Consider the following 72089-nt stretch of genomic DNA (forward strand, 5'->3'; position numbering starts at 1 on the left):
CCCCTGTAATTCAATTAGCTATGTAAGAGATGAAGTTCAGAGAGATGGTGGACTCCTGTCAGTGAGCATGCAGGGCCCTTTCTTTGGGCAGGCGTGCCATTGCCCACCAGAGTTCAGAGGGACTGAGGGGCTGAGCTGCTCCCTTCCCTGTCTCCATGCTCACCTGAGGACATTTCCCACATCAACTGCCTCTCTGCCCAGCAGCCCAATGGGAGCTTGGTCTCTAGGGGCAGTGAGGATGGGTCTCTAAAGGGCTCCCCATCACTGCCTTTAAGGTATTTAAAGGCCATGCCATTTGGGCTATATATATTACTGATAAAGTTTCAATATCTATGGTATTCTTAAACATAATATAATATCCCTGCTTACATCTTTTTGACCCTGTCTAAAACCTTATTTTTATTCTGAGATCATGGTTCTTTTCCTCCTTTTTGAATTGGATTAAGACATCAGTTCTTGGGGGCAGCTGGATAGCTCAGTGTATTGAGAGTCAGGCCTAGAGACAGGAGGTCCTAGGTTCAAATCTGGCCTCAGACACTTCCCAGCTGTGTGACCCTGGTCAAGTCACTTGACCCCCATTGCCCATCTTTACCATTCTTCCACCTAAGAGCCAATACACAGAAGTTACGGGTTTAAAAAAAAAAAAAGAGATCAGTTCTCTAACACCTCATTTTAGTTCTGTGAATCTTTATGTTTCAAGTCTGTTTCTTGAAAAAAATATCATGTTGGATTCTGCTTTCTGATATTCTTCTTTCTAACCTCCTTTGTTTTACAGATCAGTTTATCCTGTGCAATGGCATGATGATGATAGTTATTTTTGTATTTGAGAAATGGGTAAGGGAAGTAAAGAGTTGAGTATGATTGTGGAGTTGCTAACCTGAGTAACAGAAGAATAATGATGCCCATGTTAGAAAGAAGAATGTGTTTTTCCAGGAAAATAATGATTTCACTTTTGGACACGTTGATACCATTGGAATTCATATGTGGATATATCTAGCAAGCAGTTGGTGACATGGGCCTGAAACTCAAAAAAGACATGAGGGGAACGGCTAGAAGGTTCAGTGGATAGAGAGCCAGGCCTGAAGACAGGACCTCCTGGGTTCAAATCTGGCCTCTGATAAGTACCTAGCTGTGTGCCCCTAGGTAAGTCTTTTAACCCCCATTGCCTAACCCTTATCACTCTTCTGCCTTGGAACCAATTTAATTTAAAGTATTAATTCTAAGATGGAAAGTAAGGGTTTTAAGAAAAAGAAGAAAGATACAAGGGCAAAAAATATAAATATAGGAGTCATCTTCAGAGAAATTATTTCTGTAGGACCTGATGAGATCCCAAAGAGGATATAGAAAAAAGAAAAGGACCCCCAGTAGAGACCCATTCTACATTCAACCAAAAAGGCAGGACATGGATGATGGTTCTGCAAGGAAGACCAAGAAATAAATATCTTTACAGGTAGAAGAAGCCAGGTAATAGAGTATCCAGAAGAAAAGGGCTAGTTGAGTGGTAGGGTAGAAACCAGATCATAAGGGGCTGAAAAGTGAGTGGGATATGAGCAAATGTGAATAATAACTGTAGACAGACTTTCCTAGGAGATTAGCAGTAAAAGAGAAGCTACTGTAGGTATGCCGGATTCTCTTCTTCTCTTCTTTCTTTTTCTATCTTTCCTGAATGTTTAAATATTCAGACCATACAGTATTCCACTTGATTTCAACTTTTGTCTTTCACAAGCTCATTTCACATTTTTCATTTTTAAATGTATGGTTTGGAACCTGAAATTCATTCCCACTCCTACCCCACCTTTGACACCCCTCAAAAAACAACCAGTGTTCTAAAAGGTTATAAAATTCTTAGGCTTCCTCACAAACTGGCTTTGCTGTAACATCCCTTTGGATCTCACCCAACTCATCTCGCTATGGATAGATTGGATCTCCAAAAAGCTAGTTGTTATTTCTCCAGAAGTTCTAAAGATTATTCTGGGAAAGGGAAAGAAAGGGAATGGAGCAAGTATTTATTGAGTACTAATGTACAAGGCACTGAGCCAAGTGTTTTATAAATTTTATCTCATTTGATTTTATGGTTGTATATCCTCCTAAATACCAGGACACAGCCCGCCCCCAACCAATGTTTCCTGTTAATAATCAACCAAAAGAATAGTAGTTGGATGGGCCACACAAGCTGCTCTGCTACTGGGCAACTACTGCCAGGCTAGACAAAGCAAGTTTAGGGTACAGTATCTCTGATGAATGTAATCCACTAGTCTCCTGGGTTCAATGTTTAATGGACAGCTGTATTCTTTTTCTATCTTTAGCCACTAGTTTGCCTTCCATCATCTCTAGGGGATAGCCTATGCCCTGAGGGAAGGCTACAAAGACCTACCATCCTCCTTTTGTCTGAAAGGACTTTTCCCCTTCAGAGGAAGTCTATCTTTCTTACTGTCACCTCATTGCCAGCCTGCTTAGGTAAGAAGACCATTTTTTACTCTTGCTACCAGTCTTCCAACTAGGATATTGAGAACCTCCAATGCAAAGAATAACTTTCTCTTTGACTTCAAACCTTCCATCTCCTGCTTACCTGTCCTTTGAGGAAAGAGAAAGAAGAAAGTTGATGAGGAACTGGCCTTTTTCCTGCTATGCAGATTTGACTCCCATCTCCATCTGAGCCTTTTCTCCTGCCTGATCTCCAGCCTTGGAGCTATGAGGAGTTGTGAAGCAGGACCTCCCATCTGACCATCTGACTGTATGCCTCCCATCTCATATTGTACTCACCTCTAGCCTGATCTCCGAGGATGGTGCCTCCATGCAATGGTGAACATTCTCATATCCCATTGACTCACCATTTAAATCCCCCATTCCCCACTCTCCTCTACCCAACTCCTCATTCCCATCCCCCTCAACTCTCCCATCCCAAAGCTCTAACGGTTCTAGTTAGTTCTAACTAACTCTACCCAGTCCTTCTACTGTGCTCTCTGTCTATTTCATAAGCAACAAATTTTCCTTCTTAAATCTTTTTCCTCTCACTTCTCTCATCTAATAGCTCTTATTGAAACATGGTTCCCCTCTGATGACACTGGCCACTCTCTAGAAGCTGTACCTTCACTTATTCTCCTCTGTTCACTGGTCAAAGTAAAGGAGTTAGGATACTCCTTGCCACTTCTAGTTTCTCCCCCTATATCCATTACTTAGTAATCTCTCTTTGAGGTTTATGTTATTCATATTTATCACTCAATCAGAATCCTGGTAGCTAGTGTTTACAGGTTCCCAGGGTACTTCTCTTCCCTTCTTAATGAGTTTAATACCTACCTCATAATTTTTCTTTCCTCTAACTCCTGCTCTCATACTAGGGGACTTCCATTTACATATTCACTTTCCCTCTAATATCCTAATCACTCAATTCAACCTACACATTCCCATGAATTATTCTTCTAGCCCACCTCAGCTGCATACAAAGATGGTTATACTCTTGATCTTGCCATCACTTTCTATCCTTTAATACCTTAATTCTCTTCCAAATAATTTCTCCTTCCCCTTCTCCTGCACGACTTTGCTGTCCTATTCTCCCCGTCTTAATCCTTTGGTGAACTAATTCAGTTCTATATTGTCCTCTCTTAAATCCCGACTCCCTTATGATTGCATTGATTATACCCTGCCAAGCCTTAGCTTTGGATCACTCTCAACCATTTGCTCCTATACATGTGCTGCTGAAAGAATACAGAAATTCAGACAACTTTTTTGATTGGTTTCATTCCAACTTTATGTTATACATCTTTAAATGATCCTAACTGATGCTATTCAATCCTACTATACTCCACTTCAATTCACAGTCTTACTTTCCATAGCAGCTCTTCCAAATCTTTTCCTCTCTCCCCAAACTTCCCATGGCATCCCCATCTTAACCTATAAATTGAGAACCTTGTCTCATATATTACAGAAAAAATTAAGGTCATGTGCCATGAGCTTCCTCTTCTTTCTTCTTTATCTCCTATCACTCAGATGACTCTATCTTCTCCTTTATCCCTGAGTCACATGATGAAGTGGTCATACTTTTTACCAAAGCTAATCCCTCTACTTGTTCAAGTGATCAAATTCCATCTCTTTTTCTCCAACAGGTTGCTGCCTCTGCTCCATTCTATCACTTATTTTCAATCTCTTCTTGTCTATAGGCCCTTTCCTTACTGCCCACAAAGATGCCCATGTCTTTCCCATCCTCAAAAAAACTCATTAGAGGGGGCAGCTGGATAGCTCAGTGGATTGAGAGCCAGGCCTAGAGATGGAAGGTCCTAGGTTCAAATCTGGCCTCAGACACTTCCTTCAGACACTTCCCAGCTGTGTGACCCTGGGCAAGTCACTTAACCCCCATTGCCTACCCCTTACTGCTCTTCTACCTTCTAAGATATTCTAAGGTAAGGGTTAAAAAAAACAAAAACTAGAGCCATACATCCTTATTATTATCCTATATCTCTTCTACCTTATGATTAAACTACTCAAAAAGATTGTCTACAATTAAGTATTAGAGGCTTTCTCTTTTACTCTCATTTTAATCCTTTATAATCCAGATTCTAATCATATCATTCCACTAAAACTTCTTTTTCCAAAATTACTAATGATCTCTAGTAGCCAAATCCAAAGGTATATAGTAAATTCTCATCCCCCTTGACCTCCTGCAACTTTTGACACTATAGATCACCCATCTCCTTAATACCCTTTTCTCTCTGGATTTTTAGAACACTCCTCTCTTCTGGTTCCCTTCCTTCCTATCTGACTCCTCCTCCTCTGTCTCTTCTGCTGGATCCTCCTCCAGACATAAGTGTCTAGCTGGATTCTATCCTAGTATCGTAGAAGCTCTTTTCTTTTCCCTCTATAATTACTTCACTTAGTGATTCCATCATATGCCATAGATTTAAATACTATATCTATGTTGGTGATTCTTAAATCCCTCTCCAGTGGTTCCCAAACTTTTTTGGCTTACAGCCCCCTTTCCAGAAAAAATATTACTTAGCCCCCTGGAAATTAATTTTATTTTAATTTTAATAGCAATTAATAGGAAAGATAAATGCACCTGTGGCCATCACCGCTCTCCTGGATTGCTGCAGCACCCACGAGGGGGCGGTGGCGCCCACTTTGGGAATCACTGCTCTAGTCTGTTCAAAACTCTCTGTTGATCTTCAATCTCAGAACCTCCAACTACCTTTGAGACATCTCGAACTGCATGCTCAGTAGACATCTTAAAATCCAATTTGTCCAAAATGGAATATCTTTCCCTCTAAACCCAACCTTCCTCCTACCCTTTCCAATTATTGGTCATCCTTCATTTTCAAAGGAAATCAATGACACCATGAGAATGATGTCTTGATTTTTTTCATAAGTTGATTTAAGTGAGACAAAGTTTTCAGCCTTACTCTCTCTTCCAGAGCCATCAAAGTCCAGTGACAGAAAACAAAGTCAAGATGACTAATAATGACCGGGGGGTAAAGTAAATGACTTTGGAGTCTTCAGTATCTGACCAAACACAGAGCCTATTCCAGCTGTCTTCATGGCCTTTTGAATGACATGTTCTCATCTGCTTCTTCTATAGGAGGATAACATTACATACTTAAAGTAGACATCCCTATGAATTTACTAACAAGTTTGAAGCCTGTGGTTACCCTTAACCTGGTTTAACCTGCTTACTGAGATGATTTTGCCAGGATATAGCCACTGCATGTACCTATAGTTTCTTGGAGACAAAGGTGAGAGTTGTGTGAGGTAGACACTATAGAAAATTAATATTGAATTTAAATAATTTTTATATAAAACCTTTCTTAAATATCCAGTTTCGAAGGTTAGTCAGCTTCCAAGCCAAAGTAATTTACTCCAGGCCTCAAGGCAACTTACCAGGGAGGTTTTTATTAGAGGCAGGGTAGGAGACCTCTTCTTAATTTTCTGTAAACAAGAACTATCTTAGGTAAGAAAAGTCACCAAGTTCTAGCTGCCATGTTGGACTATACTGACTCAGCCCTATGGCAAGAAGGAAAGGGTATATTGGTCTCTTGCTTTATATGAACTAAGATTCTACTTGTAAAGATGAAAATTAATATTCAATAACTAAGTATTATATTTTATAGTTTTATTAATAATAAACTAACATAAAAAACTAGAGTGAAAGGATGCTAAACTAACTTCAGCTGCGCTCATGAAGAAGAGAGCAAGAAGGAGGAGCTATGGAACCTATAAAACAATAATGTGACCACGCAAATGTGGAGGTGCAGGAGAAATTAAAGGAAATTTTGGGAAATGCTATGGGACTTCTGGGGGACAAAGTCCAAAGTCGAAATCTTCATTTATACATACTCTTCCTGTGATGAAGTAATGAAGGAGGTCCTGAGGTCTCTAAGTCCACCTCTTCAGTGACTACTAATCAGAGACATCTTGGGATGTCCAGACGAAGGACTAAATAAATGGTGAGGTCACAAGGGGTACATATTGACCTGCTCAAGAGGAGTTCTCTCTCGTTTGCCCAATTTGTGTCTTTGGCACCTGTTCAGACTGTGGAGGGAGTCAGCTGGCCAGTTTAGATTGTCTTGAATGGCTGATTAATAAATTAATTTAAAATTAAGAAATACTGCCTCTTGAGAATTTCAAATATTGTAACACCAAAGGTAGATAGTCCACTTCTCTCTTTTCCTATCACTAAATAGAAGACAACCATCCTCCCCAGTCTCTCAGGCTCACAACCTAAGAGTCATCTTCTGTTTCTTACTTTCTCCTCCATCCATATTCAATCTGTTGCCAAGGCCTGTTGACTTCACCTTTGTAATATCTCTTGAATGGGCCCCCATCTAATACTGCCATCACTCTAGTGCAGGCCCTAATCACCTTACACTTGTATTATTGCAATAACCTATTTATGGGTCTATCTCAAGTCTATTGCCACTTCAGTCCACTCTCCATTCAGCCATTAAAGTGATTTTTCTTAAGTACAGGTTTGATCATGTCTCACACACACACACACACACACACACACACACACACACACACACACACACACACATACACATAGACTCTCTGTTGCCTCCAGAATCAAATAAAAAATGCTGTATTTGGCATTTGAAACTCTTCATACCAAAGCCCTTCAGCCCCTTCCTAGCTTTCCAGTTTTTTTGTACCTTTATCTCCAATTTATGTTCTACAATATAGTTGATACTGACCTCCTAGGCCTTCCAAGAACAGGACATTCCTCAACTTTGGGCATTTCCTCTGACTGTCCTTCATGCTTAGAACTCTCTCTCTCCTCCACTCTGCTCATTTACCTTTTTGGTTTTCTTTAAGTTCCAACGAAAATCCCATGTTTTGTTAGAAACCTACCAAGGTATTACCTACCATGTGTGGGAGAACTCCACCTAGATCTTCCACATAAGGAGGATGCCCAGAGCAGTTCTTTCTCTATTTCCCATTGACTTACACTCTTCTGAAGTTCATTGTGTCCCCTAATAACTTCATCATCCTGCAAGATCATATCAACCCTGGAACTGCACCTCTGGTTTCTCTCTCTCTTGGCTTGGAGAGGTTGGAGGGTGGAGAGCTCCTCTCAGATATTCCCTTTAGGGATGGCATCTAGGTGAGATGTCTCTTCCTTTCCCACCTGGGTACCTTCCTATGGACTTTAGCATGCCCCACACCCAGGGTTACCTTCCTCAACACCCCTTCCATGCCTCACCTCAATCCCCTGCTTTGGTTGTCTTCCCTCAATAAATGTTGAGCTTTTCGAGGGAAAAGACTATCCTTTTTTCCCTTTCTTTGTATCCTGAGTGTTTAACACAGTGTCTAGCATGTAGTAGGTGCTCAGTAAATGTTTATTGATCATGCTCTTTCAGCCAGAGTGCTATAGAGTTTTATAGAAACTTCTTTTAAACTTCTAAGCTTTAGTTTTTTACTCCCAGCTAAGAGAGGTCTCTCCAATACATTTACCCCTTCTCTCCGAAAGATACTTCTTGATTATCTTAGGATAATTAGTTTCAACAACCATTTTCACCATGCATACTCCAATAGTTATGATAAGCTGTGGCATGGGACAAAGGTATTAAAACAATCTAAGCCCTGGAGATCTGTTCTTTGTCTTACTGGCTTAAGCTCTTTAGGCATTGAGTTCCCACCCTTTTTAGTATTTAGAACATCTATTTTGAATTTGGAGGCTTTTTTCCTCATTACATTTCAATGTCTTTTAGCCTAGGCCAAACTTCAGCTTTTCCTAGAGTCTCACTAAGGCACCCCTCTTGTATTAACATTCCTCAAGTGCTCTCCTGCCTGGAATATACACTTTCCTCACCTCTGCCTCTTACAAATGTTTTTCTTCAAAAGCTTAACTCAAATGCTTGCTTCTCTGATTGGCCTGGCCTACTCCTTCCAGTGCCTTTCTCCAAATTTCCTAGTATTTATATTGTAAATATTTTGCATATACTTAGTTGTGCAAACGCTCTCTCCCCTAGAAAGTAAGCTTCTTCCAGATAGTTTTATCTTTACTTTTTGTATTTATATTTTGTATTGCCATCACACTATACAAAATTAGAATCTAAGGACCATTTAGAAAAGCATAGGCTAAGATGTAGCATGTATGCAGAGCTGGCACTCAGCGAGGTGCTCTGTTCCCTCTCTTCCCAGCACCAGAGGACATTTTTTTGCATGCCTTACCCCTCTGTCCAGCTGCCCAAAGCATGCACTTCCTTCCTCAGCTCTCTCCAGTAATGAAGCTGGGGGGGGGGGGGGGTGCGCCTCACAAACAGCTTGAATTTAACTTGGAAAAGGTTCACCAACACTGATTTAGAATATTGTTTCTATGGGGAAATTTTAAACCAAGAGACTGAGGACACATTTTTTCCCTCCATTCCCCTCCCAAAGCCCCAGTTACAAGCAAGATTTTCCCTAATCCCTTCTCTAGTTTTGAGTGGAGGCCCATCTTCCCTCCATAGCTCTAAAAAAAAAGTGGTCTCTTTGGACTCCTTTCCCATGATGGTGGCAAGCAAGTCTTGGCCACTTAGCTGCCCCAAATATCTTTGCACCTCTGCTCTTATGTATTCATTTGTGTTGTCACAGGGAATCTAGAAGCCCCAAACTTGTAGCCTAGAAAGATTTAATGACCCCCAGTTTACTTAGCTTAAAGGTGAAAGCCCCAGGTTTGACCTTGTCACATGAGAGTTCTTCCCTGAGGGAAGAGTCCAACTTCACTAGTCTCAGACTAACAATAGATCTTATTTGAACTTGAGTGGGGATAACCATTCCCATCAGGGCCAAGTTGGACTCTCCCTCAGGGAAGAACTCTCAGGTGATAAAAGTCAAACCTGGGGCTTTCACCTTTAAGCTAAGTAAACTGGGAATCATTAAATCTTTCTAGGCTACAAGTTTGGGGGCTTCTAGATTCCATGTTGACCGTGTAAACTAGTCATCTGCAATTTAGGTTTTCATATTTTGGAGATTTCCTATACCCAGATGTTGAAGCAAATTATGATTGATTGCATGGTCAACTATTAATTCCCTCTTTTAAAAATTCATAGATCTTTATTGTATCGCCAATATCAACAGTTAAGGCTGCTGGAAGTGTACTCTTTTCCCACTGGATAGGGAGAATGAAAGATGGTAAAAGGTGGGAACATGGGGTAAATAGGAAAGATAAGCTACACAGATAGGAATGGTGCCCCGTGATGGAATTGATGGCAAGGGAAGAAACTGCTGCTCTAATAGATAATAGGATCACATATAATCATGAGTAGTAGAGCTTCTGTTTGGCTTTTTGATCCACTTTTAAGGAGCCCTGTGCCTGTACAGAACTTGCCATTTGCTTTAATATACCTATCTTTCCCATACCTGGGACCTGGCAAATTTAATAATTTTTCACTAGTTTACCCTCATCTATGAAGTCAAGTGGTGAAGTGTATCTCTTTTCTCCTCCTCTTGACTTATCACTGCCCTGTTGAACCAGTATCCTTTCCTTTTGGGAGTTTCCTGTTCAGTTTTTTGGTTGTTGTTGATTATTTGGATTTTTAAAAGCATGTTTGCTTTTTATAATGGGTTTTGCCTACAGATAAAAATGATCTGACCTTTATTGTGTTCTAAATCAGCATTTGCCATCGGAGAATGGGTCAGAAGGGGAAAGGAAGAGGTAAGGAACAAAAGTGAACCTGTAGACCAATTTCCCTAAACTTTAAAGATTTATTTAAATAAATAAACCCTGTGAGCCTATATGAAGTTCTCTGGAAACATAAAGTAGGGTTTTAACTTGAAAGGCAATATTTGTGCTCACTTGCAAAAGCAAAATAATTATCTTCTTATTCATTTGAATTTCCCTTAGCTAATTGATATTTGTCAAACTTCCATCTAATTTTGACAGTTAATCTCAACATTAGTGTTCAGCCTCTATACTACCCATTTGTCCACCACCCACATGTGGAATGATTTCATCTAAAAATTTTAAAATTCAGCAGAATGAATTGGAACAAAATATTTCCTACTTCTAGATGGCAGTTAAAGTACTGTTTTCTTTATATATATATAATTACCTTTTTAAATTTTTTTTAACATTTAATAATATTTATTTTTTAGAAAAGTTAACATGGTTACATGATTCATGCTCTTACTTTCCCCCATTTCATCCCCCCCGACCTCCCTCCCCCATAGCTGGTGCGCGTTTCCACTGGTTTTAACATATGTCATTGATCAAGACTTATTTCCAAATTGTTGATAGTTGCATTGGTGTGGTAGTTTCGAGTCTACATCCCCAATCATGTCTGCCTCAACCCATGTGTTCAAGCAGTTGTTTTTCTTCTGTGTTTCCACTCCTGCAGTTCTTCCTCTGAATGTGGGTAGTGTTCTTTTTCATAAATCCCTCAGACTTGTCCTGGATCATTGCATTGCTGCTAGTACAGAAGTTCATTACATTCTATTTTGCCACAGTGTATTGGTCTCTGTGTACAATGTTCTTCTGTCTCTGCTCCTTTCGCTCTGCATCATTCCTGGAGGTCTTTCCAGTTCACATGGAATTCCTCCAGTTTATTATTCCTTTGAGCTCAATAGTATTCCATAAAGTACTGTTTTCTAAAGGACTCATAGGCTAGTCTATGAATCATGTTCAACATATGATATATATATATATGAATAAATTGGCTAATGATCCAAATTCCTTGCTTTATTAATAAATACTTGTTGCATAATATTGGAAAAGCTTAAGTGAAGTTAAATGAAAAATGGAACAGCTACGTCCTCAGGGCTAGAATATTGGGAAAAGTAAAGTTGGCTGCATTTATTGATATTCAAGAATTTGCTTTAGCCAGAACTATTTTGGAAAAAAATAAAATTAAAGATCTCAGAAAGCTTAAAAACATTCATAATTTTTTGTGTCTTTTCAAACACAAAATAAATTATTCAGTTTTAGGTGGAATTTGTTCATGTTTGTTGTATTTCCCCTACAAGTCTCTTAAATTTTTTCATATAGTTCCTCCTTTAGTACAAAAATTTCCTATCATGAAAATATTTGTATAGGTAATCTCTGGGGTACAAACCCCTGACTTAGAAATGACCCTTTAGAAACAAATGGCTATGACATGATCCTTTCTTAGTGCCACTGCTCCTTTGGGTGACTGTTGTGGGGGAACTTTCCTCTTGCTACTTCCATGGATTCCTTTCTCACCTCCAGGGCAGAAGAGGTAGGAAAAGGAGTTGGATTCTTAGGGACCTGGAGAGATACCATACCAGGATTATTTAAAGGAACTAGAAGGACTTAGCCTTGAAAAGGGAAGATTTAGAAGAAACATAATTGTCTTCAGGCATTTGAAAGACTCTGATCATGGACACAGGATATCTTTTCTTAGAGTGGGAAGAGAGCTTAGAGCTCTGCAATCCAATCTACATACTTTATAGGTGTGGAAACTCAGGCTCAGAGCTTAAGTGATTTATCCAAGTTCACAAAGGTAACAAGAAGAGGCATTGTTCAGATTCCCATTCTCTGAGTCCATATTTACCATTTCTCATGGTAGAACTTAAAGAAATTTAAAAGTTGGGTAAATTGGAAAGGGATTAAAAATGAGAGAAAGAAGTCAGGGAAAACATGAGAACGTGAAGGCAAAGGTGAAGAGAGGGAAAGGGAAATGGAGAAAAAGAAAGGGAATAAAAAAGAGAGGAAAACTTTAAAATGTTTTTAATTTTTTTAATGTCCCATTCATTTCCCCTTTAAGGTTTATTTCATTTTCAGAAATTAGACTTTGCTTCTCAGAATTTTGAGATTTTTTGTTTTTTAATATTTAAAAAGGTGAAGAGGAAAGAAAGAGTGGAATACACTGCCAGAATTTGTAAGGCAATTTCCCCCTCTTCTTAGTATCTCTAGTTGCTGCTCCATTTTAATCCATCTTGTTGAGAAATATCAATTACAGCTAATTCCGCCCATCACAATCACTGTGAATAAATAAGGGAAAATAAAGAACAGAAAGCTAGGAAATCAAAAGAGTAAGAATGAGAGAGGATTTTGAAAGGTAATCATACTGGACCATTTCTGATTTTTTGCTTATAAGAACAGAGTATGTGAAGTGCCAGTTGTATTATAAGTAGCCTTTCCTTTCTCTCATCAGAGTCAAGATGTAACTCAAATACTTGAAAGATGTGAGATGAACCAACTAGAGACTCCCCTGGTGGACATAACTAGTATGCATCAGATGTAGGTTAGTTGGAGTAGATATATATTTTTTTGCTAATAGTGAGTAGCAGATAATACTTTGACGTCTTCTTTGTGAGATCAGAGGAGGATTCATATTTTAGGCTTAAATAAATCTGACTTTGATAGGATGGGAAGTTAAAAGTTCATTTTACTCATTGTTATCTTTGGCTAGGGGAGAGGTACAGTGTGAGTGTGAGAAAATGCAGAAAATGAAATGATTTAGAGAAAAGGAAAGAAGGGGAAGGAAAGGCTAACCAAAGGGAAGACTGAAAAACTAAATAAGCCTGAAGAAAAATGAACATATAGAAAAGAAATACAGGAGGGAGGGTTAGAAAATAAGTCAAAGAAAACAAACAAGGAAAGCAATTATTACTTTATGAAAAATCTAAAGTCAAGTTGATAGACGATATATTACATTAGTGTTGTCTTACAATGCTAGGAATGGGACTTTGGGTGTTCATTGGTGTTGGGGGGAAGCCAATGAAGATTATATAAGCTAGCTATACAACTCAGTCCCTTGTTATAGTTTTAGGTTTCTTTGACAGAAAGCTTTGAATTCTTTGGAAGAGAGGCACTATTTGAATATTAAGTTCATAGTATTACTACTATTGATGCTGGATTTGCAACTATTAGGTGGAAAAAATGGGTACATTGGGGACTTCTGGTATTTCTAAGCATTTTTTCATGCTTAATTTGGTTTCTTGATGAGATCGGATCAGGTTTGGATTAGATCAGATTTGCAGACACTAAGATTTTAAGTTGTTATATGAATTCAAATGTGCTTCCCCCCACAGTGGTATTATTCTTAGGTTTGATGTTGAAGCCCATACTACTGATCAATGTATTACAATCAAATTTTTCTGTTGATTCTAGTAACCCAATACCTCCTTGAAAAAGATATCAGACAGACCTAAATGATACGAAATTCTTTCTTGTTGTGAATTTTTATAAAAGAGCTGCAGTGAATGTATTTAAAATGCTTTAAAATATAAGCTTTAGGAAATTCTCTTATCTTCTTTTCTATAAAAAGTAATTATTTTTTGTTTTCCTAACTCCAATGTAAGAGGTGACATCTTACAAAAATCCCTCCCATAATTCTCATTTATTTGCATGACCGTGAACTAAAAGATTATCAGAACCACCCCACAGCTAAAAGAAAGAAAAAAAAAAAGGAATTGACTAAGGGTTCAGCCCTTAGTTCAAAAATTTTGTAGCAAAAGTGGGCCAAAATAAGGGGGGAGTCAAGTGTTCAACTATAACAAATAACTGCTGACATCAAGTGGTGCCACTTGGCTGTGATGCAGAGGCCAAAATAGGGGCAAGGGAAAAGGACTGGCAAATGGACCTCAAAAAATGGACCTCCTACCTTTCTAACTGGCAAGACTCATCTGTTGGATCATTTGCTATAGGTTCTGCCTACAAAATTGGTCTTGGTACTCTAGTTTGTACGTAATAAGTCTACCTAAGGAAAAACTGCTAATTTAGGGAGAGAAAAGAGAAGTGATTCTTAAAGAGGAGGGCATGCAAAGGAAACCATTAGTTAAATATGGAGGTTATTTTTACTCTATTCTAGTGAGTGGATGACCCTAGATACTAGGGATCACAATGAAAATAGGTATAAGAATTTATTTCATACCTGCAGTGTCTAAATCATTTCTGGAATCCCTGTAAGACAAACAGCTTAGATCAAAACTTTGCCAATTCAATCACAAATATTTACAAAAGAATTACTAGAAAGTATGTAATCTATCATTCTCTAAATGTTTTGTGATAATAACTGAAACATATTTACCTGGTTTATGATCTTACTTCTGAAATATGAATATAAATCAGATGAGTAAAAATATTTACATTTCTTTGAATATGCACATGTGTATGTATATATAAATATATATGCATATACTAATTATAGAATGTAATTATTTTTTATTTAATCAAATTAATAATAATATTTGTATATAAATTATATACATATAGTCTCTTTCCCTCTATCTCTTTAATATATATGGGTTGTCCCCTATTGAGTTACAGATGTCAGGACTAAGAGCAGTTTGTACAACTCAGTCCAGCTACCCCATAAGATGATGAGAGGAAGAAGGGAAAATAAAAAGAATATAATTGCCTTTTTATCTCTAAAAAAACCCATTAACAGCAAAGCGATATCTACAAAAAGATAGGGAAATTGCCTTGAGACACACCTCTTAGGCACTGGGGAAAAGAGAAAATACATCCTAAAGATGACCAGGTCAGGAAAAAAAAGACTAGATTGAACAAGTTGAGTAGGAAGCATTTCCACAACCAACTGAGGCTGCTTTTTATCATTAGGGTGGAGTTTAGGACATCAAAGTTTCAGATAGGGTTTTCTCAGGTGTACATAGGAATACTTTCTTTTTTTTTTTTTTTTAAACCCTTGTACTTCGGTGTATTGTCTCATAGGTGGAAGATTGGTAAGGGTGGGCATAGGAATACTTTCTACTTTGTTCAGCAAAATCTGATTTCTACTCCCGGCTGTCATAGAGTGAGTGAATCTTTCCTCCTCTAAAGCTGGTAGATTTTCCTTTATTCAATCAGCACCCCCTCAGGGTCTTTGGAGAGGTTCAGCAAGATCTGAACTTTTTCATAGACTTTTCCAGCCTCCCACCTTCCTCAGAGGCAACTAGGAAAAGTTAAGCAAATTGCATGGGGCTGCTTTGAAATCTGTAAAGGGAAAATAAACAGCTAATACACAAAGGAGAATAGCAGCCTGATGGTGAAGATTCACTCATTTTTCAGAACTAAATGGTCTAGAATTTTTATGATGGTTTTGTTATGATACGAATCTCAGTAATTTGTAAACCAGTAAATCCATATGATCATAACCAAACAAATATATCACATATATTTGATGATGTCCAAAATAATAAGCAATTTTAAGGAACCAAGACATATAAAATCTATGGATTTTCACCAAAAACTTCCTCAAAATCTTGAAGATACTATAGTAAGATTCATTAATATAGATTTACCTTAAAACACTTGCACAATTTAATAATTATTTTTAAAAATTCTACATAAAGCTATTAATGAAGGGAATAGTCTTTAACGAGAACTTTACTGGCCATAAGGAACACTATGAAATTATAGTGTGGCTTACACTTATGTTTCTGATACATAAAAGCATAATTATGAAAATCCATCCTTGGCTTTACTGAGGCGCTATAATTAAAGCCAAAGTTCTCCCCACACCTGGTAAAAGTCATCAAATCCTTAAAGTTATATATTGCAAGATTGGAAGAGACCTTAGAGGTCACCTGGTCAGTCTAATCTCTCCCTCCATGTAGGAATCCCCTCTTCAGCATCTTTGATAGGTTTGGTATAGTAAACTCATAGACTAAAGGAGAAATACTAAGTGCCCTTCCTAAATTAAAATTCGGATTTTAGGATTCTTGCTATGCTTAGTTTTCTTGTTATTTCTAACAATGATAATGGAATAATACTTGGCCCTTCCAGGGCATTTTTCAAATCAAAACTCAGAGAAGCTTTTTAGCTTCTTTAGGGCATATACTATTTATATGGAATTAAAGAAAAAGAAGTACAAATATTGGTGATCTCAAATTATTAGGTCTTTTTCTCAAGAATTAGATATAAGTAAGCTTTGAGGTATATGAATTAAATAGAATAAAAGGAATACATACCAGAGTGACTATAGGACAAATCAGTTGTGATTTAGGGATGTTAGAATGAACTAATTTTTTTCTTATGTTTTTAGAAATACTTATAGACTATTTGTCATCATTATTATTTATCATTTGTTAATAATGTTTGATTGCAAATTTATATGAAAAGAGGTCACCCATATTCAGAATGTCCCTAACCTCACTAAATCTCCAGGGACGCTGAAGATGGCTACAAGGTATTTTGGGTTTTTCCCAGGTCCTGGATGCACCAAAAGCCAAAAACCAGGCTTGTGTTTTAGACTCCCTTCATGTGATTTGTGTAGGCCAAAACCCTTGTCAAAATCCTATATAGGGTGTGGTTAGGTGGCTTAATGAATAGAAACCCAGGCCTAGAGAGAGGAGGTCCTGGGTTCAAATATGGCTCTTCCTAGCTGTGTGACCCTGGGCAAGTCATTTATAACTCCCATTGCTTAGCTTTTACTGCTTTTCTGCTTTGGAAACAATACACAGTATTGATTCTAAGATAGAAGGTAGGTTGGTTTTTTTAAAATCCTTTATAATATATATTCTTTCCAGAATCTGTGGAGGGGAGCTACCCTTTCTTTCCATCTCTCTCTTTAACAAACTACCTAATAAATTTATTTCTAAAACTATTTCAGGTTTTAGGGTTTGTTCATACAACAAACATTCAACCTTTTATTTTGCAACAGAAATATTAATTGCATTTTCTTGCATAGTTACTAAAAATACTTTCCCTTTTGGTGACATCCTATCTTTTCCCTCTTCCTGTGTGGTTTTTTTTCCAAGAGACTGCTTAAGATTGGGCCTGGAGTCAGGAAGACCTAACTTTGATATTGCCTCAGATATTTACTAGCTGTTTGTCTAGACTGATCAATTAACTCTCCCCTCTTCATCTCAGTTCTTTGCTTCTGAAATGAGGATAGTAATAGTACCCACTTTACAGGATTGTTGGAAAGAATCAAGTGAGATAATATGTTACATATGTTCAATTCTTTGCAACTTTTTAAGAACTTTATAAATGTTAGCTATTATTTCTCTCTCCTTGCTTCCTTTCCTTTCTCCTTTCTTCTCTTCTATACCAGGACCAGACATGTTTTTATTAGCTTATGGAACTCTCATTGAGGACTCTCCCTCTACCATTGCAGTTCAGCACTCATTTTGTTGTCCTGGGGCACAGAATTTACAGTCTATCAGAAGAGGGATTTGAGCTATGCTTTTCCTGACTTGGCAGTTCTCTTCCCTATATCACGCCATCTCTTCTTCTTGTACCTTTGACCAGTTGATCTTGACATAATGCTTTACAGTTTCTGTGGTACTTTATTAATATGATCCACTGGATATCATAATAACCTTGTGAATTAAGTACTGAAGTTATTACTTTCTTTTATTTTATTTTTTATTTTTTAATTAAAACCCTTACCTTCCACCTAGAAGTCAACACTGTGTATTGGCTCCAAGGCAGAAGAGTGGTAAGGGCTAGGCAATGGGGGTTAAGTGACTTGCCCAGGGTCACACAATTGGGAAGTGTCTGAGGTCAGATTTGAACGTAGGACCTCCCATCTCTAGGCCTGGCTCTCAATCCACTGAGCCACCCAGCTGCCCCCACCTCCTTTTATAAATGCGGAAATTGAGGCAGGTTGGCCAGGGTCATGCAGATAGTAATTGTCAGAGGCAGCATTTGAACCCAGATTTTGTCTATAACTTTATCCACAATGCCAAACTCCCTTTGCCAGTTGAAACTATGAGCATTATTTAGCATTCCTGACAGCTGAAGATGTTACTGAACCTTTTTTGTGAAGAGTACTAATCAGGATTACAGTGGAAATTTACCTATTTTAGATACTTCTATATCTTTTTCCTCTCAGCAGGTAGGTAGGTATAGAAGGTGGCTTAAATTGCCATTTGTAATTCATATTCAAAGGAATTAAGTTCCATAAAAAAAATCCCTTGGAAGCTGGGCTGCCCCTCAGTTTGAACACATAGCACCCCCTTCTTGGAGATAATCATAACAGTAAGAACCTTTTGTAGGAAATTTGCTTTGACTTTCACTCTGATTTCAAGATTTCTGTGCCAAACCGAATTCTCCTTTTCATCAAGGTCTGGATCATTTATCTCCTTTTTTTTTTAATAATAGTTTCACTTTGTTTCAAGTTGGCTTGATTATTCATTACTGATTTACTCAGACATTCTTCAGGCACTTACAATTTATGTTAATTCTGCTTAGCAACAGAAGGAACTAAAGAGGAAAGCCAGATTTGTATCATATGTTGGCTAACCAATGTTTTAAAATATTGAGGAGCATCTTGGATTTTCGCACCTCGGATTACTGAGACTCTCTACTGTAATGTTGAGAAAGAAGTGTCTAAGAAGTCAGATGACTTTGGTTCTTGTTCTAATTCTAGCTCTGGCATTCATTAGCTATGTGACCTTGGGTGAATCACTTAATTGATTGAAGCTTTACTCTAACTCTATTCTTCTGTGAAATGGGTATACCTGCTCTGCCAATTTCTCAGGGCTGTCATGAAACTCAAAAGAGATAGTATATGTGAAGCTACTTTGTAAATTGTACAGTGCCATAGAATTTTAAGATACTATTGTAAACTACATGTGGTTAATTGAGAATTGACTATCACTTTTCATTTATAGAGTTAGCTGACCCTAAAGAATCCTCAGATGACCAATGTTTGAACCAATGATGGAACATTAAAGTGTAGATAGATAGATATTTCCACATTTACTTAGAATCTTAGAATTTTACACACCTGAGCTCTTTTGCTTTAGAGACTGGCTTTATAACAACGAACTCCTTTTCATCAAGATCAGGACCATTTATCTCCTTTTTTATAATAGTTTCCCGTTGTTTCATGTTGGTTTGGTTATTCATTATTGATTTACACTGACATTCTTCAAAAGTAACTTCAGAGATTATAATATTACTGGATGGTTCATTCTCATGGATAGCATCACTTTCTGGATCTTTTAGCTGCTCAATTATCTCATTATTTATCTTCAGAAATAACAAACAGAGAATCAGACACAATAAGAACGTCATTTAATATATTTTGGGGGGCGGAAAGAGTTTGGACCCATGATTTTCTTTGTTGGAGGCGTGTCATTTAAAATCACTTGGGATACTTGGAACTACATTTCCCGTGATCCCCAGTGGGTTTCCTGTTTTGGATTACATATTCAAGGTGAGGGACTGTTTTAAAATAGGGGGAAGTGACTTGGAACTTACTTTTTTTTAGCTATCTGAGCGCACGGAGAGAAAGAAAGGTAAATGGCTGAGGTGAGGTTGGAATAGGTTTCTTACAGGCGCGTGGTCAGTTTATCTCTATCAGCATGGCTTTTATTAAAATACTATCCTCCCTTTTGATCTCGGCCCTCATCATTTTTAATCATAACAGAGGAATTCCTGGTTTGGAAATGACCTTTATTGCTGCAGATTGCCAACTTTCTTTCTATTTTATAATCTTACAGAATTGTCAGGGCACTAAGAAATTAAATGACTTGCCAATCATCACATAAGTTAGTATTCATCTGCTAGAATTTGCACTTAAGTCTTCCTGACTACAGAGATAATTCATATTTATTGAGTACCCACATAGTTTATGGGTTCTCTTTTGTAGAAGGGAAAGTGGGAGGGAATTCCCACATAGGATAGAAGTTTGGCAGAATGGACAAAAAGTTCGGGGAAGAGCAGTGGTAGAGCCCACACAGTTCCTTTATGGTCATTGACTGAAAGAAACTGTCCTATTTTTGCAGTCATCTATTGATCTCATGTCATTCTTTGACTTTAGTACCTGGATCAGTTTTTCTCTCTCTCTCTCTGTAGCCTCTTGCTCTCAGTCTTGGGAACTTCAGTATTTGTATTCAATTTTCATATCTCTCTAACTTCCTGGTCATATAATTCCTTAACATATTCAACCTTCAACAGTCTCCTACTTCGTGTCACTTCATGTCACCTACTGGGATGGCTATACCTTAGTCCTTATTATCTTTCCATATTTTCCACTTTCAAGATAACATTGAAATTTCACTCTTCAATCACAAATTCCCATCTTTTTATTTCTCTAACTTTTCCACTGACAGTAAATCTATATTTTCATTTACATTTGCCTATTCTTCACCCTCATTTTAACTTCTAGTTCTTTGACCTATCTTATTATTCGGTTTATCTTCCCCACATTGGTTTCCCTGCCTCCATACTCAGCTTGATTCTGGGATCTACCTCTTTAATATTTCACCAGCAATGTTTATAGAATCCCTTGGCCTCATAACTTTCCACTATTCTTGACCTGATAATTTTCATCCTTGGGCAATCCTGGCATGGGGTTTTTGTCATTCTGCTTCTGGACTACTCAGAGTCATGAGTGGCAACAACTCCCTCATTTCATCCACCACAAATCTGTGATACGTAACATTTTCAGGGTATTTGCTTGCCATTCAATAATTATTTGATTGATTGGGCAATCCACAAGTATTTGTGAATATCTTTTATGGGCCCAAGATTTTGCTAGGCATTGGGGATACAAATATAAAGGATGAAATAATTCCTACTTTCATCAAGAACCTTACATTCTAACAGGAGAAACAAGGACATTTATATGTGTCTCTCCTATGTATGTATACACACAGATATACACACAGATACATACATGTATGTAACACATTGAAACATGGGAATATACACATACATGCATACAAATATATCCTTATTTCTGCTATATATTGCCTAAAATACACATGTATTATATATATATATACATATATATATATATACACACACATATACAGTATGTGAACATGTATACATATACAATTAATGTCCTAAAAGTCTTAGTACAGTTTTAAGCTTTACCCATGGGAAGCTTCTGGTCAAGCAGTGAGGAGCAGTTGAATTCCCTCCTTTTTTTAAAAAACTCAAACAATGAGGAAGCCCATATCAATGGCTAACATTCAGTTCCTTGACTTTATTAAATCTCAAGAAAGATATCAATCTTTTAAAGAAAAATTAGCTTAACCTACATGGGATAACACTCCTATCTCTATACCTTTTTAAATATTGTCTTGTAAAAGGAGCCATTATTTACAAAAAACATTTGTAGCAAATTTTTGTAGTGCAAAAAACTGGAGGGGGAGCATATCTACTGGGCAAGGCTGAACAAATTATGACAGATGAATGTAACATAATATTACTGTGTCATAAAGGATAAAGAAATGGATGACTTCAGAGAAATATGGGAAGATTTATATGAACTAATGCAGGTGAAATGTGTAGAACCTTGAGAAAAACATCATTGTAAAGAAAGATGACTAAAAAACTTGGGAACTCTAATCAATGCAATGAGCAACTATTTTTCTAGATCAGTGATGGGCAAACTATGGCCTATCTGCCAGATGCGGCCCTCTGAAATGTTCTATCCAGGAGCCCAACATTATTCCTAATCTGAAGGATACAACGAGTAGGATACAATACAATGAAATTTCCAAACAGTTGCCTTAGAAACAGATTGACAGATGAGCATTTCCTTTCCTTTGGTCCCCTCTTTAAAAAGTTTGCCCATCACTGGTCTAGATAAAGCACACTAATAACTCATCTCTCCTCAGAAAGGCCATGGACTCAAGATGTGGAACAGATTTTCCCACCTAGGGGATGTAAGAATTTGCTTTGCTAGACTATGCATATTTGTTATAAGAGATTAATTTTTCTTTTTTCCAGTGAGGGCTGGGTGGGAGATAAGCACATTATATTGCACAAAGTAATCTCTCAGTATTTGTGTTGTAAATGAACTTATTATAAATAAGAAAAGTAAAGCAATGGAAATGATTAAATATTTTTGAGATAAAATGAGAAAGAAGATTCTACCTTCCCATATTCTAATTTCAATTAATGTAATTGCAAAAGCCTCAGAATGTCATTAAAAAGTATTAAGTAAAAGGGTAGTTGCAATTTATGGGGTTTTTAATGTGTAGAAAAAAATGGGAGTAGGCATCCTTAAAAAGGTGTGAATTCCTTGGATACAAGAAAGAAACAGTGTGATTAGCTAACCAGGTCTCTAGGGAGTTTGAATAGCCAGAAGAATTTTATCTATTTGTCTGTTTACTAATTTGTCAGCTCAAGAGTTAAAATCAGAAGTGGAAGAAGAATTGAGGCCTTCTTGAGAATTGTGCTTGTGTAAAGTACATCCTCCTTTATGGGGGATGTTTTTGTATCTATTTATTGTTGAGAAATGTTTTTACTGATAGTTGAGTGAGTCTGAGGGCTCCAGAGCCATAGAATCCAGTAAGCCCTAGAATCTTTATAGTAATGGTAGTAGTGATGGTGGTGGTAGTAGTGGTGGGGAGGTAGATAGTAATAATAGTAATAGTAGTGGTTGATATTGTTGTTATTGTAGTTACTATACTATGGGGGTCCAACCCTTTGATTATGAGTACACAAGTCTGGTGGAGTATACCAGAGCAGGTATTATACTGAGACCCACTAGAGACATTCTCCATCTGAGATTTTTCTTCTTGATTACTCTAATTTGTAGGGAACCACTAGAGAAAAATTATTTTCTTTTTTTGTTTTAGACTATAATTGTACATTCTATTTCTAACATGTTTCCTTTATAAATTAGAATGGCTCCTTTGAGATAGTGTTGCTTAAAAAAATTTTTTTTGAATGCTTAAGTACTATTACTATCTGTTTTATCATTGTACTTTTTGCAAGTATTGTAGTTGGTATTTACAATATGGTTCCCTAAAATACAGATGAGAAATTATAGAATATGCTGTGGGAGCTTATTTCATCCTTTTCTTTCTAAGGAAACCTAAACTGGAAATAGGGGCCATTAAACTGCACAAAAGGATCCCTGTGTGTTGCATATTAACTTATAAAACCACATATTAACATTATTTAAGTTTTATTATATTTTTTTGTTAAATATTTCCCAATTACATTTTTAAAAGCTCTTTGTCTTCTGCCTTAGAATCTGTAATAGTTCCAAGGCAGAAGAGTGACAAGGCTAGGCAGTTGGGGTTAAGTGACTTGTCCAGGGTCACATAGCTAGGAAGTATTTGAGGCTGTATTTGAACCCAGGATCTTCTGTCTCCAGTCCTGGCACTCTATTCACTGAGCCATCTACCTGCCTCTATTTCCCAATTACATTTTTTTACTTAAAACTTTAAAATTAATTAATTTATTTAGAATATTTTTCCATGGTTACATGATTCATGTTCTTTCTCTCCCCTCCTCTAACCCCCTCTCCCATAGCCAATGAGCAATTCCATTAGGTTTTACATGTCATTGATCAAGACCTATTTCCATATTATTAATATTTGCACTAGGGTGATCGTTTAGAGTCTACATCCCCAATCTTATCCCCATAGATCCATGTGATCAAGCAGTTGTTTTTCTTCTGTGTTTCTACTCCCACAGTTCTTCCTCTGAACGTGGTTAGCGTTCTTTCTCATAAGTCCCTCAGAATTGTCCTGGATCATTGCATTGTTGCTAGTAAAGAAGTCCATTACATTCTATTGTACCACAGTGTATCAGTTTCTGTGTACAAAGTTCTTCTGGCTCTGCTCCTTTCACTCTGCATCAATTCCTGGAGGTCATTCCAGTTCACATCCCAATTACATTTTAATCCAGTTCAATTCATACTCAAAGTGTTGTGGGCTCTGTGTTTGACACCTCTGACCTAGACTACTTGCTTTATTGTGATGTTTCAAGATAATATATCTGAGATATTTATGTGCTGCAGGTCCATAGAATAAGGTTTGCTTGCTGGTCTAGAAACTCCTAGTAATCAACCCAAGGGGCTCAGTTCATGTGAGGGATCCTCACACCACTTTCAGGGAGTTTCCGAGTTTGTTTGCTTTTGAAGTCAGTCTGCTTATCCAGAGAGGTGAGTTTGAACTTCTAGATGTATTTGCTATAAGCTTCAGGAATCCCTGGAAAAAATTTGGGTACCATCTAATGTAAAGATCCCAGAGGACATTTTTCGTTTAAAACTCCAACATTGTTTAGGAACTCCTTACTTAGGGAAGGGTATCATGAATGTGATAGAAATAATTTGTTTTCGGATTCCCTGTCTGTTTCAAGGAACTCTATGTAATTGCAGATACCCAGGAGAAATTTTCCAGAATAAAATATGATGTGTATATGGAGTCCAGAGCAGAGAAACCCCTCAGAAAAGATGAACTCTTTTCTGCTCTCCAATTAGGAGCTCTTAGCTCCCCTCAAGCATGGTACTTGGCACCCAACAGAACTTAAAGCAGAGGGGCTCTTAATTGGAGCTGGAGAAAGGACCTCTTGCGTGGAACTCTGCATCTCTGTGGTACCACTGAGTCAGCACCAAGCCAAAGTGGTTGAATGGTGAGAGGTTTGTTTTCAGGTGATCCTTAATTTCTGTGTTCTAGGAGCTCTATAGGGACCAGGCCTTCGAGATAGGAAATTTGATTTGTTTTGTTTTGTTTATCGTTTTGGGGTGAGAAAGGCCTATGAGACTTTGTCAGGTGACAAATTCTGTTAAGTTGAATCACCAGGCATTTAGAAATAATGTTAATTTCCTGTTAATGAACTGTGCCATATGGACTTTTTTTCAGAGTTTTATCTTAGTATGATAGAATAGGAAAGGAACTGGAAAAGGACAATGCTTGAATCTCCCCAAAGGCTACCTAGAATTTCAGATGGTGGACTTTTTTTTGAAGGCTCTCTGGTTGATATGTTGGGAATAAAAAATGTTTAACTGAGAGTAGAATGTAAGAGAAGGGGTTTTACTTCCATCCTCAATTACTGTAATTATGAAGGCCTTGAATGGTGTTTAGTGTAAGATTTTAAAGTGTAAACAATATGTGTGATTCTATTATGAGGTATGGACTTGGTGACTGGGTCAAGAAGGGAGCAACCTAACAATAAAACAAACTAACCACATCTCTGTGGACTTTTAAAATAGAATGATTTGAAGCAATTTGTCTGTATAGGAGTTGACCAGCTTGAGAATTAAACTCAGAAGTGGGAGAAGAATAAGATCCTTGAAAGAGAGTCACTTAAATCCTAAAGGACCCATAATAAAAATGCTTCTCACATTCAGAGAAAGAACTGATGAGCTCTGAGTGCAGATTGAAGCATAATTTTTTCACTTTATTTTTCTTGTTGTTGTTTTTTTTTGTGGGGGGCAGGAAAGGGATTTTATATGCATTTTCTTTTTTAATATGGCTAATATAGAAATAGATTTTTCATGATTTCACAGGCATAATTGATATTATATTGCTTGCTCCTTCAAGGAGGATAGAAGGATAGGAAAGAGGGAAAACATTTGTAACTCAAAATGTAAAAATAAATTTTTTAAGAATATTGAAAATGTTGAAATATATAATTGGGAAATATTTCAAGAAATAAATTTTTAAAATTTTAAATTGAATTCATTTTTTCTTGAAGCAAGGAGGTTTTCTTCCCCTCCCATATTGACTTAACCATGTTATCTAAGACACTGGACCAGTAGGAGCAGAGAGGTAAACTGAGGACAAACATACAAAGAGCCAGTCAGTCAAAGAAGGAGGCAACTTCAAGAAGCCTGACCCTTCATGGCAGAAAATTATGCCAGCTGTGGGCTAAAGAAAAGGCTTCTATTACCAGGATTTGTTAGTTACCTTTTTACCATATATGTTTCCTACATGTATAATCACTACAATTGTACTGTAGGTTCTGCTCATTCTTTCCACAGATGTACTATGAACTCTATGTGGGGGGGAAATATTTTTCCAACTGTTGTTCTTGCCTTGCTATTAAAGCAAATGCCTTTGCTAAGATTAAATTTAGTCTACTAGGTGATTGCTTATGACAATACCTTTGGGAGTTCAGGACCTAAAGTGTTAGAAATGTAGCCCAAAACAGTTATTCCTTGAACCTGGGATAGCAGCCACATTCTGGGAATCCAACTCTTTGAGTGTGAAAGTGAAGCAGAAGAGTAGCTTTTGTATGTGTTCATGGCCCATTCAGGTCTTGCTATATCTCCTCTCCTACTCTCTCTCTTACCACTTCATGTAAATAACTCCCAATTATAGATGTCTACCCCTATTATGCCCTCATTAAGTATTTCTGATTTCCTATTAGATAACCTCCACTTGTATGTACTACTGATATCTCAAACTTAATGTGTACAAAACTGAACTTTTGGTTTTTCCTTGAAACCTGTAAATTCTCTACTTCTATTAATAGTAACTGTTGCCTACAGATTTCCAGGATTCTTTCCTTCCTTCCCAAATGTGTTCAATGTCTGGCTTTCTTCCCAAATTCCTGCCAGGGGACTTCAGTATACATATTGATTTTTTAAACTCCCAGTTTCTCAACTTAGTAGTTTCCCATGACCTGCTCCTTCACTCCACCACATCTACATACAGATATAGTCATATCTTGGATCTTGCCATTGTCTATAAGTATTCCACATCCATTTTCATGAACTCTGAAGTTCTTTTATCTGATCATAATCTCTTATCATTCTACCTTTCCCTCTACTTTGCAATAAATACTCTTTTTCTTCATCCTTCCTAGGACTACCTCAAACACCTTCATGTTTTAGTTCTTTTTCAGGTCATTAACTTGACACTAGCTACACTCTCTTTCCCTTCTCCATCTTGACCCTTAGAGAACCAGTTCAACTCTACATGGTACCCTTTTCTTGTTTCCCTTTCCCTTGGTGCCCATTGAAGATCTTGCCCCTGCCAAACATCAGCTTTGCATATTTTATGTTTGTCCAACCTTTGGCTGCTTTTGCTCCTACTTGCATGCTGCTGAAAGGAGCTGAAGGAAATCATGAAACCATGTTGATTGGGTCCACTATGAATTTATGTTATATAATCTCAACTGGGCCCTTATTATAGCAAGGCAAATCTTTTTATACTCTCCTAATACATTCACTATCTCCCTTAGCATAGTGGTATTTCCAAACCCTTTTATCTCTTCTCAAAATTTCTGTGGTTTCCTTTCCCCTCCCCATCAGCTGAGAATTTTGCCTCATATTCCACTGAAAGAATTGAGTCTCTTTGCCAAGTTTCATCTTCCCCACTTTCTCATTTCACATCACTCATATGCCTCTGCCATTATCTTCTTCACTTTTACTTTACACGAATCAGTAGCTTTTTAAGTTGCCAAGGCAAATGAAGATTTTCACAAGTGATCCCATTTCATCCCTTCTTCTCTAGCAGTTGCCCCTTCTATCATCTCCACAAGTTCAATAATGTTCAGTTGCTCCCTTTGTACTAGCTACTACTTCACTACTGTGCAGGTGGAAAATTTGCCACACCAGAGCTACATTCCCAGCATCCTTTTAAGATACGTCCTCATTTGACGCACAGGGGCTTGGGAGATAAATTTGGCTGAGACCCACGCTGTGGGGCTCTTTTTTGGGAGCTTTTGTGCTTTGCTTTGGTAAAGTGCTACAGATGTGAGTTTTTGGCTCTCTTTGCTTTGCTCACTTTACTGAAAAAATCCTTTTCCTTTTCTTTTCCTCCTCTTTTTGTTTATTATTAAATTATATATATATATATATATATATATATATATATTAAAAACACTAGGAGTATTTGCTCATTTTTTTCTCCTAATCTACTGCCTACAAACTTGCCTATGTCTCCACCAGCCTCAAAAAATCCTAGTCCTTCCCTACCAGCAAGTCAACTGACTCCTTATATATTTCCTATCCCTGTGATTCTAAACCCCACAGTTGTTAATGTATGAATCTCATTCCCCATCCCCAGCTGCTCACTTCTTTCCTATTTATACCTCAACCTAAGCCCCTCCAATGTCTCACTTAGAATTTTGAGGATACTGTCCTTCCTCCCTTGGTGGGTTCAGTGCTTGGCTCTCTCCTCCCCAATGTCTGCTCTCAGAGCAGGAGATTTCAACATATATTTTGATATTTTGACCTCATAGTTCCTCAATTGACAGATTTCCAAGACTGATCCTCCTTTACCCCACACCACACCCATATACATATTCCAGATCTAGCCAATACCTACAAGTGTGCCCTCTGGAATGCCTGCTCTATTGTTAACCAAATTCCTTTTATCTTAACCAACTTATTACTTAGAAACTAGTATATGCTATATATTATATAGATATCAATACATCTCAGGGGATGAGCAGACATCTCCTAGATTGTTGTGATTTTCTTGCCAATCACTTTGTTCCATGGGTACAAAAAATATTAAAATTAAATTATCAAAATTATATTCTTAGCATGTTAATAATTAATCCCATTAAACTACCTCAAATCCAAGCAGAACATGAAATCTTTGGTTGCATATTAATATTCAATACTAAATACTTAAAATGTCCTCCATTTGACTTACTTGAATATCTTCCTCAGAACTGATCATTATGTCATTGTTCTCATGGAGTTTTGAAACTTTCTGGCCTACTGTAAAGGCAGTGACCATCTGTGATTTCATAGGAGGCTTCAAGAGAGAGATGAGCTCAACCCATCGTTGGAACAGAATATCTTGTTTATGTGAGGGGGCACAGAGCTGAAGGTAGTAGGCACGTCCACTCACCAGCTTTACTTTGAGGCACATTTTCGGAGCATCATGAACAGAAATAGTCACAAACTGCAAGGGGAAAACCCTGCAAACAAACTCAAAAATGATATGATCTGTAAACCTAATAATACTTTACATTTGTATAATCTTTTATACTTTCATTCTCAAAAATCTTTTTGTTGATTTTTTCTATATTACTTTAATATCAGACTATATCCTTCCCCTATTCCAAAGAGCCATGTCTAGTAAAAAAGATTTAAAAATAAAGATGAAATGAAAAGTTCAGCCAAATCAACCAACATATCTGGGAGTATATGCAAAATTCCACTCCCACAATACCCTATGATGGGAAAGAAGTTCTTAAAAAAAAAAAGAGGGCAAAGGCCTCAACTCTTCTCTGTGTGTAGGTAGGGCAAAGGGGAAAAGGAGTAAGTTGATAACTGAGAGGTCAAAATATCAATATCTATGTAAAAGTTTCCTACTAGGAGAACAGGAGTCAGGGAGGAGAGAGATGACCAATAAAATAAGCAGTAGGCAGAAAAATACTTTCATGTAGTACATATGTTCTTCAATAGATCAATGACATCAATGCCTTCAGGCTCCAAGACTTTTGGCTTTTCCTCCCTTGTATGTTTCCCTGCCAGGTTTTACTATGTGCCTTTTTTCTCTCCAAATGTTACTGAATGAATCTGTGGGAAGAGCACAGCCCAAGTTTTTAAGAGTAAAAATTGTATTATAAGTGACTGAATGTGTAAATAGAAATATATTGGTAGATGCTTAAGAGCTAGATTGGTGAGGAGTGAATCACCTTATTAGAGTTAAACTGAAAGAATTTAAATGTAGCCCTGTGGTAATGATTTATTTCTTTCTAGACCTACCAGAGAGAAGTGAATGAGCCATCCTAGAAAAAAGTAATGGTCCATATACCCTAGGAGATGAAGGATTGACATTGCTGGGGTATATGTAAAAAGACTACTTCAGCCACCCATATACTGTGGTATATTGTGAGGTGGTGACCCTGCTATGGTCATTACACACGGATCAATTAACATAATGCCAGCCAAATACATAAGCCTTGGAAGAATGCAAAAAAAAAAAAAAAAAAAAAGAGTATTAGATCTCAGAATAGTGGATCTCAGAAACTATCAGTGTCCAGCAGCCTATAAGCATGACCTATAGAGGCAGTACTGAAGAATAGTGTATTTGTGTGTAGACCACCAAACTTTGAATAAAAAAACTAAAACAGACTAGTATACCATGTCAGGATTTCCTAGAGTATATTAGGTGGCCATAGGCTTAAGTGTTATGTAGTGAATGCTGCCAGATTCCAATGTTGAGGAAGTGGAGGGGTGGGTTGGAGCCAAGATGGTGGCTTAGTAGCAGGGACCACTCTGAGAATCCTTCCAAACCAATCTTTAAAAAGCTCCTCAAAACAACAGGAATCATGGGGGCACCTGGGTGGCTCAGTGGATTGAGAGTTAGGCCTAGAGACGGGAGATTGCATTTGGTTTTTTCCTATGTATTTAGCAGGTAAATGCTAAAGTATTTTATACTCACTGTAGTTATTTTAAATATAATTTTTCTTCTGATCTCTTTCTGCTAGGTTTTGTTGGTAAAATATAAAAATGCTTATGTGAGTTTATTTTATATTTTATATCCTACAACTTTGCTAAAGTTGTTAATTATTTCAATTCAGTTTTTAGTTGAATTTCTATGGTTTTCTAAATAAACCATTATATTATCTGAAAAAATTCACAATGTTGTCTCCTTTTTGTCTATGTTTATTCCTTTAATGCCTTTTCCTTGTCTTATTGCTATAGCTAGTATTTCTAGAACAAGACTGGATAGTAATAGTGATAATGAACATTTCATTCTTGTTTCACTTCTGATCTTATTGGAAAAACTTCTAAACTGTCCTCATTACAGATAATGCTTGCTCTTTGTTTTAGTTGGATAACTATTTTAAGGAAAGCTCCATTTATTCCTAAGCTTTCCAGAATTTTTTTTAGTGGAAATAGATATATTTTGCCAAAAGCTTTTTCTGTATCTATTGAAATAATAATATAATTTTGGTTGTTTTTGCTATTAATATACTTATGTTTTTTAGTTTTCTAACTACTGAATAAGCCCTGCATTCCTAAAATAAATCCAGCCTGATCATACTATATGATCTTTGTGATATATTACTATAATCTCTTTTTTAAAATTTCTTACCTTCTATCTTAGAATTGATAGATGCTAAGTATCAGTTCCAAGGTAGAAAAGCAATAAGGTTTGGGCAATGGGGACTAAGTGACTTGCCCAGGTTTACATAGCTAGGAAGTTTCTGAGACCAAATTTGAACCCAGGACCTATTGTCTGTAAGGCTTTTAATCTTTACTTAAAAAACTTTTTATTGAATGGCATTTTTTTTTTTGCATCATGGTCAGTAAAAGATGTATTTAACATTTCTGCTTTTCTGCATTTGTAAGGTTTTTATGCCCTAATGCATGGTTAGTTTTTGCAAAGACTCTATTCTCATTCATTATTCTCTAGCAGTCTATCATATCTACCTTTTCTAAAATTCTGTTCATCTCCTTAAGTTATTTCTTGGTTTTATGATTATATTTATATGAGAGAGGTAAACTGAGACCCTACACCCACCCAGTATTATAGTTATACTCTTTCATCCTATAATTCATTTAACTTTTCACTTAAGAATTTAGATACTATATATCATTTGGTTTGATATTAATATTAACTCATTGTCTGGTAACTTTTAGCAAAATATACTTTTCTCTCCTTTAATTAGGTTTGTTTTTGCTTTTCCTTTGTGTGAAATCAGATGCTACCCCCGCCTTTTTTACTTCAGCTGTAATAGATTTTGCTCCAGACCCTTATTTTAGCTCTGTGTGTTTCTTTTTGTTTGAAATGTTTCTTATAAACAATGTATTGTTGGATTCTGGTTTCTAGTCCATTCAGCTATCTTCATTTGTTTTATAGATGATCTCATCTCATTCACATTCATAGTTATAATTGTTGTTTAATTTCCTCTCATTTTTTATATTAATTTTTCTCTTTTTTTCCTCCTTTAAGAGTCTATTTTACGGGGACAGCTGGGTAGCTCAGTGGATTGAGAGTCAGGCCTAGAGATGGGAGGTCCTAGGTTCAAATCCAACCTCAGACACTTCCCAGCTGTGTGACCCTGGGCAAGTCACTTGACCCCCATTGCCCACCCTTACCACTCTTCCACCTAGGAGCCAATACATAGAAGTTAAGGGTTTAAAAAAATAAAGATAAAAATAAGTCTATTTTACTTCTGACTAATGCTTCTCTTACTCTACTCTCTTTTATTCTTCCCTTTTAACCTTTAGCATTTTTCCTTTCTATTTGCCAATTGAGTAAGATGTATTTCTGCAACCAACTATAGGTATGCATTTTTGTCTCCTTAAACCAGTTCAGAACCAAGTCTTCAGACAGAAGAAATGGACTTAGGATGGAGAAAGAGACAAACACTTTTGGACATGGCCACTGTGTGAATCTATTTTATTTGTGTTAAAAGCACTCCCACCAATTTGTGTTTTGAATTTAGAAGAAGAAAAAATCAGTGAAGTGGTGGGGTTAGTAATAGTGATGTCTTAAGGGACATTGTAATATTTTAAACCCACTAAAGGGAACAGAAGGAAGTTCACATAGGAGCATGACAAACAAATGTTTTGAAATGAAGGTATAAAATTATACTTTAAGTATTTACTTTATATTCTTAAAGCAACTGGCGTGAAGTAGAGTTCATGGTTTCATATAGAGTCCAATTTTTTGTTTGTATATTTTGCTTTATATGGAATGGAAATGCTCTTTATGTTGTTTAATTCCAGTAATAAAAGTTCTTTAAAAAACTGTTCAGATTAGTATGAAGTTCAAATGTCATCCACTCCATGCTCACCATCTTCTCTGTTGTATAAACTACTACTTGTGCAAACCATCTATGTGAGATAATTTTCACCATTGTTCCTCCCTTTCCTCTCCTCTCCTGGAGTATTCCTCTTTCCCACCTATTCCAGGCATGCAAATATAATAGAATATCACCCTGGCCCACTGTCTAATTGGAGTTCCTCTAAGATCTCTTGTTAATAAAATTCTTTTTTTTAAAAAATTATTTTAAATTTATTCATTTATTTATTAAATATTTTCCCATGTTTACCTGATTCATTTTCTTTCCTTCCCCTCTTCCCTTCCCCCTCTCAGAGTCAATAATCAATTCCACTAGATTGTACAAATGTAATCACTTGATACCTATTTCCATATTATTTATTTTTGCTACAGAGCAAGCTTTGAAATCCAAAACCCCTAATTGTATACCCATATATACGAGTGACAAGTGATAAATCATATGTTTTTCTTTTGTGTTTCTACTCCCATTGTCTTGCTCTCAATGTTGATAGCATTCTTTCTCATAAATCCTTCAGGAGTGTCCTGGATTATTGCATTGCTACTAGTAGTAAAGTCTATTACATTGGATTGCTCCACAATGTTTCACTTTCTGTGAACAATGTTCTTTCTCTTGGTTCTGCTCATTTCACTCTGCATCAGTTCACTGAGGTTTTCCCAGTTTCATATAGAAATCCTCCAGATCATCATTTCTTAGAGCACAATACTACTCCATCACCATCATATACCACAATTTTTTCAGCCATGTAATAAAGTTCTGAGAGGTTATGTGTATTGTATCATTTAAGAATATAAACAATTTAACCTTATATTATGATAAGAAACCTTAGGATTTCTTTTTCTTGTGTATAATTTTATGCTTCTCTTGACTCATTATTTGTATGTTGAATTTTCTACTCAGCTCTGGTTTTTTTCACTTAAGTGCTTGAAAATCCTCTATTTCATTAAAAATCTATTTTTCTCCTCTAGAATTATACTCAGTTTTTGCAGGGTAAATTAATTAATTGTAAACCTAGGTCCTTTCCCCTCAGGAATAACATTCTAAGCTCTCCATTTCTTTATGTTGATAGCTGCTAAATCTTGTATCATTCTGACTATGGCTCCATAATTTTTGAACTATTTCTGTCTGGCTGCTTTTAAGTATTTTCTTCTTGACTTGGGAACTCTGGAATTTGGCTATAATATTTCATTTTGGTATCTCAGGAGGTCACCAGTAGATTCTTTCAATTTTTACTTTGCCCTCTGGTTCTATGATGTCTATGGGGTTTTCCTTTTACTTGCTTGAGTAATATTGTCTGCCCTGTGCTTTAGGAATATCATTTTACAAGCTGAATAGAGGATAGATTGGGGTGGGGAGAGACTTTAGGCAGACAAACCCACCATAAGTGTATTACAATAGTTTAAGTATGAGGTAATGAGTGATTGATGTGGTGGCAGTGTTGGAAAGAGGGGAAAATTTGAGAGACATTGCAAAGGTGAAATCAATAGGCCTTGGCAACAATTTGGACATGGTGGTTGGGGGAAATGTGTGGCTAGAGAGGCAGTGAGAGAAAGGAAGGAATTGAGTATGATTCCTAGGTTGCAAGTTTGAAGATTGAGAGAATGGTGTTGTCCGTGATGGTCATAAGGAAAATGAGAGGAGGGAAGAGTTTAGGGGAAAAGATAATGAATTCTGTTTCAGACACACTGAGTTTAAGATGTTAGGATGTATCTTTTCATTTGTCATCCTCTGCTTTCTATCCCATTTTTCTCTAAAGATTTATTTAACCACACCCTTTTATAACAAATCATTTACTTTTTTTTAGCTTAGAAGCAAAATGATGGCCTTCAGGTCCGTATAATCCCTTTCTCTTCTGTTTTATGTAGTTTATATCAAATGAAAAACTACCACAAAGAAAACAATCACAAGAACCTAGTTCCCCCAGATAAGAAAATTCCTAACATTCATGCTGAGGTTTGGCTCTCTGCCCTAATTTAAATTTATGTTTATCTCTAACTCCTGACCTTTTAATGTTTGAGGCAAAAATACAAGGGATAATACAAGAAATGTTTAGGTCAAAAGAAGCAGAATATATGACAGTGTCTATTACTAGACTGGCACTTGGAGAAAAAGCAGACATTTCCTCTGTCTTTGAAGAGGTGAAAATAAGTAGTAGCTTCAGTCTCAAATTTTTGCTCTGAGATGCCTTTTGGAACTTGAAAGTTCTTCTTAACTTCTTCCTTCTTGACCATAGCTCAGCTCACTTTTCACCTCCTCTTGGTTGTTCCACTTGTGTATTGTCTTTTTGTCACAGATTCACTCATTAACTCATTCATTCACTCATTGTCACAGTTCAGCTCATTAAATTCTGGATAGATCAAGGGATACTCTTATTCCTCTACTTTCTCTTCAGCTCTTAAAAGTCTTTCCTCTTTACTCTTAGCATATACATTTTTAAAAAACCCTTACCTTCTTTCCCCAATTGATAAATGGGCAAGAGACATGAATAGGCAATTTTCAGGTAAAGAAATCAAAAGTATCAATAAGCACATGAGAAAGTGTTCCAAATCTCTAATAATTAGAGAAATGCAAATCAAAACAACTCTGAGGTATCACCTCACACCTAGCAGATTGGCTAAAATGAAAGAAGGGGAGAGTAATGAATGTTGGAGGGGATGTGGCAAAATTGGGACATTAATGCATTGCTGGTGGAGCTGTGAACTGATCCAGCCATTCTGGCTGGCAATATGGAATCATGCTCAAAGGGCTATAAAAGAATGCCTTCCCTTTGATCCAGCCATACCAATGCTGGGTTTGTACCCCAAAGAGATCATAGATAAACAGACTTGTACGAAAATATTCATAGCTGCGCTTTTTGTGGTGGCAACAAATTGGAAAAGGAGGGTATGTCCTTCAATTGGGGAATGGCTGAACAAACTGTGGTATATGCGGGTGATGGAATACTATTGTGCTAAAAGGAATAATAAACTGGAGAAGTTCCAGGCAAACTGGAGAGACCTCCGGGAACTGATGCAGAGCGAAAGGAGCAGAGCCAGAAGAACTCTATACACAGAGACTGATATACTGTGGTAAAATTGAATGTAATGGACCTCTGTACCAGCAGCAATACAATGACCCAGGACAATTCTGAGGGATTTATGGTAAAGATGCTACCCACATTCAGAGGAAGGACTGCAGGAGAGGAAACATATAAGAAAAACAACTGCTTGAACGCATGGGTCGGGGTGGACATGATTGAGGGTGTGGACTCGAAACTACCACACCAATGCAACCACCAACAATTTGGAAATTGGTCTTGATCAAGGACACATGACAAAACTAGTGGAAATGCGCATCGGCCATGGGTGGGGAGGGGTGCGGGGGGGGGGGGGTTGAAGGGGAAAGGTGGAGCATGAATCATGTAACCATGTTAAAAATGAATATTAATAAATGTTAAAAAAAAAAAAACCCTTACCTTCTGTCTTAGAATCAATACTATGTATAAGTTCCAAGGCAGAAAAATGGCAAGGCTTAGGCAATGAGGGTTAAGTGAATTGCCCAAGGTCACACAGCTAGGTAGTGTCTCCGGCCAGATTTGAACCTAAGACTTCCCATCTTTAGGCCTGGCTCTCAATCCACTGAGCTATACCCAGCTGCCCCTTTCTCTTACTCTGTCGTACAGATTATATGTGTCCCTTTAAGAATTCCCAGGCATGACTTCAATCCACCTTCTGCTTCCAAGAATGAGATAATCTCAAATATCAATCAGGACTGAGCATTCCTCTGAACCTCAAAACTCAGCATGCTAGGCAGTTCTGAAATTCCTATTATATACTGTGTGCAAAGTTGCAAAAATGTGGACTGATAACAATTGACTAATGTTGGGACCATTGCTCAAGGGGATGCCGCCTGACAGAGATGGATAGCTATGACTTCATCTATGATCAGCCAGGGAACACTCCTGTGGATGCAGATGCCTTGTCCCAAAGGCCATAGGATATTGAAGCTAGGATGGAGTAAGCCAATGACATTTAGGTGATTCTCTGTGTGTGCTAAGTACTAAAGATATACTGATGTGAGCCCAAAGGAGGGTTCAAGGAGTGAAAATTAAATTGAATACGGTTACAAACCAGGGGTCTGAGCAAATGATAGTATGGCTAGGAATTTGACACTTCCACCAAAGAGGCATAAACATAAAGTTTGGTTTATTGGGCCAGCCTTCTTTGTTGTCCATGGATGGCTTAGATCTCTGATGGCCAATGGATGAGTGGCTTGAGGAGCCGATGCAAGTTGAGAGGCAATAAAGTTAAAGGATTCAACTTCCCATATCTTGAGGGTACCTTGCCATTGACATAATGGCGGAGGTTGGACCACTGAACTGGACATGTTGCGTATTTAGAGAACATAAGCTCTAGATTATTTTTGGAACTTGTCTACATTGACTTTCTATATATGGAAGAAGAGCATAGGGACATACACCATATATTAGTGGTATATTATAGGGCAGCTAAGTGAAACAGTGATGAGAGTACTGGCTCAGGAGTCAGGGAGACCTGAGTTCAAATCTGGCTGTTGTGGTCTTGGGTGAGTTACTCAATCTTATTTGCCTCCGTTTCCTCACCTGTAAAATGAGATGGACTCTTTTTGTAGTGGCAAAGAATTGGAAATTGAGAGGATTTCCATCGTTGAACAAATTGTGGTAGGTGTTGGTAATGGAATACTATTGTGCTATAACAAATTTTTACTGGCTCCCCCATCCTCATTTCTGACTCCTGTCTTCCTTGGCTGCCTGGTTTGATTTGCATGTTCTGTTAAGATTGTAAACTCCTTGTAGGGACTATCTTTTATTTCACTTTGTGTCCCCCACCCCTGTGCCTGCCATAGTGCTTAATAAATGCTCATTAATGGATTGAATTAGATCTACTTTCTTACTTTTATTCCCACAAGAGACTTTATCTTTTGTCTCTATGCTTTTGCAAAAGCTAACTTTCTATCTAGAATGAAATCTGTCCTCACTTCTACCTATTAGAATTGTTAGTTTTGGGACAGTTAGGTAGCTCAGGAGATAGAGCTCCAGTCCTAGGTTGGGGGAGTCTTGGGTTCAAATTTGACCTTGAATACTTTTTTAGCTGTGTGACCCTGGGCAAATCACTTAACTCCCATTGCCTATTCTTTACCACTCTTGTAACTTAGAAAAGATACTTGAATTAATTCTAAGACAGAAGTTAAGAATTAAAAAAAGAAAAAGAAAGTAATTACTAGTTTCCTTCAAATCTCAGCTCAAGCACCACCTTCTACTAGAAGCCTTTCCTAATTATGGTGATATTTTGGTTTTTATGTAGGAAAGCCTGGACGGTATTCTTTTGATAGCTGCCAAGAACTTAATGAATGCCCCAAACTTGCTCTAACTTTTGTGCCCTGGCTTTGGCATTGTAGGTAGTATGTGTGTGTGTGTGTGGGGGAGGGGGTTGCTCAGCTTGTGTTTTAGTGAGAGCTATTTCACCCCCTTATAGCATGGAAATGCCCCTAATCCCACGTACCTTCAATGTTGTGCCCTGTTGTGGGGTCCCTTTGTTCGTCTGGATTTGTTTTTTATATCCTCTTGAGGAGTCCTATCTATGTGGGTTAGGAGAGGTTAAGCACGCTGCTTCTAATCTGCCACCATCTTAACCCAGAAGCCCCTGAGGAGGGAGCTTTTTGGAATAAGAAATGTCCTTCTCCTGCCCAAGTTAGTACAATATATATTTGGGGACTATGCAAATATGTTCTGGCTCTGTGGAAAAGTTGTATTGCGAACAGAGAGTAAGAATAAATTAATCTTGCATATTAGACATTTAGAAGGAGTAGTAAATGAATTTTTGCTTTTTAAGAACCATGCTTTGAAGTCAAAGGTTTATTGATTCTTGATTATTCAAGTAAAGAAGTAAAGATGTCTGTGTTAATGGAGTCTGTGACTAACAGCTTGAAATGTAAAGCATTTTCTCTGAGTCAGAGGTTTCTCCTTCAAATACCTTGAGTCCCTTAGAGAAGGAAGTAATCATGAGGGAGAATTAGAGCAGATTTTGTCTTCATACTTCTTGGGAGAGTGACTTCCAGTAATGGTGAGTCAGAGGGTGATTGAATTTTTAGCATTTAGTAGTTTGGGTGGTTTCAAGAGAAATGTAAACAGTAAGCCAATGAATCTTTAGAATAATTGCTACAGTGGATGTAGTCTAATGGTGTTTAATGAGTATGCCTTTTGCAGGATTTCCTCACCTGAGAAAATTTTCAGATAATTTATTCTTACGAAATCAGTTGAATCAACTGGCTTCAGATGGGATTTGCCTCCTTTTCCTTTTCAGGTAGAAAAATGGCAAATTTTGCATATCTGGCTTCATAAAAATTCCCCCAAAAGATGGGATAAGATGTTTAAAAGAATTGGAATTGATGAATTGGATTTATTCCCTTTCCCCCCAGAATTCCTTATGATTAGCCTGATTCAGATAAAGTTGGATCCTACATTTTGTGTGGCAACCCACCTAAACGGGTTACCTATAAGATTTCATTTCTCTATCACCATAAAGCTTGGACAGATCCGTCATTAAAATTTGAGTGAAAGATTGGAGCAGCCCTAGGATATAGCTGGCTCACACAAATAGGACTATCCATATAAATAAACACTCTGGTAGAAGGCTGTTAGTTGGGTATAAGGTAATAATAATATCCTCTTCTGTAGAGATTTCTAAAATATAGAGATGGAAAACTAGATGTTTGATAGTAGATAGTATATTGTATATTGATAGTAGAAAATAGTATATTGATAGTAGAAAACTAGATGATAGAGAATAGATGGCATTGATATAATTGTACTGAGATATCTGGAACCTGTATAATAATGTGTCCCCTCTGCCCATTGTAAAAAATAAAATTAATCTATTTTATTATATTTATTATATAATAACATAATTTATCATACAATTATAATATATAATAATATATAATTTATTATAAAATTAATCTCTTATACCCTCAAAACTGGAGCATCCCTGAAATATCCTCTGCTGTATCTGGTTACTTGTCACTCAAGTATTGTCATATTTTTTTTTTTGACAATTGTCTTTTTTTTTTTTTTTAAACCCTTAACTTCTGTGTATTGACTCATAGGTGGAAGAGTGGTAAGGGTAGGCAATGGGGGTCAAGTGACTTGCCCAGGGTCACACAGCTGGGAAGTGTCTGAGGCTGGATTTGAACCTAGGACCTCCTGTCTCTAGGCCTGGCTCTCAATCCACTGAGCTACCCAGCTGCCCCCAGTATTGTCTTATTTGAAAAAAACATTGGACTAAGTCTCCCTGCATTAAGAACTGAGAATCTCCCAGGTCTCAAGCTGTTTTAACTCTGGGACTTCAGGGGAATGGAGGCCATATGCCAAAGTTACTGTCCCTTGGAAAGGAGAGGCTACCAACATATAACACTGAAAGCATCCTATACCCTCTGCTCAATCCGTTATTGATACTTTCACAAGAACGATAGAGATTGGGTCCATCACAGTCAGGATATGAGAGTTAGCTGTTCTATTGCAGTACCTTATAATCTCCTTAACCAAGAATTATCCAGCCATTTAGGTGATGCTTTTCATGTCAATCAGAACTTTTACCTTTGAAAGGTCAGCATGGTTTGATCCTATATAGTTTTTGACCTGCCTCTGTTTGGCAAATTGATTATTTTTTCCATAGCAGAGCAAGAAGATTTTTCATTGCAATTGAAAGCTATTCAAGATCTAGGACTTGACAAAGTCTTGACGAAAGACATCTTTGTTACTGGACAAAAGATAAGAAATGTCCGTTTTGTTTGGAAGAAAGCCCTGAATTGTGAAATTGATCTAAAAAATGCCTATTCACCAAAGGAAGTGAAGGATTGGAAAAAACATCATGGTGCTTATTTAGCTAATGGAGTTTGGCTGGGAGCAAATGGAAAAACCTATGTTGCCTAGATCCCTGTATTTTACTTTTTGCAATGCCTTACATTAAAAGGGACACTTTGGAAGTTTGGGACTTGTGGATACAATCCTATGAAACTGGAACAGAAAAGGAATCTATGAAGTTGCAATGTGGGTTTGCCAGAAGTGTAGAATTTGTATGCACTACAACCAAGCTAACACCAAATTGCATAGCTTGGGAGGCAAACAGCTAGCCTTCACTCCTTTTGAAAGCATACAAATTGACTATATAACAATGCTGAAATGTCATGGCTTTAGGTATGCATTGGTAATTGTGGACAGATTAACCAAGTGGCCAGAAGCTTTTCCAGCTAGATGTAATAAATACATCAGCACACATGCTGGATTTTCCATCTTCCATAACATCCCTGTATATCTGGTATCACATAAGTGCAGGAACTTTTAGAGCAACAACATCATGATCATCATACCTCTGATCCCAGAGATCATGTTTCTGATAAATCACTGCTATCCTAAGAAGAGAGTCAGGCTTTCCTTTCCAACTGCATCTTGGGTTTCCCTTTCAGAAGACATAGTCCCAAATTGACCTTCTCTGGTCTTTTTTTTTTTTTTTAAGCATTTAAAATTTTTCTATTATATACTTAGTAACTATCAACAACAGTAAAAATATTTAAAAAACAAATGCAAAAAAAATTATGTGCAAAACCACAAACTCTACCTTGCTTACCATTTGCTTAAAAATGTGTGAATTATATATGTGTGCTAATATAAACATCCTCTGCTTTTGAGTTCTTTTCCTATTTGTTTTACTTTGAGACTTTTTTCTTGACTTTGTGATTATTTTTTTAAAAATATGATCATAATATGTATTATTCTTGTTATCTTTTTTGTAATTTCTAATAACATAATACAATCCATTACATTAATATATCACAATCTATTCAGCCATTTCCTCCAATCATTGCATTTGTGTAAATTCCGTTTATTTTGTCATTACAAACAAAGCTTTCATGAATATTTTCATACATACACAGCTTTTTACCCTTTCAATAAGGTATTTAGGGCCTAATCCTAGTAATGAGATCCCTAGGTTAAAGAGCATCAACAATTTTATAGCTTAGTCTATATTTCCATGTTGTTTTCTAATAAATAATTCACAGCTGCTTTAGCAATATAAGGTCTATTTCTCCATGTTCTTATCACATTTAATTTGATCAAATTTTCTTCAACTTCAACTTTAACCAGGCTGATTCTCAGCTAACATATATCATATATCACACCAGGACCATATTTAGCTAAATTGCTCCTTTAGCAGCAAACACAATCTGTTGCCAGGGCCATAATCTTTCTAAAACCATATCCTTCCAGCCAGGTCATACCCACTGGAACTTTTGTTCTAATGATACAACCCCTCAGAAATGCAAGATTACCTCCATAGTATGATGAGTGTTAAAGGAAGACTACGGCAGAATATTTATGCTCTCTAAACCAATGTTTCCCTATCAGAAACCATGTTTGAATTGTGTGTATGCTCAGGCTTAGATCTAGTGCTAACATCATGCAGATATGTGCAGGCTCAATATCCTGAACACAGGGAGCTTCAGAGAAAACAATAGGGTAGAGGAGCATTCACTCTGCCATTAGGATCCAATATTAAGCTACTTCATAGTGTTACAATTATACAAAAGAATAAATGGAAAATATTTTTATAACTCCAAATAATTGCTTTAATTTCATCTTTATTTGTAGAATATTCACCATTTTCATCTTCAATACTGTAATCTGGTCTTCTCTCTTTTTAAAAATCAGATTAAACAGTGGTTTGTCAATTTTGTTGATTTTTTCATAATATCAACTCCTAGGTTAATTTATCAATTCAATTATTTTCTTAACATTCAATTTTTAGGATTTTAATTTTTAATTTTTAGGAGTTCTAATTTGACATTTAGTTGGGCATTTTTAATTAGTTGTTTTCCTAATTAATTTTTAAAATTGCTTTCCCAAATCATTGATCTTTTCTTTCTTTTTTATTAATTATTAATTAATTAATTTTAATATAAGCATTTAGAGATATAAAATTTCCTCTTATTAACTGTTTTTTCAGTATTCCATTGGTTTTGGTATGTTGTCTCTTTAATGAATTATTGTTTCAATAATTTGTTCTTTAACCCTCTCATTCTTTAAGATTAAGTTACTTAATCTCCAATTTGTTTTTACTTTGTTTCCATGGCTCCCTTATTATGTGCAATTTTATTGTGTTATGGTCTGAAAAGGATGCATTTAACACATTTTTTACATTTAACTATAATGTTTTTCTGCCCTAATATTTGGTCAATTTTTTTAAAGGTGCCATGTACTCCTGAGAGAGGGTATACTTCTTTATGGTCTCATTCAATTCTTTCCAGATATCTATCATATTTAACTTATGTAAGATTATATTCTTTTCCTTGACTTCTTTCTTACTTATTTTGTGATTAGATTTATCTAGTTCTGAGAGGGGAAAATAAAAATCCTCCTCTATTATTCTTTTATCTCTTTCCATCTGTAACTCATTTAGTTTTTCATTCATTTTCATTTTCATGTAAAAACTTGGATGTTAAAACATTTGGTGCATGTATGTTTAATATTGATAATACTTCAAGTGCTTTTTTTTTTTTTTATTTTAAACCCTTAACTTCTGTGTATTGACTTCATAGTGTTGGTGGAAGAGTAGTAAGGGTAGGCAAAGGGGGTCAAGTGACTTGCCCAGGGTCACACAGCCAGGAAGTGTCTGAGGCCGGATTTGAACCTAGGACCTCCTGTATCTAGGCCTGGCTCTCAATCCACTGAGCTACCCAGCTGCCCTTCAAGTGCTTTTTAATGTAGAATAGTTTCCCTGTTTATCTCTTCTGATTAAATCTATTTTAACTTTTTATCTATTTAACTTCTGATTATATCTATTTTAACTTGCCAGAGATCATCATTGCTAATCACCTTTCTTTGCTTATATCAGCTGAGGCATAGTATATTCTGCTCCAGCCCTTTATTTTTACTCTACAGTGTGTTCCTTATAAATAACATATTGCCAAATTTTGGTTTTTGATTTATTCTTGCTATCTATTTTCATTTTATGAGTTAAATTCATCCCATTCACATTTAATGTCATAATTACTACTTGTATATTTTTCTCCTTTCTATTTTTCCTCACTGTTTGTTCTCTTCCTTTCTTTTTTTCAGTATTGTTTTATTTTATTTTTTTAAACCCTTAACTTCTGCGTATTGGCTTATAGGTGGAAGAGTGGTAAGGGTGGGCAATGGGGGTCAAGTGACTTGCCCAGGGTCACACAGCTGGGAAGTGTCTGAGGCCAGATTTGAAACTAGGACCTCCTGTCTCTAGGCCTGACTCTTAATCCACTGAGCTACCCAGCTGCCCCCTTCTCTTCCTTTCTTTTTGCCATATCTCTCTCTCCTCAGATGCCCAGTTCCTTGTTCATTGCTTCTCTAATTCACACGCTTTCTTAGAGATATTACTTTATCCTCTCCCTTTGTCCTCTTGGTTCTAAATGAGCCCATTTCTCTAAGGATCTCTCCCTTGTCCCTTCACTCTTACCTTTTAATTCTTATTCTATCCACCTTTCAAAAAGTTCCTCCCCTATTCCCCCAAACATGCCCTACTATTTCTTGATACAAGTTTGATTCTAAAAATCCCTCCCTTAGTAGAAATGCAGAAGAAGGATATATGATTGATCACATGATTCGATGGGGATATGACTGGGGATGTTGACTTTAAATGATCATTCTATTGCAAATATTAATAATATGGAAATAGGCTTTGAACAATGATACATGTAAAACCCAGTGGAATTGCTTGTTGGCTCTGGGAGTGGAGAGGGAAGAGAGGAAGGAAAGAACATGAATCATGTAACCATGGAAAAATATTCAAATTAATTAAATAAGTAAAAATGAATAAATGAATAACAAATAAAAATCCCTCCCTGATCTTGTCCTAAGAGTTCCTCCCTTATTGCCTCACCTTACCCTCTTCTCTTCCTTATTTCTTGATATGCACTCCCTTCTAGGTATTCTTCCCTTTTCTAGTTCCCTTGCCCTCCTTTCTTTTAATCTATCCTTCCTTCTTTTAGTCCCCCAGTCCCTTTATGGGACTCTTAGTGCACCTGTTATCCTATCCCCTCCTTTCTCTTCCTGTTTTCCTGTACATTAAGAAGACTTTTGGGGCAGCTGGGTAGCTCAGTGGATTGAGAGTCAGGTCTGGAGATGGGAGATCCTAGGCTCAAATCCGGCCTCAGACCCTTCCCAGCTGTGTGTCCCTGGGCAAGTCACTTGACCCCCATTTGCCCACCCTTACCACTCTTCCACCTAGGAGCTAATACACAGAAGTTAAGGGTTTAAAAAAAATTTTAAATAAAAAAAAAGAAGACTTTTACTCTTCTAGTTGGGTATGTTGTTCTCTCTTTAACCCAGATCTGATGAAAGTAGGGTTTTTGTACTACTAGCCCTCCACTCCACTCCCTCTCCTCTTCTTCTCTGAGTCAGTTTTTCCACTCTTTTATATGAAATGGTTGTTCCAATTTGTTCTCTCCTGGTCTATGTTATTATTTTGACTGATTCCATTGTATTCACCTTGGCCTTAAGTCTTTTATCTATATATAATGCTCTTTCAAAGTACCCAGGGGGCAGCTGGGTAGCTCAGTGGATTGAGAGTCAGGCCTAGAGACGGGAGGTCCTAGGTTCAAATCCAGTCTCAGACACTTCCCAGCTGTGTGACCCTGGGCAAGTCACTTGACTCCCATTGCCCACCCTTACCACTCTTCCACCTATAAAGCCAATACTCAGAAGTTAAGGGTTTAAAAAAAAAAACACAAAAAAAAACAAAGTACCCAGATAATAATGTAATTCTTAAGTTTTCCCATATAGGAATGTTAAACAGTTTAAGTTTTGGGGTCATTTTATGATTGTTCTTTCCTTCATTATTTTTTGTATGTTTCTTATAGATTAAATTTCCTACTGAGTTCTGGGTTTTTCCTCAAGAATAGTTAAAACTTCCCTTATTTTGTTATAGGTCCATTTTCTACCTTGTATAATTATGCTCCACTTTGCCGGGCATGTTATTTTTAGTTGTAAACCTAGTTCTTTTGCTTTATGAAATATGTTCTGTGGCCTTCATTCTTTTGATGTTTTAGCTGCTAAATCTTGTGTCTTTCTGACTGTAGTTCCACAGCATATAAATTGTATTTTTTTCTTGTTGCTTTTAGTATTATCTTCTCCTTCACCTAGGAACTCTGGAACTTAGCAATGATGTTCCATAGTTGGATTCTTTCAGTGTTTATTTTACTCTCTGATTCTAGCATTTCTGGGCAGTTTTCCTTGATTTCTTAGAGTATGGTGTCTAAACTCTTTATTTTTAAATCATAACTTCCTGGGAGTCCAAGTATTCTTATACTGTCTCTCCTTGATCTATTTTCAATAGTCAGTTATTTTTGTGATCAATTTTTCATATTCTTTTCTATTATTTCATTCTTCTGATTTTGCTTTATTATTTCTTGTTTTCTTAGGAAGTTGTTAGTTTCCCTTTTCTAATTCTTGGTCTTAATAAATTATTTTCTCCCATGAGGTTCTGGATCTCTTTTTCTATATGGGTGATCTTTCTTTTATAACTTTCTTGATTTTCTTATATTGCTCTTATTTTTTCTTTTGATTTTTCTTCAACTTTTCTCATTTGGTTTTTGAGGTCTTTTTAAAGCTCTTCCAAAACTCTTTTTGAACCTGTGGCCATTTATTGTATTAATTTGCTGTTTTTGAAGTAAGTGATTTTATTTTACTTTCCTCTGAGTTTGAACAGTAGTCTTCTCTGTCTCTATAATAGTCATCAATAGTTAGGTTTTTTTCTCCTTTGCTTGCTCATTAAAAAATGTTTTTAAATTTTAGGGGCCAAATCAATATTGGCTTTATGCTGGGTTCCTAGGGTGCTAGGGGGATGGTGCATCAGGTTTCAGGATTTTTTGTGTTTGTTATCTCCTGGGCCCTAATTTAGTTATTCTAGTTTCTATAATCTAGGGTCAGACTTAATCCCTGAACCTTGCTCAAATCATAGTGTGTTATTGATCTCAAGTGTTCTAGCTAGAGCCCATGGGAAGTTCTTCTCCTGCAACCACAAGCAGAGATCCCATTGCTCTCTGTGGAGCACCCAAGGACTTCACTCTCCTGGGAGTGACCACAGCTGACAGGGTACCCATTCCCTCAGCAACCACTGTTCACTAGGGTATACTCCTTCCTCACTCCTCCTCAACTACTACTACTACTACTACTACTACTACTACTACTACTACTACTACTACTACTACTACTACTACTACTACTACTACTGCTACTACTACTACTACTACTCGGGTCCCAAAAATTCATTGGTTAGCAGTGACATTTGATGTTCTGTCCTCAGGGCCTGGGTCCCCTAGACTTTATGGTGTCCAGTCTTTCAACCCCTTGTCATGGGAGTCTCTGCAGCCTAGGCCATAGCCAATGCAGTGACTCCTAGGGCCCTTTGCCAATTCTACTATCCTTCAGGATACAAGCTCTGGGGTTTAGCAAATATGGTCCTGCCCCTAGGGACTCCTTTGTTGATTCCACACTGTTTGCTCTAGTCCTGCCCAGGGCCTGTTGGATGGGACTGAGGTCATGGAAGTCAGAAACCTTCCTCCCTAGTTGTCCCTGGCTGGTTAGCTTCACTCCCAACTCCTGTTTGCTTTTGTTGCTTTTAGCTTTAATCTTGTGGGGTTATTTTTGATTGTTTGTGGGAGGTATTTGGAGGGCAAGGAAACTTCTACCCTACTCCACCAGCTTCCCATAATCCCTCAATCTAGCTTTTTCTTATTCTATCTTTTGTGCAGACTCCCCTGGACCCCAAGGATTCTGCCTCCCGAAGAGGAAGATTCTGTACAACTTAAAGAAATGGGAACAGCTAGTGGGCTTAGTAGATGTAGGCCTGGAGATGGAAGTTCCTGGGTTCCAGTCTGGCCTCAAATATTTTTTTGCTGTGTGACCCTGGGCAAGTCACTTAATCCCAATTGCCTAGCCTTTACCACTTTTCTGCCTGGAACCAATATTTAGTATTGATTCTGAAACACAAGATAAGGTTTTAAAAAAACAACTTAAAGAAATAGCTAGGACTTCAGTTGTGGGTATCCTTTCATTTAAGATGATTTGAATAGATCTTTCTTATAAAATATTTGGAAGATCAAGGAATAGAATTATTAGGAAAGGATTTGTTTTTCAAAGATTCAGAGGTTGATAAAATTGTCTTTACAACTATAATCAAAGAGAGTTTTTCTGGAAAAGGAGATATCCTTTAGCTTACCTGGATGAAAGTAAAAGGGAGTATCCAACCTTCAGAAAAGAATCTCTTGGGTCTTTAAAAGGAGCCAGAACTTGACAATATCCCTCTGATAGAACTCCTCAGAAAGGAGAAGTTTTGGCCAATTGGCCAGGGAAGTGGATGGGTAGCCAGATAAGATGAGTCTTTATATCAAATTAGTCCCTGGGGCAGACTGCATGGAAGAAGGCCTATGACCTCTCAGTTATTTAACTATTTTTTTAATTAAAAAAACAAAACAAAAGAAAAAACCCTACCTTCCATCTTAGAATCAATACTATGTCTTAGTTCCAAGGCAGAAGAGCAGTGAGAGGTAGGCAATGGGTCACACAGCTGGGAAGTGTCTGAGGTCAGATTGGAATCCAGAACCTTCTGTCTCTAGGCCTGGCTCTCAATCCACTGAGCCACCTCCCTATTCCTTTCTCTTAGGTATTTTAGTTAAAACAATCCAGACTTGAGATGTGGGTAAGTGACAGTATAGAGGTATCACCATCTGCTTGCACCTGGATATTTCTGGTTCTTCTCTGGGCCATTATTACTGGTATATCCTAGAAAACTTTTGTAAACTACCTCTGATACCTCTTTTCCAATTTTTTTAGTGTTTATTTTTAACATTCATTTTTTAAAAATTGAGTTCTAAATTCCCTTGCTTCCCTTTGCATCAGCTCATATAAGTCATGCCCCTTGGGTTTGTGTATAAAAATAACAAGTCATTCTATCGGTGGAAAATTCTAGGCTCCTAGATCCCTGTGTCTGTGCCAGTGGGCAACAACATGCTGAGCATGTGGGTGGAGGGGGCTCAGAGGAGGGGAGGTGTTAAAACTGTGCTTTCCCCCCTCCCACCGTATTGACCAAGCCACCGGAGAGTCGAGACCAGCAGGGGACTAGTGGAGAGATTCGCCAAAGACAGAAATATGAAGTAAAACTGGGACCCCTTCGTGCCATGGAGGAATGAGAACTCTGTGTTCAAGAAAGGCTAGTACCAAGAGTTCTGAATCATGCCCTCTTAAACAGCTGTTTCCTATATATGTGCCTAATATTATATTATTGTATTTTAAGTTTCAGTCCGGTCTTCCCAGGGATTTGTGCGTATTTGGGGGAGAGCACACCTCAGACTTTTGGGGAAGAATGTTCTGTATCAACCCTTCTTTCTACATCATCCTAACAAATACCTTTGCTAGAAGCTAATAAAATCTTGCTGTTTTTTAATGAGAAGCACAATTTTAGGGCTCAATAACACAATAATGTGAGAAATACCATTGTACAGGGTTATCCCTAGAAATCATCGACCACTGTCCCTAGTTATCAGCTTGCTTCTTTGGACCTAAACATGACTACGTATCATAGTAGGAGAATACTCCAGAGAAGAGGTTATACATTTATTTTACATATATTTTGTTTATGCTCATTTATGTACATATTGTCTTCCCTGTAGAATGTAAACTTCTGGGCAGGGACTGTTTCCTTGCACCTCCTGTTCTAGAATAGTGCCTGACACATAGTAGGCATTTAATGAACAAACACTTGTTGATTAAGAGACAGAATGAAAAGAGAAGAGCTCTTTTTCTTTTGCTTTCTAACACAATCTTTCCTCACACTACTCTTTTGTCTTTCCTACCAATAGTTCAGTGGTTATGTGTGACTTTTGAGGCATGGAGCATGGACTATATAATATAAAAATAAAATAGCAATGGACAAGCTAATGTAAAATTAAATTAAAATAAAGTAGCAAGGAAATGAGAGTTATACATAATTATGTCTGGAAATTAATTTGAGGGGCAAAACATCTGTGTCAAAGAACAGAAATTATTTTCACCCAATTTGTAAAAGAAATGAATAAAAAGTAGCCAATTTGTTTTGTTGAAATATTCTTCAAGTCTTTCAATTTCCATTAGAATTGCTGATAGAGATCATTGGCTTTAACTAATAATATCCAAGTGTGACAATTTTAGATATATTAGCCTTTTTTATGTTATCATTTAGGGGTTAATGTATAGAGAGTATCTTAAACCTGGAATGAGCTATTTCTCTTTCTCATTCCATATAGAAAAGACATGTTTTCAATTTTTTGACCTTTTGTAACTTACCTGCTGAGTACTAGTTGAAATTCAGAGGTTGGATTCAAGAAATTATTAAATGTTGGCTCATCATTGTTCTTGGAGTTAGATTCCAGATGTGCCAATAGCATCACACTGGGAACATTGAGGTTGTTACTGGAAGCACAGATGCCTACAGTCACCCAGTTGGCTCGGTTATGAAGATACACAGATTCTCCTCTCCTATTGACCTGTATGCAGAAAAAGATGGGTGGGGATTTGATTTATTTTCATTCCAAAAGGAAGGTAAAATTAGCTATGAATATAGGAGAGGAGAGATGGAAATCTCTGTTACAGTAGAATATTGGAAAGTATTTAGATCAGGCTTAACTGGTTTAATTGAATAGGAGGACTAACTATAAAGACAAATCATTATCTAGTCCTATAAAAAAAATCATGATGTGATAATGTATCTACTATATTTATAGGGAGCTGGATGGTGCAGTGGATAGAGCACTTAGTCTGGAGAGAGGAAGATCAGAGTCCAAATTCTGCCTCAGACACCAACTATGTGACCCTGGGCAAGTCACCTAACCCTGTTTATCTCAATTTCCTCAACTGTAAAATGGGGGTAATAAAGGGAACTACCTTGTAGAGATGCTGTGAGGATCAAATGAGATAGTTGCAAAGTGCCTCACATTTAGTAAGGACTCAATGAATGCTTATTTCCTTCCCTGTCCCCTCCCCCCCCTTCCCTATAGTATCTGATGGTCTGCACATTTCTAGTATTCTTGTGTCCTGGGTAAAGAAAAAGAACCATGATGGAGGGGATGATGTGTTTATTTATTCATTTTAATGCTAACATTATTATTTTTTAAATTTTGAATATTTTCCCATAGTTACATATTTCATGTTCTTTCCTGGAAGGGATGATTTAAAGAGAGGAAAATTATTTGAAAATAGATGGCAGAATAATCTACTCCTTTAATGAAAACATATAACACTCTTTACCTGTATAATATTCTTTACCTAAAAAAATAGACTGTTTATGTTAAATGAATAATTTATGTTAAAACATCTCATTTGCTTTTTCTGTTACCAAGATGTAATTCATATTAAGGATACAATTTTAAAAAATTGTATATATTGCATATGTCGATATTTTCATATTAAAAAAAGAAAGATTGCAGACACAAAGAACAAGATTAATGGAGGGCTGAGATGTGTCCAAAAGGAAAAATATCTTCAAGTCATGACTCACTTCCTGAGGATGTGCCTCTGTATCTGTATTGGAGTTGTGGAAGGCCTAATATCCAGATTGTTAGTGGAGGAGATCACACTGATGGGAGATTTTTTCTCCCCAATTTTTGCCCAGATTTTGAAAGTAATAGCAGTGGTATTCAAAGATGGATTTATGGGACTTCTTGTCCACCTCCAATTGAACAAACAGAACTCACTTGCAAATAACGGACATTGTCCCAGGACTAGCTTAGAGATGAATAGTTTCCTTTTTTGTGGGATTTTGTCAAATTGAGTTATTTTGATACTTTTTAGCATCTAGTACATTTTAAACTAATTTTTTCATTAGCTACTCATTAATATTTTAATGTTAAATGTTTTCTAGAACCTTTCCATTTGCACCTAATAGGTAATGTTTTGAAAGATGTATTTTGTTGTTATATCATTCCAATTTCTGATTTCTTTTTTTTCTTGAGCTGCATTAAATTTTTTTTTAAATTTTATAATGAAAGATTTTTCCATGGTTACACAATTCATGTTCTTACTTTCCTGCACCCATCCCCACCTAACCCCCCATAGCTGATGCACATTTCCATTCCATTCCATTGATCAAGACCTAATTTCTGATTTCTGAATAGCTCACTTTCCCCTGTCCAGTGAGTCATCCCTTATACCAATTAATTTAAAAAGAGGAAAAAAGAAATTCAGCAAAATCAATCAATATGTCAGTCTTATCCCATGGCATATCACTCTTCATACCCACCCATTGAAAGAAGGGGGAAATGTTTCTTTTTACCTCTCTGGGGCCAAGTCTGGTCATTATTATACATCAGTTTCTTTTTTATTGTTATATTTATTTAAATGTTTGTAGTCATTTTGTATGTGATTTTCTTTAACTTGCTATATTTAGATGCTTCTCTATTAGTTTTCATGCTTTTCTGAATTATACATATTCATTCTATCTTATTCGGCAGTGATAGTTCATTAATATTAACATACCACAACTTATTTAGCCATTTCCCATTCTCTGGTATCTACCATGCTTCGAGTTCTTTGCTACCACAGAGTGTTACTAGGAATACTTTGGCGTCTATGAGACAAAAATAAATTCATGAGCACTGAGCTTGGCACATTGTAAGAATTTTTTTTTCTACTTTTCTACTTCTACTTTCTATTTTTCTACTTCATTACTTTACAAATCACTAGCATTTCCATCTATTACCAGTAAAACCCCCATGAGGAAAAGGTAGAAAAGTTTAAAATATTTGATAATATTTTGCGACATGTATAAAACATCTGGGAAATAACCTAAGAGATATTAAATATTCATCATATAAGAAAAAGAATGATTTCTGTTTGTATTTCATCTATAAACAGTGTTTTACTAATTATACCATCAAAGAGATTCTTTATGAGATTAGACAATAATTAAGTTTATACAGAGCAGCAAAAGTCAAGGCTTTTAAGGGAAATAAATGAAAAAAAAATTGGAATGAAGGATATTTCTTGATTACCATGACCATATCTCAAATGATAAAAAATAATAATTATCAAAATTATTCATGACTGGTTAAAAGACAGAAAATTATATCAGTAGAATATATCAGATAAAAACCTCATATTCTAAAATATTTCATAACAGCCACTATTTTCCATTGCAAAAGAAAAAAAAAAGACTATATGGCCAAATATTAGGAAGTGGGTAAACAAAATTGTAGTACATGAATGTAATGATACAGTTATATCTTTTTTGATACAATTATACTCTAAGGAATGATAAATATGAAGTCTTTAGAGAAGCATGGTAAAAACCTTTATGTATTAATACAGATTTAAGAAAACAGAATCATTAGAACAATATAGATAATGATGACTATGTATGGTCAAACAATGTATGGTATTGATTTCAACTTTTTATTTAATTTTTATTTAATATGTATGATAAAAAGAGAAAAGGATGGATATAGCCAGTTATAATCATTCTTTTTTATAATTTTGCTTTAGCTTTTTTTAAAAACAGGAATTCCTTTGGTTGAAAGAAAATGGTTGATGGGCTAAAGGAAATTGGTTACAAAAGCTGTGAGAGTTAAATTGTAGGGGGCAGCTGGGTAGCTCAGTGGATTGAGGGTCAGGCCTAGAGATGGGAGGTCCTAGGTTCAAATTTGACCTCAGACACTTTCTAGCTGTGTGACCCTGGGCAAGTCACTTGACCCCCATTGCCCACCCTTACCACTCTTCCACCTAGGAGCCAATACACAGAAGTTAATGGTTAAAAAACAACAACAACAAAAAAAAGAAAAAGTGAAATTGTAAACTAAAATATGATTTACCTGAATAAAATTGCCCTCTAAAATAGGTGTAGATGTAAACGGAGCGTATTCCCCTTCATCCAACATAGTTTGAAGATTTCCCTTGCTAGGGCTCCTCTCTATGGAAACTGAACAACTCCTGTTGCTCCATAAGGAAGAACTGATTTTCTTCATGATGCCTATACACAATCATCAAAAAAATTATCATGACATAGCAGAAAATATTTGTCCATTTAAAATTAAACATCGACTGTGCAAAATGGAAATGGAATCAACTGATAGTAAAGAAAGCATCAATATAACCATTAAAAGATCCCTTGTAATTCTTTCCCAACAAGCAGCAAAGCCATGATTTGAATAAGAACTCTCCCTATAAAGCTTTCTCTCTGGCTAATGGCAGTTCCTGTGCCTATCTTTTCCCCACTAGAGACCAAAGGATTCAAGAGTTTGTTCAGTTCAGCTTTGTTTGCTGTTGTTTAGCTGTTTTTCAGTCATGTCCAACTCTTCATGACTCCTTTTGGGTTTTTTTTTGGCAAAGATATTGATATTGGTATGGTTTGCCATTGCCTTCTCCGGTTCATTTTACAGATGAAGAAACCAAAACAAAACAGGGTTAAATGAATTATCCAGAGTTACAGAGCTAGTGAGTTTCTGAGGCTGGATTCGAACTCAAGAAGAGGAATAATACTCCCAGGCCTGACACTTTCTACTGGATCACCTATCTGCCTCTAATTTGGCTTTCCTTCTTTTAACAAACATTAAATGCATAAATGATACTATTAGGCAGTTGGGTGGCTCAATGGATCAAGAGCCAGGCTTAGAGACGGGAGGTCCTGGGTTCAAATTTGGCCTCAGACACTTCCTAGCTGTGTGATCCTGGGTGAGTCACTTAACCCCCCTTACTGCTTTTCTGCCTTAGAACCAAAACATAGCATTGATTCTAAGACAGAAGGTTTAAAAAAAATGGCACTATCCCATCAAAGTTCTCACAATTCAATGAGGAGGAATCGCGAAACACATACCTAAACAAATATGATGCAAAATAAGTGCAAAGGAGACGTCCAAACAAAATAATTTGAGAAATTTGCATCAACAAAGGTTTCCAATTGGGGCATATTTATAAAGTAGCCAGAATGGGTTAACAGTCATGTCAAGTTGCTCAAGGGAACTCTTCCCTTGTTCTTCATAGATTTTAGCTTATTAGACTTGGCTCTTAATCCGCTTAGTTACTACTAAAGGTATAGACTCTTTTTCAGTTTGATTTTTTTTTAAACCCTTACCTTCCATCTTGGAATCAATACTGTGTACTGGTTCAAAGGCAGAAGAGTGGTAAGGACTAGGCAATGGGGGTTAAGTGACTTGCCCAGGATCACACAGCTAGGAAGTGTCTAAGACCAGATTTGAACCCAGGACCTCCCATCTCTAGGTCTGACTCTCAATCCATCGACCCATCCAGTTGCCCCCAAAGGTATAGACTCTTGGATGTCATTTCCTGATCATCTGAATTGAGGAGCTTTGTACACTGTCTCTGATGACTGTATAATGGATTGTGACATCTAGTCCTGGCAAGTGAGTTTAGCTCAACTGAATATACTATTAACTGAAGGAATCCTTTTTTTCCCCAATTCTTTTTTTTTTTTTTTTAGTTTTTTAACTTATTTTTTTTATTTAGAATATTTTCCCATGGTTACATGATTTTGTTCTTTCTGTCTCCCCCAGACCCCATAGCCAACGAGAAATTCCACTGGGTTTTACATGTATCATTGATCAAGACCTATTTCTATATTGTTGTTGATAGTTGCACTGGGGTGATTGTTTAGCATCTACATCCCCATCAGCCCATGTGTTCAAGCAGTTGTTTTTCTGAAAGTATCTTTAATGCTTATCCTTATTAAATATCTTTCTGCTACAGTTAGGTAAATGTCCTTTTTCTTAGTTGTTGTGAACTTATTAGTTGTGAACTAATAATATCTTTTTTTCCTTCCAATATCAAATTTAAACTGTTGAGACACAAAACAGGACATTGGGGATGATAGGGCAAATCAAAGTCAGGAATCTAATATTTAGAATATAAGAAAGAATGGGAAGAAATGTACTAAAAACAAAGTACAGAAGAAAGAGAAAGGCTAGGGCACACATACAGTATAGATCTGAATCAGTGATAAGGTCTGTCTTCTTGATGATCCTCTCACTTCATATTCCATCTTCTGGCACTATACCTATTCAGTGGCTTTCTCCCAGTGGAATGCATCCTCTCCTCACCTTTGCCTCTTGGCTTCCCTCAACACACCCACATACACACATATACTCCAAGTACTTAACAAAGTGCCTAGAACATAGAATTTTAATGAAATACTTAATTTTTCTCTCCTTGTCCCTTCTCTTTCCACCACCCATTGAAAATAAAGGAAAAACAAAACTCATTACAAATATGTATAGACATGTAAAACAAATTCCCCCATTAGCTATATCTAAAAAAGAAAAATAAAAAGAAGAAAATATGCTTTGGTTTGTATTTTAAGTCCATGAGCTCTCTGGAGGTGGAGAGTATATTTTATCATTAGTACTTTATAATTACAGTTGGTCATTCAGTTACTAAGTCCTCCTTCAAAGTTGAATATCTTTTACCGTATTGCTGTCATTGTATAAATTATTCTTCTGGTTCTGTTCACTTCATTTTGCATCAGTTCATACAAAGCTTCCCAGACTCCTCTGAAATCATCCCCTTCTCATCACTTCTCATAGTACAATAGTATTCCATTACATTCATACTCAATAACTTGTTCATCCATTTGCCAATTGATGGATATCCTCTCAGTTTCCAATTTTTTGCCACAACAAAAAGAGCTGCTGGGGGTACCTAGGTGGCTCAGTGGTTTGAGAGCCAGACCTAGAGACCTTCTCACTCTTTTGCCTTAGAACCAACACATAGTATTGATTCTAAGATGGAAGGTAAGTGTTTTAAAAAAAAAGCTGCTATAAATATTTATGTCCATATAGGTGCTTTCCCTCTTCCTTTGATCTTTTATTGAGGATACTTTGGTAGTGGTACTTCTGGGTGCATGATTTAATAATGTTTTGGACATGGTTCCAAATTGCTTTCCAGAATAGTTTCACTAGTTCACAGTTCTACCAATACTGTATTAGTAGACTTATTTTCCTACTTCATCTCCATCATTTGTCATTTTCCATTTTTATCATCGTAGCCAATCTGATGGGTGCCAAGTGGTATCTCACAGTTGTTTTAATTTGCATTTTTGTAATCATTAGTGATTTAGAGCATTTTTTCATATGACTATTGATAGCTTGGATTTCTTTCTCTGAAAACTGCCTATTCAAATCCTTTGATCATTTATCAGTTGAGGAATGGCTCTTTTTATTGTAGATTTTACTCCTTTTTCTAAATACGTTAGATATGAGATCTTTAATAAAATTAAATTTGCTGCAAAGATTTCCCCTCCAGTTTTCTGCTTTTCTTCTAATTTTAGCTGTACTGGTTTAGTTTGAACAAAAACTTTAAAATTTTATATAATAAAAATTATCCATTTTATTTCCTGTGAACCCCTCTATTTCTTATTTGGTGACAGACCCTTCTCCATCTAGAGATTTGATAGACAATTTCTTCCATATTCTACTAATTTACTAATGCAATAACCCTTTATGTCTGAATCAAGTACTCATTTCGAGATTATTTTGGTAAATGCTGTGAGATATTGATCTACACACCTAGATTATTTTCCAGTTTTTCCAGCAGTTTTTATTAGTTTTTGCTTCAATAACTGGGATTTCTCCCTGGGTTTGTCAAACACCAGGGAATTCTGCCCATTTGCCTTTTTATATTGTATACCTATTCTATTCTACTGATCAACCAATCTATTTCTTATCCAGAATCAAATTGTCTAGACAATTATAGCTTTGTATTATATTTTAAGATAGAGTACTCCTAAGGACTCTTCCTTCTATTTAAAAAAATTAATTCTTTTTATATCTTGACTTTTTTTTCTTCGAAATGAATGTTGTTATCTTTTTCTTTCTAACTCTGTAAAGTTAGTCTTTTTGGTAGTTTGATTAGTATTATGGCATTGGATAAGTAAATTAAGTTACGTAGTATTGCCATTCTTATTATTTTACCTTGGTCTACCCATGAGCAATTAGTATTTTCTCCAGTTATTTAAATCTGTATTTTAGCAGGCATACCCCCCCCACAAGTATTTTATACCATTTGTAGTTATTTTAAATGGAATTTCTTTTTTAAAAATTTCTTCTTGCTGAATTTTGTTAGTAATATACAGAAATGTAGATGTTTTGTATAAGTTTATTTTACATCCTGTAACTTTGCTAAAGTTACTAATTACATAAATTCATTTTAATCTTTAATTATTTAGGATTCTCTAAACCATTATATCATCTTCAATAAATATTTTTGTTTCTTCTTTGTCTATGCTTATTCCTTCACTATCTTTTTTTTGTATTATTACTATAGCGAGCACTCCTAGTATTAAATACTACCCTTGCTTCACACCTCTCATCATACTGAAAAAAGCTTCTAGCATTATCTCTTTTACAGATAATGTTGGCTCTTTGGTTTAGATAGATACTACTTATTTTAAGGAAAGCTCCATTTATTCCCATGCTTTTGTGTGTGCGTGTATGTGTTTTAATAGGAATAAGTATTGTATTTTGTCCAAAGTTTTTTTTTTAACATCTATTATAAGGAAACATATGATTTTTGTTGTTCTTTATTGTTTTGGTCAGTTATGCTTCTAGTTTTCCTAATATTGAACCAGCCTTGAACTCTGGGTACAAAGTCACCCTGATCACAATGTATGATCATTACTGCAGGCTTCTTGCTAATATTTAATTAAAATTTTTGTATCAATGTATTCATCTATTAGGGAAATTGGCCAATAGTTTTTTTCCTCTGTTTTGAATGTTCCTATTTTAGGTATTAAGACCATACTTGTGTCAAAGAAGGAATTTGGTAGGATCCCTTCTGTACCAATTTTTTCAACCAGTTAATATGGTATTAGAACTAATTATTTTAAATGATTGGTAGGATTATCTTGTAAATCTGAGGACAGATTTGCACTCAAGAAGATGAGTTTTCCTGACTCCAGGCCTGGCACTCTATTCTACTATGTGACCGAGGTTTTCCTGTCTCCAAGACTGGCTCTCCATCCATTCCACAATGCTATACTTTTTTTCTTCCTTTTTTTTTTTTTTTTTTTTAATTAAAATCCCTTAATTTCTGTGTATTGGCTCCTAGGTGGAAGAGTGGTAAGGGTGGGCAATGGGGGTCAAGTGACTTGCCCAGGGTCACATAGCTGGGAAGTGTCTGAGGCCAGATTTGAACCTAGGACCTCCTGTCTCTAGGCCTGTCTCTCAATCCACTGAGCTACCCAGCTGCCCCCAATGCTTTACTTCTTAAAAGCATCCACTAGCAAAGGAAATGGCAGACCTTTCTAGTATCCTTGCCAAGAAAACTCCCATGGGTACTGGGGGTGGCTGTAAAAGTGAAATTTGGGAAATGTATCAAACTACATTTCCCGTGGTCCAACGGGTTTCCGTTTCCGGTTTTTGGGCTTGGGGAGGCAGGGAAGAGCTTAAATCTCCTGGGTTAGGAGGAAGTGGTCTCTTTTGCCAGTAGGCTCGCGTCTTTTGCAAGTAGGCCATGGCCAGGAAACAGGAGACCTTAATGGAGGCGGCAGTTTTGAATGCTTACAAGCGCGTGGTCTGATAACTTTATCTATAAACATGGCTTTAATTAAAATACTAATTTATATATTTACACAAGCCTTTATCATTTTTCATTTTTATATGGGTCTGGAGACAGGAAATCCTGTATTCAAATATGGGCCAAGGGACTTCTAACCTGTGTGACTTTTGGCAAGCCATTAACTCACATTAAGCCCTTTCTGCTCTTTTGCCTTGGAACTTAGCATCGATGTTAAGGTAAGGGTTATTAATAAATAAATAAACAAACAAGGCACTAGTGATGGCTCTCAAAGTCCATTGGTCATCTCTGCTAAGGGGAGTATTAAAGATGTTTGGGGTATTTGAGGACAAAGTCATTCCTCTATAGAACCACATAGTTATGAAGGACAACTGAACACTCTTGTATATTTTCCCAAGTGAATTAGCAAGAAAGAAGCATTCAATTCTATAAATAGTCCACAATGAAGTATTTTCATTATGGAGTGACTTTTAATTAGAAGTAGAGAGAATCCTTTGTTGTAGTGATATTAAATACAGTATCATTTAGCTGCATTTTTGTCACAGTTTATATTTTCCCATAAATTAGTCTTTTTTGCCTGTATTTATCATTTAATGAGATTACATTACTTTCATTGTATTTGCAGAAGAAAGGCATTTCATACTATTTTGAGTTTAACATCAAATTTCTTTTCACATTGCTTTAACATAGGTAGTTTTCCAATGTTTTCTGTCTTCAGTTTAGGTGCTTATTTCCTTTTCTCTTTCTCTTTTTTGTTTTGGGTTCAAGAAAAGTAGAGGTTAATTTAGAACTGAGTTCAGATTCTGCCTCAGATGCCTACCTGACTATGTGGATCTGGCCAAATCACTTACCCTCTCAGCCTCAGTTTTTTTATCTGTTAAGCTAACAATAACTCCTATCTTAAAGAGATGTTGTGAGGCTCAAATGAGATAATTAAAAATCTTTATATATAAATGTTAGCTACTTATATTTATCTTGGGAGAAGTCATCTATTTTGCATTTGCAAGAATTCTATTGTTTCCTTTTTTAAAAGTTAAAAATCCATTTCTTTTTTTAAATTATTTTTTAATTTTTAATTTTTAAAAAACCTTTATCTTCCATCTTAGAATCTGTATTGGTTCCAAGGCAAAAGAATGTTAAGGGCTGGGTAGTGGGGGTTAAGTGACTTGCTCAGGGTCACACAGTTAGGAAGTATCTGAGGCCACATCCATTTCTTTTAAAAGATGAATGCTGGGGGCAAGCGGAGTGGCTCAGTGGATTGAGAGTCTGGCCTCAGACACTCAGACACTTAACCCCCATTGCCTAGCCCTTATTGCTCTTCCACCTTAGAACCAATACACAGAATTGATTCTAAGACAGAAGGTAAGGGTTTAAAAAAAAACAACAAATGCAAAGATTTCTGCCAATCTTCCTTTTCTCCATCCTTTCCTGTTTTAATTGGTTCCTTTTTTTTTTTTTAACACTTCCCTTTTGCCTTAGCATCTATGCTAAGTATAGGTTCCAAGAAGATCAGTAAGAGTGAGGCAATCCAAGTTAAGTGACATGTCCAGGGTTACAAAACTAGGAAATGAACTAGATATTAATCTAGATTTGAATCTAGACTTGAATCCAGGACCACCTTGTCTTGAGACTTGGCCCTCTATCCACTGAGCCACCTCGCTACCCTTTGGTTACTATTAATAAAGAAAAACATGGTAAAGAGCCATGGTGAAGAGCTTCCAGACCAAGTCACTGATAAGAAAAATTATAAATAATCACGTCGGTACTTTAAAAGGAGGAAGGAAATTACTCTTGGTCAAACCCAACATGATAAAGCAATGTTGTTTACACGGAAATAGGGCATTCATGCTTTGCTGCCTTAAATGCCTTCAGGAAGGACTTTCATATGTGTAATGTTGTTTGGGTGGGGGACATAACGCAAGGTTGAGATCACTCCGAGGGGATTGAACTTCCATTCCACAGTGGGAGAGGAAGTGTTTCCAAATGACTGGAGGCAAATCTACTACCTAACTCTACTTTTGTGGTAGCTTTAGCCTGAGCTATAATGCATCTCAACTACTGTTGTGTACCTAAAAATAGGAGTTGTCTTTTCTGGTGTTAATACACCAACACTATTTAGAGAACATTTTGAATGAGATGGCATGCAATCCCACAGGCATACTTTCTCTCAGAATTTTAGAGCACTTTACAAAGATTATATTTTATTTTATTTTTTAAAACTCCTACCTTCCATCTTGGAAATCAATATTGTGTATTGGCTCCAAGGCAGAAGAATGGTAAGGGCTGGGCAATGGGGGTCAAGTGACTTGCCCAAGGTCACACACCCTGGCTCTCACTCCACTGAGCTACCCAGCTGCCCCCAAGATTACATTTTAAAAATAGAGAGCCTGAGTTGTAGTAATTCTAGACTTTTGTTTTTGGCTCTACCTCTGAGATGTTCATTACTATGTGACTTTCAATATCACCGTCCTTCCCAGGCCAGGTTGGAAGACTAAGTATTGAAAACAAAGGCATACAAGTTAGGCATAAACAAAGTGACTAGTAATGAAGGGAATGACTAAATCAACTGCGATATGTGAATGAAATGAAATAATATCGCTTAATAAGAAATGATGAATACAAAGAATTCAGAGAAACGTGGGAAGATTTGTATTAACTGATAAAGGGAGCCAGAAAATCTATGACTCTACAACTATGTAAATTAAAGTCACTAAAAAATTTGAACCATAAAAAATCCAAACTTAATCATGGTCTGATAACAGATAATGAAACTTATGAGGGCCAAATGTTATCTACATTTTCAGACTTATAAACTATAGCATATATTACAGCAAGAGCTAGAAAAATTAAGTCCACAAATGACCCTGAAAGTTGGTTTTGTTTTTGTTTTTAGTCTCGAGTTCCCACACACTCTGGCAGGAGCTTGGAAAATTTAAATGTATAAATGACCTCCAAAATTTAGGCCTATTTTGATTTTTTTTTTTTTTAGTCTTAAGCTCCTTCGTGTTAAATCTTTTACTAAGTCTGCTAACAACTGGCAAACTGAACTCATTCTACCTTCTCTTCCTACATCTATTTGTTCTTAGTGAGTCTTGCATAGCAGCAATGAAAAGAAAAGTTAAAAGAAATAATTAGGCCATGAATTATCAGAGCTAAGTTAAGGGGGGAAAAAACAACAAAAAACCATTTCCTTCCAGCCCAGAATCTATGATCTTTCTCTTCAAAAATTCTCACCAAGGTTAGCCTATCTAGAAGTATCACTCACATGGGGAATGAGACTGGATCCTTCTGGACTTCCCCTATTGACAGGTCAGTTAATTTTCAAATAAGTTTTAACTCTTTTCTCATTTCCTTAGGGGTGATCTGTTCACATCCATATTATATGATCTATAATAAGCTATTTCAGGAGAGGAAGGTCAAGTCAGGCTGTAAAGGCTGTAAAGGATATTATTCTATCACTTACATATCATAATGCACTTACCTAATTGCTGATGTCAGAGTGCAGAGGCAAATCTGAGCTGAGTAAGCACAACCACTGAACTTTAATATAGAATGTATTTAGTACTAGCAGTTACATATAAAGGCATCTTATCTTCCCCCACTGGGAGAATAGTGACTCTAATGATCTCATAGACTACTAGAAAGAAATTGGACTTTGGAAAAGAGAGAATTTGTGCTAGAGCTGGGCTTAACCCTTTATCTCCCTCCATTTTGGTCTTCTTTGGCAATCTGGTGAAATCTATGGATCCTCTCTCAAAGTAATTTTTTCCTTAACCCTCACCTTCAATCTTGGAATCTATACTAAGTGCTCTTTTTCCAAGGTAGAAGAGCAGTAAGGGCTAGGTAACTGGGATTAAGTGACTTGCTCAGGGTCACACAGCTAGGAATGTGTCCAAGGCCAAATTTGTACCCAGGCCTGGCTCTCTATTCACTGAGCCACCTAGCTACCTCTGAATAATGCTTTAAAATACCTAAAATAAAACATAGAGAATTATGAAGGGAACCAATTATACTGAAATATAGTTATCAAAATATTTTTAAAAATAATTCATGGATCCTAGGCTAAGAACCACTCCTTTGTAGTCCTAATTCTCAGGGGTTTTCTATAAAGTAATAAACTTAAAGAGGTTTTCTATTGAATTCAAGTCAGTAGCTAAGAAGCATTAAGCATTGACTTAAGTCAGGACCTGTGCTAGACCTAAGGATGCAAAGATACAAAAAAATCATCTTCATCCTCAAGCTTACATTCTAATAAAAGAATATACAGATAAATAAATTAAAAAACATATGCAAATTAAATGCCAAATAATTTCAGCAGGAAAGGGCCTCTTGTAGAACATAGCATTTGAAATGAGCCTTGAGGGGAGCTATGCATTTCCAAGGGAGAGGTGAGGGAGAGCCTTCCGAGGCACTGAGGACAGCTTGTATGGTTTGTAATTGCATGGAGGTGAGAGATAGACTGTTGTATAAAGGGAAGGGCAGATGGGCCTGTTTGGTTGGACCAGAGCCCACAAAAGGGAGTAATGTGAGAAGAGCTTGGAAAGATGGGTCCAAGCCAATCCATGAGGTTGTATTTTAGTTTAGACTTAGAGGTAATTTTTATTGCTTCAGTTGTGTCTGACTCTTAGTGACCCTATTTGTTTTTTTCCCTCCTTTTTTTTTTGGTAATGTTAAGCTTAAAAAAACAAAAAAACTAATTAATTAATTTCAATTATTTTCCCATGGTTTCATGATTCATGTTCTTTCCTTCCCCTCCTTCCTCCCCCCTCCCAGAGCCAAGGAGCAATTCCACTGTGTTTTACATGTGTCATTGATCAAGACCTATTTCAATATTATTAATATTTGCATTAGAGTGATCGTTTAGAGTCTACATCCCCAATCATATCCCCATCGAACCATGTGGGTCGATCCTATGTTTTTCTTCTGCGTTTCCATTCCCACAGTTCTTTCTCTGGCTGTGGATAGAGTTCTTTCTCATAAGTCCCTCAGAATTGTCCTGGGTCATTGCATTGCTGCTAGTAGAGAAATCCATTACAATCAATTGTGCCACAGTGTATCAGTCTCTGTGTGCAATGTTCTGATTCTGCTCCTTTCTCTCTGCATCAATTCCTCAAAATCATTCCAATTCACATGTTTTTCCACCTTTTAAAAAAAAAGACATTTTATTTTTCCAATTACATGTAATAATTTCAATCACATACATTCTCTGAAACTATATGGACCAAATTGTCTCCCTCCCTTCCCTCCCTGCCTTCTGGTAAGCAATTTGATCTGGATTGTACATGTACATATATATGTACATGATTGTACATGCAAAGCATACTTCCATATTGGTCACTGTTGTAAGAGAAGACTCACTTAAAACAAAAACCTATTTGGAGTTTTCTTGGCAAAGATACTACAGTGATTCACCATTTTCTTTTCCTACTCATTATAGAGGAATATTATGTAGAATAAGGAAGCTGAGGGAAAGTGACTTGCCTAGGGTCACAGTGCTAATAAATAAGTGTCTGAGGCCAAATTTGAACTCAGGAAAAGGAGTATCTGCTGACTCCAGACCTGGCGTTCTATCAGGAGCCCCCCTCTCTCCCAGAAGATTAAAACTTGGGTTGGCCTCCTTTCTAGGGTCTTCCCAAATTCTGGGAAGTAAAAAGGCGAATATTAGTACAACATAAACCAGATACAGGACAGGCACTTATTTCCTCCACACTAGGAAATGCTAAACCCCAAAGGCTTTTAGTTTCCTTTTGATTGGCTTCTGCATGGTCCAAACTATTCCTTCTGTCAAGCTAGGTCAGGGCTTGGGGCTCCTCTGGCCATGGATCTCCTCTGAGAAGCTCTGGGGTGGGTATCAGGACCTCCCTTAGAGCAGGGACTAAGGATTCAAGAAGTCTTGACCCATCCTGCTCATAGGGTTGCTTCCGAGGCTGGAGAGGCCTCTCTCTGGTTGCTGAGGTTTTGTTAAAATCAAGCAAAGTTACACAAAGCAAAAGAGGCCGAGGGAGACCTCGCCTCCAACAGGCTCTGGCTTATCTGGCTGGCTGAGGTGCTCGAGCCCCCACGTGAGAGTGGTCAGCACTGGTGAGAGTCACAAAGGCTGAGAGAGAGGCCTGCCCAAGCTGGTTTCCTCCGTTTTTGGCTCCGTGGGCAGCAGTTCCTGCTTTGTCATCTATGGGTCCTTCTGGAAGCAGCCAGGGACTTCTCATCCCCGAAACCCCGCCCCCTCCCACCTCACGTGCTTGGCAGGCCACGTACGGCCTGACCCACCCTCCCAGCATGCTTGGCAGGCACATGCTGCCTGACCTACACAGTCGGGAGACCTCTGGGCCTACAGCCTTATCTCATGTATCCCCCTTTCCTCCCTCCCTTTCTAGGCATTGTAATAGAGTTATATTCCACAACAAAACAGATTTTTGTTGATGTTGTAGCCAAAAAGCTGAGACTCATAACTAACAGCTTGACAGGATTATACCCTGTTAAGCAGGGGGATTTTGATAGCGTCATGCTCTGCTCAGCAGGGTGGTTATCTGGAATTCATAGTTCTAGGGACACCACTCCTCCCTAGACAGAGCAGCCTTGAACATTAAGAATTACATCCTAAGACACCTGGAAACCTCTATACTCCCATTGTCTAGCTATTATCAGATCCTAGCTATATCCCAGCCCTTGAAATGTATATATTTCCCTCTGTGACGCAGCACTTGGGGAATTCTCTTACAGAACTCCCCCCAGTGCACTGGCAATAAAGCTTTCTCCTGCTTTGATTGCATTGTCTCGTGTGTTCCTCTGGTGGTCACCCATTTGAACCCTAACATATGGGGGCTCATCCAGGATGGTGTGCGACCCCCTGGGGATCACTGAGACAGAGAAAGCTCTCTCCTCGGTTTTGTGGCAACTTCCAGAGGTGAGCAGTGAATGGTGTGTGAATGGTGTGTGATGTGTGTATTTGATGGGGAAACTGAGGACTCCCGATAGGCATACAGCTAAGTGGATGATTCGTTCTCCAGGTTTATAGGAGTCTTCCTACACCAAGCCTCGAGGCCCGCCCCGTTCTGGGGCGAGGGGACTCCCCCTCCCCCGTGGCTTTGTGTCCAAATTTCCACCTGTTACTGATCACGACTGGTTTATGCCGCATTTTCTGTCCTCTGAGAGGAGCCAGATCGGGAAAACCAGGAAGCGAGTCGGAAGGGAGGGAAGGAAGTTGTTGGAAACCTTGGAGACGGGGAATATGGGGATACGGGGATACAGGGATACATAACTTTAAGGGGTTGGAGTCCCCTTGAGCAGGTCCCCCAGTGAGAGGGGGAGGGAAGGTCAGGGTTTGATTCCCTGGGGGAACAGTTCTGGAAATCCAGCGTTCAAATCCCTGGTGGAGCTAATCCCGGAAAAGTCCCAGACGGACGCGACATGGGCAGAAGCGGGGCACTGGGTCTTTTTGGAAGGACACTAGGGAGAGCGGGGTGGAGCCCCGAGAGGACTCCATCCCAGATTCAAACTTTGTTTGGATCCACAAAGAGACTCTTCTGTTTTTCCTTTTGTTTGTCTGTCTTTTGTGTAGTCCTTCTTTTGTGTCTTTTTGATTGGTCAAAGATGGGCCAGAGTCAATCAACCCCCCTGGACTTGGTTCTAAGTCATTATTCAGATTTCAAAACCCTCGAGCATGCCTTAGGTTTATCAGTAAAAAAGGGGAAATTGCAGACCTTTTGTAATTCGGAATGGCCTGCGTTTGGGGTCGGATGGCCCCATGGTGGGACATGGCAACAGTCTATTATTTCTGCAGTTCGGGTCGGGTTTTGCTCTGGGGTCAGGAGGGACACCCAGACCAAATGCCGTGCATTTTAACCTGGCAGGATTTAGTCTTGGATCCTCCACTCTGGCTTCTTTTGGTTGTGGAAGGGTCTAATCCCAGCAAGGAAACAGTTACACCGTCCCAGGTTCTGGTTACCCAGCCCCAAATACCCAGCTCCAGTTCAGAGGTCCCCTAATTCATCAGTACTGGCTGGGTCTGTGTCTTTGGTGTTATTTCAGTCCTTATTAAGAGCCAGGGCGAGTCAACCTGGTGCTTGCTGGTTTCCCAGGCTTCAAGGTGAATTCAGAGGAAAACTGCAAACATTCTGCAATTCCCCTTCCCCTATCTACATTTCTAACCTTCCCTTATTGGAGAAACTGTGCTGCTCAGGCAGCAGACTTAACATCTGAATAGGAGGGGATTTGAAAGTTCAAAGTTCTTTCCTTAAGAAACACAGCCAGCCTAAGAACAGCTATTTTCAACCCCCACTAGAAACAGATAGCAGTTTGTTTAGGTGCTGCAAGAAGCATTTGTTAGAAATCACAACCAAAAAGAGAGACAGGTTAGATCAATAAGAGTGTAAAGCACAGGGAAAGTTAGGGGACAAGGAAGTCAGCTCAGCCAATCACATGACTGATCACTGTACCTGAGTACCCTCAGTGAAAGGGACAGTATACTGCAACTGTTTTAATGAGTTTTCTTACTGCAAATATTTCTTTTTAACCATGGATCCTAAAGAATTGATTTTTCCTCTTTCTTCCTTTGGATAGGCCCCCAAGGGAGTGAAAAAGAGAAAAATTCAGAGCAGAAAAGGGAGATTTTACTCCACAATTGGAAGCATTTTCACTTAAGATTTGATTTTAAGGGGTGAGGATTGCTAATGATGTTGATATATGGTACAATGTAATTTTACTTATTGTGGTAACTGTTTGTCAGTCAAATGTGAAATATTAACCAGATTTTATTGAGCACAAAAATTCATGGTTAGAAGTTTGTTAAGCTTTGGTTTCAGTGAATTGAGAATTGTCTAAATGTGGTTAATAGCCAGTCTGACACAAATAGGGAATGTTTATTCTATGAGGTCAGAAATTGTACTGGCTACTTTGTAAATGTGAAAGTCATTCAGAAAAAGTTGTAATGGTGTTATTGAGAACTTATTCTAGAATTTAAACTTGGGATTTTTCAAAATGAGATGTTCTTTTAATGTATGTGCTGTCAGAACTCACAACAAGTAATCATATGACACACAACAAGTTATTAAAGTGGTTAATCTGTACATGGGGTTTAATAATACAGGTACTAAAATTTGGAAAAGGTGGAATTTCTAAACAGTGTTATATTTGACTAGGGTTGTATGAACTGTTTTTAAAAATGTGTACAATGTATAAGAGGGAACTTGTGATTTAGAGATTAACATGTATTTAGACTCGAATTGCTAGAAAGTAATGATGAATGAATACAAAATATGTATGCATTTGGACTATAAAGAGAATTAAGTTTTCCACCTGAAGAGGTTAAGGTTGTATGATATGCAAACTGTATGAAATTAACAAGAGAAAATTTGACCAGCCCAAGAAGCTAATAGGATTTAATGCAATGAAATATAGTACCTTTCCTCTTTTTGCAATAATGGTAAAGGAGGAGAAGCCAGAAGAAATAAGAGTAATTGATAAAGAAATAACAGGTGTAAATCAGAATAATATTGCTGGAATTTAATCAGTTATGTAAGCAATGCTTTGAGGTAAAGGTTGGTAAACTAGAGGTTCTATTCTGTTTTAAACAGAGGTCTGAAAGGAATAAGAGTAAATGGCTTTGAAATTCAGTTGTTTACATACTGAAAGGTTACTAAAGGACTTAAAGTTGTTTGGGAGTTGTGGAGTTCAAACTGAACTTTGTTGAAAATAATTTATTATGAAGATTTTGGTACATGCTAAATTTTAAATTGTAGGTGATCTCACTTGGAGAAGAGAGAAATACTTTTAATTGTTCCACTTTGATATTTAGGAACTGATATAGCAACACAGTACATAAGTAAGATTTTAAAGAATTTAAAGATGAGTATATTTTAATTATATACTTCAGAGGGTTCAAGGAGATGTTCAAGCAAGAAAAAATTGATAGAAAAGTCGTGGATATCTTGAAAAACAGGTTTTTTTTAGCAGTATAGTTGTTATAGAGATGCAAATGGTGAGCCCCTGGTTTGGGGTTATGGGGGGAGGCCCTTCTCAGGAATGAGAGGACTCCAGGCTTAGCTTAGAAGTGAGAAAGATTTATTGCTAAGATGGGATCAGTGGCCAGTGGTATAGCATGCATGGAGCAGCCCTGGGGGGTTGTCCTCCACAGCATGGCATGGCAGCACAAGTGAAGCAACTATTAGGGGTTGCCCCCATGCCCCCTTTTGAAAAGTGTGGACATGACTCCTTGCACTTGGGTGTTTGGTGAGTGGGGGGTCTGTCTGGGATCCTTGGGGCTTAGGCTATCAAGATGTGGCTAGAGGTGTATCTCTTTTGTTACAGGGGAAAGGGAGTTTCCCTGTTCACAGCCTGCCTGAGTTAAGGGGTGCAGGGTCCCTGCCATCTCTGCACAATGCCCATGTTAATCTTAAGAAGACTGTTTTCCTCCTTATTTATCTTTCCATCATAAGAGGTTAAAAAATGTAATAGGTTTAAGTGTTTACGTTGATCAAAAATGTTTTTTTGGGTTTAAAATGATCATAAATGGTTTTCATCTCAGTGTATGATAAGCAGCCTGCTTGTCAAAAGGTTTGCTTTAAGGTTGTAGTGTTTAAAAGGTTTCAAATCTTGTAATTGGAAATAGACCCTGTAATACTACATGCTTTATGATATTCCTTTAAATGTGACTTTTATGTAAATTGTTGCTAAAACATGTGCTTTAAGTGTTGTTTGACTGTAAGCAAAAGCTCATTGTAAGCCTGACTGTACCATGGGTTTTGTTCGATACTCAGTGGTTACCTCAGTTTACCAATTTGTACTATTAACTGCAAGTTATAATTGATAAGCACTATGCTAAAGACACAGTGCCTCAATTCTTGGGAGTTATTGATTATCATTTGAAGGTATACCAAATGGTATGTTTATTTTTTGTGATGGTAACAGAGTGTTAGAGAAAGTGAAGAGGTATGTTGTGTTTGAATTGAGAAAAAAGAAAGACTTGATCTAATACCTTGGGTAGGTAGATTTGTGATGGGTAAATGGAAGTTGTGTTCTACTTTTTAAGCAGAGGGTTTTGAGGGAAAAAGAGAGAGGGAGAAAGAGAGAGAAGGAGAGATGGAAGAGAACAGATAGGGAGGTGAAAAAGAATAGATAGATGTTCTACTCTTATAATTGGATCCTTGACCTAGGGATGATTTCTAAAATTAGTGTATATGGTATTGGGAAAATCACGAATAGTTCTGGAATTCTCTTGAAAGTTACACTGAAGAGATTCCTGTCTGGCTTGTCTTAGTCTTTCAGGTGGCCCAGGTATAGGAGACGATAACAGCCCTGATTTATATTTACTGTGGAGCTACTCAATCCAGCACGCCTGTTCCTTAATTCAGGTTTTGTGGCTAAAGTGTGATATGTAAATTATTGCCAGAATATGCAAGAATAACTGAGTGATTAGCCTGGTAGGGATGTGAAAGGCTTGTTTGAGGGTATGAAATTGTTTCCAGACTGCTGCTTAGCAGAATTTCTCTGAGCTGTAATGGGAAAGACTTGTCTTTTAAGGAAGGAGGCTTCAGAGATCCAGTGGTGATATAGTACTAAAGACAGAGAATGTTCTGTGATGGTTAGGAGAGGCAATTCTAGGGCTCAACCTGGACTGAACCTCTTCTGACCATCTAGGCTACTAATCCTTGAGTGACACAAGGATGGCATGAGCCAGTGACAGCTTTGGCCTGTACATATGGCATGAGCCAGTGACAGCTTTGGCTTGTACATGGAGCCTCTCACTATGCGTCCCTTGGGACGTGAGGAAATGTTTTTCCTATCTACCTTCCCTTTTTGGAGCAAGTTCCCATAATCAGCACTTAATGCAAGTCATGAATTAATGTTTCCAACTCCCCGAACAACCTATTAGGTTAATAATTGAAAATTATCATATTGTTAGGGAACACACTTTGAGAAGTGAGTGAAGGTTAGTGATAGATGACTTGTAGCTTGCAGCCTTAATTTACCACAACTGAAGTGGGATTTTGAGCTTGGAAATATAACCCAAAACTTTCTGGATTTCCTCCAGAATCTGGGATAAAGAAATTTATCTGTAAATTATTGTTATTCAAGTAGTTATAGATGCCATATTAATGTGGGCTTTACAAAAGGATTTTTTTTTTTTAGAGAAATATCACATGCCAACTCTGCAAACAACTTAGGGATCAAAATTTCCTAAATGGTTCAATTCCTGTCAGAGGAAGATTTCTGAGGATAAAATCTGTTGGCTAACATACCCAAATGTTAATGTTTAATATCAGTTTCTATTGTGCTAATTTTCTCTCTTTGTATCTGGTGTTCTAGTTTTTGCCCCAGTCCTAGGTTCCAGGATGCTCCCCCTTGTGACCTGTCTGTCAGTCTGGGGAAATGGTCTCTGGTCTCCAAGCCTTCAGGACCCTGGCATTCGATGCAGAGACGCCTCTGAAGACCCTGTGCCCACAGCTCCTCCTCCTGTTCCCCCCTCTCAGAGATTCTATACCCCTTCTCAGCTTGAAGAAGCTACAGAAGATTGAAACCATCGGCCCTCTTCCCTTAAACATTTGAAGGAGGGGAGGAGAGACAGCATGGGACCTTGTGGGACGTTGTACCCCAGAGACAGCATAGAACATTGCACCCCCATAGTGAAAAAGTTTTTTTTCAGGCAAACAATAGGCTGGAAAATTCCTTTTGCTTCCACTATGTACCCTTCCC

At 37.2% G+C, this 72089-nt stretch overlaps 1 protein-coding gene across 1 annotated transcript; it reads right to left on the reverse strand.

Moving 5' to 3' along the window:
* Positions 1–12731: 12731 nt before the first annotated feature.
* Positions 12732–53839, reverse strand: FAM71D (family with sequence similarity 71 member D). The gene is made up of 6 exons (XM_044662000.1): positions 53687–53839; positions 50169–50368; positions 28687–28957; positions 19110–19354; positions 14307–14335; positions 12732–12954 (listed from the first exon to the last, which is right to left on the reverse strand). Exons 1-6 carry the CDS (start codon positions 53837–53839, stop codon positions 12890–12892), a joined length of 963 nt encoding a protein of 320 aa, XP_044517935.1. The 3' UTR covers positions 12732–12889.
* Positions 53840–72089: the final 18250 nt, after the last annotated feature.

This window comes from Gracilinanus agilis, chromosome 2 (assembly GCF_016433145.1).
Source record: "Gracilinanus agilis isolate LMUSP501 chromosome 2, AgileGrace, whole genome shotgun sequence".
Taxonomy (NCBI): domain Eukaryota; kingdom Metazoa; phylum Chordata; class Mammalia; order Didelphimorphia; family Didelphidae; genus Gracilinanus; species Gracilinanus agilis.

Excerpts from the sequence above, each read along its gene's own strand:
- FAM71D (XM_044662000.1), bottom strand. The coding sequence starts at position 53,839 with ATGAAGAAAATCAGTTCTTCCTTATGGAGCAACAGGAGTTGTTCAGTT. Across the intron at positions 19,355-28,686 it reads GTTCTGAGGAAGATATTCAA|ATAAATAATGAGATAATTGA; the intron begins GTAAGTCAAATG and ends TTATTTCTGAAG. Across the intron at positions 12,955-14,306 it reads AAATGATTTAGACACTGCAG|GCTTATTTAGTTTTTCAGTC; the intron begins GTATGAAATAAA and ends ATTTTTCTTCAG.